Here is a 71358-nt window from a genome sequence, read left to right as displayed (position 1 = left end):
TATTGTAGATAAAGGTAAAAATTAGTTGAAATAGTATAGTGAGACTCATAAATAATATCAAAAAATGTAGTAGGATTCATAAATAGTAATAAAAATAAGCTGAATAGTAATTTTTGCCAAACACTATTTAGCAATTAATGTTTTCTAGAAAGTAGAAATCAAGTCATTTTCCAAAAAAATATTTTTTATAAAACTATCTCATTTTCATATATTTAGTAGCAATCTTAAATGAGTATAAAAACAATATTCTAATTTCCCTTATTTAGCTTGTTATTAGATATAGTCATTTTTCAAAAAAATTTAGCAACCAAATTTTTTTTTTTTTACTCATTTTCCTCATGCTACTAAACACTAAAAAAAAAAACACAAAAAACTATCTTTAAACACATTTTTTTAGTCACTTAAAAAACATGTAACTATCTTTATGCACAGTTTTATAAAAACTGAAAAAACACGAAAAATTATCTTTATGCAAAATTATCATGTGAGTTAAATTAATACAATTAAAATTTATTTGAGATTCGTTTATTTTACTAAAATTAAAAAAATTTATTAAAATAATACATAAAATTAGTTAAAATATTACAAAAAATAAAGTCTATTTATAAATAGTAATAAAAATAAGTAAATAATTTTTGCTCATTCAATGAAACCGATTGGCCCACACACGACGAAACGGCCCAACTAAAAACACACGTAGTGCGAGCACTCAACTAGTCTCTCAATCTCTTGTAAACACGTAAAATTCTCCTTACCAATCCAAATCCAATCACACCGCTCTCTTCCCTGCTTGTTTCTTTCATTCTGTACTATACAGTATACACACATCTTCCTTTCTCTCTCACTCATAATCACTCTGAAAAAAAATTAGCAAAAACGAAAACAAACTTACCAATTCATCCACGCCTCCGAATCCTATTGCCTTATAAATCTCTCGAGATCTCAGACCACTCCCTCAAAATTAAAATTTCCCATTTTGTAAAAACAATTACCGTTCGTTTTTTTTTTTTTAATTTTTTGATTTTGATATAAATCCGAATTCCATGGGGCCTATCTCTGATCTAACGGCCAGCGTTTCCCCTTTGTTTCTCCGTGAAAAGCTCCAAGATTTGTAGGGCTTTTGTTGTGTGTATATATAACTTTTTCGTTTGCGTACTTCCTTTTTAGAACAAACAAACATAAAAAATGAGGGTGGCAAAGTCTCAGGTGTGGCAACCTTGCAAGAAGAAGAGGTCTTGATCCATTACCTCTGAAAAAGAGAGAGAAAAAACCAATTCGATTTGGTGGAACTGAGTGTGTGTTTTTTATTTGTTTGGAGAGAGAGAAAATTTTTAGAGAGTTTGAGAGAAAGAAGATGGCGTCGAAGTCTTCGTCGTCGTCGTCGGCGGCGGCGGCAGCGGCCAACAATCACAGCAGGACGCGTGTGGGGAAGTACGAGCTTGGTCGAACCCTAGGCGAGGGCAATTTCGCAAAGGTCAAGTTTGCTCGGAATGTCGATACCGGTGAGAACGTCGCTATCAAGATTCTTGACAAAGAAAAGATTCTCAAGCACAAGATGATCGCTCAGGTACTCACCGTAATCATAATCCTAATTTTTCAATTCATTTTTTCGAATCGTTCGAATCAGATTTTTTTTTTTTCCTGGTTAGATTTATTGATTCAATTAAGTTGAATTTGAGGAATTTCTTTGTTTTCACACCGAGTAAGACCGTAATAGTATTTGTTGTTTGACTGATTGGCTGCCGAGAAAAAATGAACAAGGAAAAAGAGCAAGCGAAATGTAATTTGTTGTTTTTTGATTTTTAACTATTAGGCGAAGTCAACTTTGGCAAAAGCTTGTTTTTTAAAATAAGTGGAACACTTACCTTAAGTTTGTCATTTTGTGAAAACACTGTGTAAAAAATAATTCTTTAATACTAATTATTATTGGCTGGTCGGTTCTTTACTTGACTTGAACTTTCCGGAAATTTTAAATAATTGTGTATTATTTTCGTTTTTTAATTTATCCAATGTTCATTAGGTGGTGCATTATTCTTGTGATATCCCCAAAAATTGATATTGAATTAGTTGAGTATGTGATGAGTCCCATGTCATGGTATATTGGGTTGATATGGACTTTATAATATATAAATAACCGCAAAGAGCAACCGGTTTAGAGAGAGTTAGAATTGGGTTTATTTCACAAACAAATCAATTCAGTTTCAAATAAATAAGTCAATGACTATGGATATGAAGTTTTTCACAACTGCTGATGTGACATGTTGTGATTATTACTTAGCGTCTATTTGGAAACAGTTTATCTAGTTTTTTGCTAAAAGTGTGCAAAAGTATACTTATACTTCAAAGAAGTGAGAAAAAGTGAGATTTTAAAAGCTGTACGTAAAAGTTAAAAACTAAAAGCTGAGAACGTTTGTCAATTGTAAATGTGATATTGCTCCAATCACAACTTACCACTCTAGCAGGTTGTGAAAAACATTGTGAAAAGAGATTGTGCCCCTATCATTGCTCATTTCAATTTAATTGACTCAAAGTATAATTCTAGATTAGTCTTTTATGTTCTATATAATTTGCTTATGGAGTGCTTGCATAATTATAAGATAATATATATTTTTTTGATATGAAACTCCAAATCTAAGGAAATTTTGGTTAATATAATTACATTGGAAATGTAATTCTTTTGTCTCGCGTAATAATATTGAGACTCTAGGTGTTATTGTGCGCTGTTTGGTTGCTGTAAAAGTTGCCAAGAAAAGAAAATAAACAACATTTTGATTGCCAGATGAGTTATTTGCACCCCCCTCACTTTGGCATTTAGTGGAGAATTATTTAAGATTTATATGCATTGATTGTGCAAAGATTATACTTTGTTGAAGTTCTAAATTTATTATTGTTTCAGTCTATATATAAATGTTGGTTTTTTGTTTTTTTGGCTGGTTTCTCCTTTGCAGATTAAACGTGAAATTTCAACTATGAAACTGATCAGACACCCAAACGTTATCCGTATGTATGAGGTTTGGGAGCACACCTACTTTGTTTAATTTTATTTTTCACTTATCTTAATGTAATGACATGACTTATTATTCTATCACCTTCTTCATGGTTTATTGGTGGAGATTTATATTTGATCTTAATTGTGATATATTTCTATATCCTTGATTCTCCACATGTTTTGTACTTAATCAGAATCTTGATTATCTTCTGAGTCTCGATTGACTTCAGCAGTATTACTTGTGTAGGTGATGGCTAGCAGGACGAAAATATATATAGTCATGGAATTTGTGACCGGTGGGGAATTGTTTGACAAAATTGTAAGATAGTGCTTGTTTCCTACTGATGACTAACATATGTGATCTGGAATGAAGTGCCCTAAATTACGTGTTTATGATCTGTTAATAGACTACTTATCATAAAAATGAATGATCAGTTAATAAACTCTATATAATTAACTGGTTTTTGTGCTATTTCTTGAGCCAGGCAAGTAGAGGAAGGTTGAAGGAAGATGAAGCTAGAAAGTATTTTCAGCAACTTATTAATGCTGTGGATTACTGTCATAGCAGAGGTGTATTTCATAGAGACCTAAAGGTGTGATTTCTATTTTTGTTTTAGCTATCTGTTTACCTATAATACTCTTAATGTTTGAACTGCTAAATCCAGCTAGGTCGAAGACATTTCAAAATTGACTAAATTGGTCCCTAATCACCGTCATAGAGAGGAGAAAAATGAGTGACGGTTTAGGGACCAAGTTGGTCAGTTTTGAAATGTCTTGGACTTGACTGGCATTAGCCCAAATTTCAGGGGTTTGATTGTATTTTACCCTAAAATTAATTTATGCAGTTGGAGGCAATTAGCTGATTTTTATGTATAATTGAATGACATTGCATCTATTATAAGAAAATAAAATAAAATAAAGATGTCGTTGTGGTTTGTCATTTGCAGCCAGAGAATTTACTGCTGGATGCTAATGCAGTTCTTAAAGTTTCGGATTTTGGATTAAGTGCACTACCACAACAAGTTCGAGTGAGTCTGATGACTTAATGTGATGCAGGAAGTGCAAATTCAATTCAATTCAATTTATTGATTTATTTAATTTTAGAAGTCCATTGTCTTTTTACTATCGGTCTATTGAATTATTTTAAGTCTTGTTAGCTAGTTAAGTTATTAAGGTTGTTTTTGTAATTGCATAATTGGGTTTTGGCCAAAGTCAATCAGGGTTATTAGAGTTCAGTCCTAGTAGTAAATGGGGGTAGTATTATGATTGATGTATAAAACTTTGTTGGTATTATGCCAATGGCTTAGTGCTGAATCTGCTGATTCCAGGAAAGGATGCACTAGGTGCTAATTCCAAGCAACCCTAGGTTTGATTCCAGGTTTATCCTTTGCTTTCTATTCTATTTGTTCCTGCAAAAGATTGTATTGCATTAATTTTGGTATTAGACCGTTAATTGTTCTGCATCATATTGCCTCATAGAAAAAAATTGTGTTTATGCACTTATCCAAAAAAATAAAAAATAAAGTTTTTATCCTAAAAGTTGCACAAAACTTTTACCAATGTGTCCTGGTTCAAACGTTAGTTTCTTCTCTTACAAGTGTGGGTAGAGTATGGGGTCATAGGTTCAAAATCCACTGATGGGTCTGTAGTTTACCTTTTAAAAAAAGTTATGCAGAACCTAATATAAAGAGCTGTTGGTGGCCACTGGCCACTGGGCCCTAGAAGCCCCACTTCTCATTCTGATTTGCCTGTGCCTACCTCACTGTTTTTGGGTTATATTGGTACTATGGTGAATTATTGGGCAGGTTTACTTAATCTATTTGTGAAGGTACTGTAACTGATTATCTAATCCCTCTATTTAGGAAGATGGATTGCTTCACACAACATGTGGTACGCCAAATTATGTTGCTCCAGAGGTATATCAGCTTTTGGTTCAAATTGCAAGCTACTATTTCTTTACTCTCATAACCTTCTGTTTTGTTTTGTTAACCATTGGCACTTCACTTTTGTAGGTGATCAACAACAAAGGCTATGATGGAGCAAAGGCAGATCTGTGGTCATGCGGTGTGATTCTTTTTGTCTTGATGGCTGGATATTTACCTTTTGAAGACTCAAACCTCATGTCATTATATAAGAAGGTTAATTGCTCTCTGTCCCTCTCCATTAATTCATTCTTAGAATGTACCAGGAACTTATTTATGTATCCAGGAATCTGTTTTATCGTAGTAAACAAAATTTCTCTGTGAAAATAATTAGTTTGTTAATGCAGTTGAACTATATTGCTAGAATATTCTTCCAACGGGGAATCTCATCCTATTCCACAGTAATGTTGTGTATATGAGTTTAAAATTCTTTTATGTAATAACCTTTTTTGTGCTCATACATGATTTAAGATGATTATTTATGTCCCTAAAAAAGGAGGAAATGTGACATTGAAATGCACTTTTAAATCAACTGTGCATGTTGTAATTTGCAACTTGATGGACAAGATCAGTTTTAGTGCCAAATATAGCTTAGGCTTACAAGACATGTAAAGGCAGTGAACTTGATTGGGTTGACATTATTTATGCATTAAGCTAAGGTAGGTAGATCATTTTGACATAAGCTGAGTTATTTCTGGTCAATCAATTGACATGTTCAATTGCATTGGCATTTGATTTTTATTTTTTACTCAGAAGTGAGTTGGTGCAGAGTATAGCTTAAGAGTAGGAGTTTCTTCTTTGTACATCATGTGAAGGAAGATCATTTGTTGATGGGGTCACCTTGCATGTAGTTAGAAGTTCATTGAAAGTACTCTAGAGTTGTTAGCAATGGTGTTTTAAGTTCTTGGAAAAGTAATGCACTGGTAGGAATTTATTTATACATAAACTGAGTCTAATACCTTATCTTTATATTATAGTACTTCCGATCATACTTGAGTATATCTTTTTGTGTGTGTAATAAACTTTAATACAGTGACTGAAGCCTTACCCAACTTATTTGATCTTAATGTTCATTGTTTCATGTCAAGACTAATACTAAGGATGGGTTTGGCTTGTGTCACTTTTATTGAGTCTACTCCAAGTTGTATCCCTGCTTTTAGATTTTAGGTTCCTGTGGTCTTTAATAGTGTTGATGGGACATTCTATGTTAAAGTGTGAAGATGTAGTTATTAAATTCATTAACTTGATGCCATTATTGTGTATCCTTTCTGCAATAATATTATTTATACAATACTCATGGAAAAGACTGCTGCTCTCAAAATTGGAAATTCAATTTTATGTCTATAATGCTCATAATTTGTAATGTGTACTTTTGTAATAAACTTTTGTGGAGTATACATACAAACTATGACATTGATTAGCGTAAAGACAACATAAGTCTATACGGGGAGTGGAATCATGAAGGAGCATGTAAATGGCAGGTCAATGTTTATTTGACCTTCTAAAGGAGTGATTTGCCATGTTTGAAATACGGAACTTTGTTGCATTTGTTTGAAATGTTCCATAATCTGTCTGTCTATATTTATAAGCTTAAAGCTGGTTACATGAGGAATCTATGTGACTACAGATATTCAAGGCTGAATTTACTTGTCCTCCATGGTTCTCCTCAAGTGCAAAAAAACTAATCAAAAGAATCCTGGACCCTAGTCCCTCAACTGTATGTCATTTTTCTCTTTCTCCTTTGTCTTGTTTGCTATCTTGTATTTCTTGTGTATTTACTATGTATGCTAATCGTGTGAAACAGCGGATTACAATTGCTGAGGTAATTGAGAATGAGTGGTTTAAGAAAGGATACAAGCCACCTAGTTTTGAGCAAGCTGATATTAGTCTTGCTGATGTGGATTCTATCTTCAATGAAATAGGGGTAAGATCATTGTTTCACCTTTTTTTTGGGTGGGTGGCAGTTGTTTGGTCATATAGCACTAATGTGTGGCTTTGTACTTGCTGTTTGGACAGCATTCTGGAGAGCTTGTTGTGGAGAGGAGGGAAGAAGGACTTGTGCCTGTGGCACCTGTCTCACCTGTCACTATGAATGCATTTGAGCTAATCTCTACATCTCAGGGTCTCAACCTCAGTTCCCTTTTTGAAAAGCAAATGGTATGCTTGACTTTGGTTGTTGGCCTTGGTAAATTAGAAAACTTCTTTTTTATTTATTTATATTTATTATAATCATTTTCATTTTTTTCCTGAATGGTAAATAAGATATCTGACATGGAGATGCTTGAACTCAAGAACCTCATATTTCATTTGTGGAGGGACACATTTCATATATATGTATATGTATTACACAATAGCAGCATGATGATCTGTAGACTTAGGTGCTTACCTATGGCAGTCCAAAATGTGATGTTTTTTTCTCCTTTTGTTACTACGTTGAAGGATGTGAATTTGGTTGTTGCCAGTTGATCTCTAAAATTCACTTGTCTATGTTGATTTTCTCAAGTCATATGTGAAAATATTTTAAAAAGATTATTTTTAAAAATAAAGGTTGGTTGATATTTCAGAATAAGCGATGATATAAATTTTTCAAGATTAATTTATATGTTATACTGTTGTTACCCTAGAATTATTTTGCTGGAGAAATTGGTTTGGAAAGCATTCCTCCTATGTAGAGAATCTTGTGCTGGCTTGTCTAATGTGGAAGGATCGTAACAATTGCATGTTTGAACTTTGAAGAGGCTGAGAAATATTTAGAGCAATTGCATTATTTGCTGATCCGTACCTTATTTGAATGGTTGAATTGACCCAAACAGGGGGTTTAACACTTTGTATTTCCATTGTTGATTTCCAAAATTCTTTAGGATTTTCTTCTTAACTGTTCTTTTTTTTTTTCCTTTTTCTTTTTTTTAAATCACTTTGTGATCATCATTGTAAGCACAAAGTTTTCTCATTTTTTAATAAAATTTCTCATTTATCAAAAACAAATGTTACTCTAGTTTGGCGGGTGGAGTCGTGTATCCGTGGTTTACTCCCTAGGGGTGAGTCCAAAGGGCCCTGCCTTGGTGAGGTTCCACGTCATCAATTAAAAAAAAATGTTATTCTAATATTGCATAGTTTTGAAAGAGCCACTTGGCTCGTCGGTTATTGATATTGGATTGATTCATGAACATAAAACTTAAGAAAATGGCTGACATTTCCTTGGTAACCAGGGGCTTGTTAAAAGAGAAACAAGATTTGCTTCCAAATGTAGTGCTAATGAGATAATCTCAAAAATTGAGCAAGCTGCAACACCTCTTGGTTTTGATGTGAAGAAAAATAACTATAAGGTGCAATGAGTTATTCTTTTTCTCACTCTTATCCATGATTTACTGTAGTGTCAATTATCTTCCAATTCTGACAACCACCCCCTATTTCTCCCTCTTTTTCTTATTTATTTGGAATCAAATCTGTCTCAGTTGAAGCTTCAAGGTGAAAAAACTGGACGTAAAGGTCATTTATCTGTTGCAACAGAGGTACGTATAATTCAGACTCCCCCCCCCACCCCTCAACCCACTACTTTTCTCCCTTTCTCTTCCCGTAACACATCCCATCCCTTTGTTAGAAGTAGTTCGATCTTGAACTGTTTACAATTCTCTGTTTCAGATTTTTGAGGTGGCCCCTTCACTCTACATGGTTGAGGTTCGCAAGTCTGGAGGAGATACTCTAGAGTTTCACAAGGTATACTATAGCAATGTCATTGCACTTTGTGGCATCTATTAAAAATATGGTTCCTTGACTTCCTTCACCTAATGTAGTGGTGATTCCTCTGCCACCTACCCACTGATGCATTTGTAAAAAGTGCAGGACAAAGATGGGGGGAGAAAGGCACTAGGGGGTACAGTGATTTTAGCAATTTTCATTCCCACCTTGCCTGGCTCCACCTCATTAAGCAAAGATACTGGCTAGGACTAGGAGTGGGTCAAGACAAGCTTTTAGGTTTTGTTTCCTACTAAAAAAAGTATCAAATAATTTTTTTTGTTCTTGAAAAAAAGAAAAGACAATTTCTAGAAAACAAATTTATCCCTGCAAGAAAAGAAAAAATTATTTACAACCAAAAAAAAAAAAAAAATCATGTAGTTAGGATGCCGAAATAAAATTTCAATTGTAACTCATTAAATAGTATATGGTAACAACCACCACAATGCCTTAGTCCCAAAACTTTAGGGTCGGTTTTGGATCCTCAACAAATCAATCAGGGTCACCATATATATATATATATATATATTAATTTGAGGACACCTAAACTTGTATATATAAAGGGGATAAGATCCATTCATAAAAAAGTGACTAAATGTATTGCTAGCCATCAACTACCGGCAATCCTCCTTTTTCCAGGCTTGGGATTGATTGTGAGTAAAATGTACGACACTAAGCTTTGAAGATTATGAGAAATCGGTATTGGATTTGAAGTAGGTGTTGTTAAAGTTGTTTTTTAATTTGAGGTTGGTGTTGTTGAAGACCTTATATGATTGGAGAGTGGCTATCATTTTTTCCCCCTTAATAATTTACTTGAATTCAATGATCTTTATGTTTTCTTGAAGCCCTTTTCTATTTGTTTTGTTTGTGTATCTCATATATGCTTCTTGTGCGCCCCTTTGCACCCTTTTCAGAGAGAATATTGCGGTCTTTAATAAAATTACATACATTTAGATGGTGCTATTGTTCCATTTTATGAAATCGTTTACTTTATCCTTGTTAGTTCAAATTTGTACTCAGTTGTCTTAATATTGCAGTTCTATAAGAATCTCACAGTTGGGCTGAAAGATATTGTTTGGAAAACAGCCGAGGAAGCAGAAGAAGGGAAAAAAAGTTAGTTTTTATAATTCAATTTTCTTTTGAAGTATCAATTATCATTGCTGTGCTGGTTTTTAATTCTTCAAAATCTAATGGCATGTTTGGATGGAGGGGGGAAGGAGGGGGAGTGAAGGGGAGTAGAGTAGAGTTGGCTAAAAATAAGCTAATTTTGTGCTAAATCTACTTTACTTTTCACTACTCTCCCTCCCTCCCCCTCAATCCAAACGGACAAGTTTTTGCAAGTTTTGGTCCTTCACAAGGTTCTTAAATCCGAATTTCCAGATATTTTTAAATATCTGAGGTGATTATAAGTAATCTAAACAGACCTGTTTGTGTTTTTCTTCATGGTATCTGCCAGTGATATGTAATTTTATCCTAAGGGTCTATTTGGATTGAACTTATTTTTACTGAAACTGAAAACTGAAAACACTGTAGCAAAATAATTTTTAAATGTGTGAATAGTGTCGTGGGATCTACGAACAGTGTTTTTTGTCCCGTACAGTAAAATCACATGATTTTACTGTTCATGTGCAGGAAAAAAAAAAAAAAAAAAAGAAGACTGAAAACATAAACGCAAAACGTAAACGCCGAATTCAGTGCAATCCAAACGGGTACTAAATGGCCCTTAATAATATATGATTTAAAAAATGAGAAGTTTCTTAACAAAAATGTAAACAACATTATGTCACAGGTACTCTTTTGTGGGTTACATAGATCTGTGTGTTTTAGTATTACATATGTTTGATGAAATTGTACTACAAAAAATTCACATGGTCAAGTCCTGTCAAAGCATAAATTGTGGTTTGCTTTCCATTGTTAATAGTAGCATAAGCAAAGTATATTCACCTTTTTTTCTCTGGTTTTTCATTTTACAGGTGATGGTGTTGTGGCATCTTCATAAGTGGTCATTTTGCTGTTTTGTTTTTTTAGGTGTGCAATTATATAAAAGGAATATATTATGGCTTGCATTGTTGTATCTTAATTGTGTTGTCTTGGCTTGTTAACCACTGCTTGGATTAGACTTTTGGAATGTATCATGAATACTGTCTTCTTTTTGTTGGTGAATATGAAGGGACGGGAAACATAAATACATAGAACAGCATTGAAGTTGTCAAATATTCCTCATGAGGCTCTGACTGCCTCTCTTTTGTCGCTCCCTCTGCCTGTATATTCTATATGCATCTCTCTTATATATTGCTTATAGAATGCTAACAAAAAAAAAAGTGAACTTTTTAAGTGGTCATAATTTTTAATGCATTCATTTTTTGTTTTAGAAAATGTTAAGATTGTACTCTGTTGCCACACCTTCCTTTCTTGCCTTCACCTGATAGTTTTGCTATGTTGTTCTCACTTAATTGTTCAAAAATACTAGAAAATATTAAATTTTGACATTTTATAAATTTCCTTTTTCTTTATTATATAAAACTAAAGTAGCAAGATGGAAGAAATAATATCAAGAAATTAGGTATGATCTAAATAAAAAAGTATGACATCTTTTTAACAAGAATTAGATACGCCTGTTTTAGTGCTAGTTATAAGACAAAAAGTTTTTAGTGATCACCTTCTTTTTTTTTTTTTTTTTTCCTTCTTTTTGGGAGAAGAGTTTAGTGATCATTTAACTGTTACCAAAGGGTTTCAATCTAATTTTCTTAATTGAATAGTTTGGTTGTAAAGCTTTGTTTGTTTTGGTGATATTGCTTTCTAGAAAATAAGTCATTTTTCAAAAATTATTTTCTATAAAACTCTCATTTTTTTTTTTAATTTTTAGGGATAATTACACTTTACCCACCTGTTATTTGCCTCTAATTTGATTTGCCTACCCGTGGTTTCAATTTTGACACTTTACTCACCTGTGATTCCCTCTGTTACTCCTCCGTAACCTATCTCCAATGCAGACGTTACTCTAACACATGAACACATCAAAAACAGAACTTAAAACAAATCAAACATTCCTCGCTCCCAAAACTCATTCTCATCCAACCTTCTCACCAAACGAAGATCACAATGCAATATGCTTGAAATAATGGATTGAGAACCTCCTGGGTTTTGATCGTGCAAGCAAACCGAGGAAGAAGGAGACATAGTGTTCATCTGTTCAGCTGAATCAAATACTGATTCAGTATGAACTATGAACTTCACTAAACTTGAAAAAAGAAAAATAATAAACCCATGCACCCATATCAAAATTTTGGCATATCATGGGCTCATCTTCAAAACAAAACAACAATAGGAGTAAATTTCAAGGTAAAAAAAAAAAAAAAAAAAATCAAATGAACAAAAACAAAAGACTGACAAAACAAAATTTTCTAACAAACCTCCAAGACCAACTTTCAGCCAACTCAAAGAAGCCAAGAATCCCTCAAAGATTTCTCTTTTACTCCACACCAAACCAAGCAAGTCAATATTTAAAATCACTAGTGAACTTTCAACAATGCAGGAGAGGTTTCTTCTTTAGAAACTTTCAATTAAGCAAAAAATTTGTCTTTTGTTTGCGTATAACAAGAAGGTTTAAAGTCTTTCTGTTACTCAGTAATGATTAGCTTCAACGACAAAAGAAGGCTTCCGTTGAACACTCATTTGTCGGGCTGGGGTTGCCGATTGAGTGGGAGTGGCGTTAGGGTTTCAAGGTTTTCAGATTTGGGGATTTTTCGGACTGGGTTATGTGGGTCAGTGGGTGTGAGCCTTTGAGGGTAAATTTGTCTCACCAGAACTTTTTAGTCCATGTGTTTATAAGTTTAAAAATAAATTAGTTTGGTCAGTGTCAAATGCCGGATGAACATTGTGTCTCCTTCTTCCTCGGTTTGCTTGCATGATCAAAACCTAGGAGGTTCTCAGTCCATGAGGAGTGTTTGATCTATTTTAGGTTCTGTTTTTGATGAGTTTATGTGTTAGAGTAACGTCTGTACTGAAGGTGGGTTACGGAGGAGTAACGAAGGGAATCACAGGTGGGTAAAGTGTCAAAATTAAAACCACGGGTAAGCAAATCAAATTAGAGGCAAATCACAGGTGGGTAAAGTGTAATAATCCCTAATATTTATTAACAATTTTAAATTAGTTAAAAAATAATCTTCTAACTTTCTTTATTTAGCCTACTATGAGATATAGTTTTCCAAAAAAAAATTGTGGAAAATAATCTTTAAAAATAAGTCATACTTCTTCTATTGATCAAAAATAGTTTTCTTTTTACTAACTTTTTTATGATACTATGAAAACATGAAAAACTACCTTTACACAAATTTTTCTAGTGAAATAAATGGAGCCTTAATATCAAGTTAAATTATTTTATCTCAATTAATTATCCTAACTAAAAAAACACAATTAGGATAAGAATAACAAATTTTCACTTTCTATTAATTCATTGGAAAACCATATATAATTTCACATAATTACTTCTAAATTCTACAAAATATTTAAACTAGGTGTGCATTTAGTGTTGGCTTAAAAAACCAGTTTTTTATTTTTTTACTATTTAGCTTACTTTTGTTACTATTTATAAGTCTCGTTGCACTTTTTAATACTATTTATGAATCTCACTGTACTATTTCAGCTATTTTTTAGCTTTATTTACAGGATTTTGCTAATGTATGCCCTTAAGGCACACAATAATTAATCATTTCTGGAAACATTTTCTCGGGAATTGAAAAGTATTGATAGCTTTTTCAATTTCTGAAAAAATGTTTCCAAAAATGGATGCCCTTATTTATAATACTTTCAGTAAAAAGTTTTTAATTTCAGTTAAATAAACTGTTCCCAAACAGACACTAGAATATTGCAAAAATCTTTAATCCTAGACCTTTCGATGCAGAAGTTAAGTCTTAGATTAATTTATTGGAAGGATCCAGAAGTCCCAAAACAGCGGCTCTTGAACGATTTAACTGAAGATCAATGTAAAGATACATGCCATATATGATATATCCTTTCAAACTTTAGGAGATTATCCGTGTTATGGATAATAAAGCTCATAAATGGTCAAAATATTTTCCTCATCAAGAAGATGAATTGGAAAACTTTACAAGATTTTGTTTTAGAGTCCCAAGAAATATTTAAGAAGGCGCAGCAAAAAAAAGTAGATCTAACAAAAATAAATTATTAGAAACAGAAGTAAAAAGTATTCAACTCTATCATTTCAAAGCATGAATCGAACAAATTATATTCTCTTTTAGTAAAAGAAAGAAAAAAAAAATATACATGTATGAAGAATATTTAATTCCCAATTTAAATATAAGACTTCGCTCCAATAAAGCGTAGTGACTCTTATATTCAAACAATCAGTGCTAAAAATTCATTCCTTGGATCTATAAAATTCTTGAAGAAAATTTTAGTTAGATCTTTTGAAACTATATATGGCTGAGAAACCAATTCTATAGTTTAAAAATAACAGATCTTAATGTTATTAATAGAGTCACTCTACAAGTATAAGTGCTTGTGGGATGTGGGGGGCAAGGGTCGGAGTTCAAATCTTTAGGAGGAAGTTTTTACACACGTATACACTTAAACTAGTCGTTAACCCGTGCGATGCACAGGATAGTTAAACAAAATTTATACACATTCACTTTTATAGGTACAATCATTTGAAAACAATTCTAACTAATACCCAAAGTAGCTTTCTGAAGAATTTACACATATTGTGCAACTGAGCCTTAATTTCTCATCAACGGTTAGAAATATAAACTGTAAATATATAAATAAAGACCATGACTTGAGAAGGACGCATTAAACTTCAAATTAGAGTGGTAATGTTACTTTCTCAATCTTTGCTCAGTTGCAATAATAATATAGAGGAAATTCAAAACATGGAAAGAAAATAAAAATTACAACAATTAATTCCATTATCTTTCATGCTATACTTTGTAATTGTATCAACTCAATTTAAGTAGTTGTAATAAAATTGGCTTCTACTATTCTCTATTCTATAGAGATATGAACATATTAGATTTCTCAAACAATTACCGGTATTGCAATAAAATGATTTATTATTGAAAATAAGAAACAAAGAAAATCTCTCTATAACTTAAGAAACACAATATACTAAAATTAAAGAGAGAAAATTTTCGGAGGACAAAATATTATAGATAATTTAAAAGAATTTTGGTTTAATTCCTGAACACTGATTAGTTTAATTCCTGAACACTGTAACTCCATAAAATTCATACTAATAATAATATTTTATGATAGCGCAGTTAGAATTTTGGTTTAATTCTTGAACACTGAATTGGAAATTGATTATATGAGTTTTCAATGGTGAACAAAAATGAAGTTAAAATTTGAGCATTGTAACAACTTCTTCACACAGTATTCTACGGGTAGCAACGAATTTAATTTGATTGTGTTACTATATAATCCAAACTTATTAATATATCAGGACTTTTAATTAACTCAATAAAACTATCAAAACCTTTCCACTACAAGAACATGTGAAGATTCTGTTAATTTGAGCAAACTTAATCCCCACCATCCACTTAAATTTTAGAAACAGATTATACACTTAAAATGGTTAGTAATTTATAGTACTTACCCCCCACTATTAGTATACAGAAACCAAGTGCGGTCGTCGTAACCTTTTGAAATAACCTTCCCCAATTGGACCCTATAAAAAAATAAAAATAAAACACCCAATTAACAAAATTGATCCAAAAGGGTCTAAAAAGCACACAAAATCAATTCAAAAAACAAAAATATGAGACAAAGTAATTACTTTCCGCTGCCAATGAAATCGTCTTCTGTATTACTGTTCCAAACTACAACACTTATCTCTCTAAGGCCTTCAATTAATGAAAACACAAACTTCTCTTGAAATACCGGAGTATTATGACCATCTACACACACACACACACAAAAAACAAAATCAACATAACTCACTATAACTCTATAGAAGCCTCAAAAATATAAAGAGAAATTAAAGGGGTTGAATTTGATATTTACGTTTAGAGAGAGAGAGTTTGTAGAAACCGTGGATTTATATTTCTTAACTTGAGAGAGGGGTAAAGTTGCTAGGGTTTTGAGGAGTTATAATGTTTTTATTTTTATTTTTTATTTTTTAAATATTGTGCTGACGTGGAAAATTGTGGTGCTAGCAGAGGCTTCGGTTTTTTATATATATATATATATAGATTAGGTTAAAGTAGAATTTCTATCTTGTATTAAAAAAAAAAAAAAAAGTAGAATCAAACCCATTATCTATTTTGAACAAGATGTATATGAGTTTTAACAATAAATTTTAAGAACTTCTTGATTAAAAAAAAACTAATAGAAGAGACAATAATCCTCATTCTAGTCCCTTTTTTTATGGCAAGAAAACATAGTAAAATTAAAAGACGAAAAACTCATATGGCAATCAACTACAAAACACTAAAAGAACAATTAGAATTGGTGAATATTACCATTGCACACTTTAGCGCAATGATCACTCCACAAATACAAAGTTATTGTAAGATGTGAGAGCCAAGTGTCAGGTTTCAAGTCATATATACTTAGATTATAGTAAATTTTACTGTAAGTTAGCATTCTAACAAATACAACTAACCAAAAAAAAATATATATATATATATATCTAAAGTTGTAAGTTGTAATGACATAGTACTCCCAGAGGACATTATCTTGGGAATGTAATGCCCCTTGGACTTAACATTGCCCTTCAAGTCTTCCAAAGATGGATGGAAAAAACTTTGAAAACCTCTTGGACTTAACATTGCCCTTCAAGTCTTCCAAAGATGGATGGAAAAAACTTTGAAAACCTCTTGGACTTAACGTTGCCCTTCAAGTCTTCCAAAGAAGCATGGAAAAAACTTTGAAAACCTTATAATTTTTTGTGTGTAGTTTATATAGATGATATTCTTATGTTCCTAAGAAAATAGAGAACATCTTTTTTATTTTTTTTCATTTTGGTGAAAGATTTAATAAAAAAGAATGATATATCCTCTCTCCAAAGAAAATTGAGGTAGAAATGGAATTTATAGTTTTTATGTTTGGTTTTGAAATCTATTTTCCTTAAAAAAAAAAAAAAAAATTAGCTAAACCTCCTTGAAACAAATGTTTCACATATGAAATTAAGAGGATTTCCTTGTGTGAAATTGTCAAGGCAGCCTGGAATATATTTAATAACTCATGAAGGTACCAAAACTGTGAAGAAATAAGGATGAAGGAAGTGAAACTTTTGATGATTTATATACATGTAAAATGTAATGATATTTTGAACTTTAATTTTAACCTAGTGAGAAGATTCCTGTGCATAAAATATTTAGGAAAGTCATGAGGTCCTTTCCTTGAAAGATACAAACTCAAAAGTCACAGTTATTGAGGAAAGCAAGGACCTTGACTAATTATAAAGGAGTTAGTGGATTCACTTCAAATGAATAGGTCTACAATGAAAACTATAGAGGAAAAGGCTAGTGATTCCTCTTACGATAATAACCTATTAGTTGATGACCTAAGGTTCCTTGTCAAGAAGTTTAGGAAATTCTTCAAGGTTAGAAAGGGTGAAAATAAGAAAGAACCCCTAGAGAAAGAAAGAGAATAATACTCAAACTATCAAATGCCATGAGTGCTCTAACTTCGAATATATTCATGTAGAGTGTTCAAACTATAAGAGAAAGTCATGAAGGTGACTCTTGAGTGATAAGTCAAATAGTGAGGAGTCTAAAGACTCTCCGTTGAGATTGGAAACTATGTGACCTTTACAGCCTCCATAGGTAGTAGTGATGAGTCCAATATAGATGACACACATGATCGTGAAAATTCATCTCAAGAGAATGCTGGTGGTGAGGAATGAGGATGGACTTTCAAGTAACCTATAATAGGAAAATTTTTAGATACTTCCAGAGTAATAATGCTCCCTCCTCTTATATTCATTGTGAACCCTACCATGACTTTAATAAGTAGACTCCATCATGAATATGAGAGGAGGGATCATCATTCTCCGTGATCCAAGAATACTTAAGAATTACTCCCTACAATAAGTTTTCTAAGAATTTCACAAAACTATAGAAAATATCTACGTAATCTTTTAAAAAATTATGGATTTCAATATGAGAAGGAGACATTAGTGGCTAAACTAGATGAAGCCAATAAATTGGCTAAAAAATAAGTTCAATTGATGATCATGAACTTGACGACTCTTTAAAAGCATATGATGATGAGTACTTGTCCAAAACAAAAAGGTAACACTGGGAAAACTAATCCAAAATTTAGGAAGAAGATAAACCATCTCAATCTCATGGTCGAATTTTTGCTCATTTGGATCGCCTTAAATAAGTTTAATTGATGAACATGAACTTGATGACCCTTTAAAAGGAGCATTTGATTGAACTTGTCAGTGCCCTCTAAAGAATTTCAATCCAATGGAAGAATTCGGAGTCTACCAATAAACACTCCACTCCTTTTGACTCTCCCCCACCTACAAAATAAAAAAAATTCGTGTTATATAGATGAGAATAGATTACTTGAAATGAGTGATCATTCGTATTACTATCTTTTTCCAATTTATACTACCAAATAAGCATGCTAAAATGGGGATATACTTCTTTCACTGAAACTTCCTAGCAAAATACCCCCTATCTGAAACTATTTAAGGATATGCCATTGTTTTAAACTCAATTTTCTAAAAATCGAGTTTCAATGAAAAACTCGATTTGGCAAAAATCAAGTTATAGGCAATCAAACTTTAAAAAAAAATTAAATAAATAAATAAATAAAATCGAGTTTCAAAACAAGGGCATATCCCTAAATAGTTTTAAACATGGGGCATTTTGTTGAAAAGTTTCAACGAAATAGGTATTTTGTCATTTTGGCCCAAATAAGCGTGAGATAGTTTAGAAGTAACTCATTATAATTTATAAGCCTTAAAACTAACATGATGCTTCCATGATCTCGTGTGAAGGAAGGCAATTTACTTTTCTGTCTTTTTTACATATACTAACTTATAAGTGCATTTTTTTTTCTTGTAGTCACTGAATTATTACAAGTGTATGAAGCAATCGGTATCATTGTCCAACTTGTGTTTGACAAATAAGCAAAAACAATGCCAGATCAAGGTGAGACTATGTGGTTTTTTGGCCAACGGGCGGACTATGGCTTTGTAAGGGGCTATAGAAAAATTCTAGTACTACAACGAATTTTATATCTATTTTCATAACTATCTGATGCGACTGACTGTGAGTGATAGAAAAAAAAAATAGTGGATTTATATAAAAATGATAAATAATTAATCACAGTTTATCATATAAGATAATTGTAGAAATATGTGTAAAATTGATCGCAATCCTAGAATAACTCGATTTAAATGTGTCAGAAGTTTTTTTTTTTTTCTTCTTCTAAGAAGAATGTTAGAAGTGAAATTGAATTGAAGAGATACTAGCCACAAAAGTAGAGTGGATATAAAATCTAATGGAAATGGCAATTGACAAAAAAATTAGAGTATAGGTAAAAATATTTGGACTTTTATTGAGCTTCTACTTCAACATATTATATAAATAACATGCCGCAACTACTTAGCAAAACATTAAAAAAAAATAGAAACTAAAAAAAAAATCTATACAATAATCATGTGTTCATAAGTTGTCAGTCAACACTTTTATTTATCATAAATTTAATGTGATTTTATGCATAGTTCTCTGTCTCGCAGAGTCGCAGGCACAAAGTTATAAAAATCAATTTATGCTTTTTTGGAAGGAATGGAAAAGGGGTGAAAGTAGGATAAGGAAATAATGACAGAGAGAAGGGAGTTGGGAGAGGTGTGGGGAAGGAACAAAAGGATAAAAGGAAGAAAAAAAAAAAAAAAAAAAAGGAAGGCGAAACACTTTTTCAAGCCGTCAAAATGAATTTGCACATAAGTTTTTTTTTTTTTTTTGGGAGATCGTTTACACAAAAGTTTGAGGGATTAAAAGAGGGAAAGCTGATTACTATAGAGAAGTTTCTAAAGTTTGTGTAAATTCGTTTTTTCAATTCTAAAATTTTAAAAGTTGGTTTCTCATCCTTAAATTTTGCAAAGATATTTTTCAATAGTTTTGTTTAAGCAAGAAAATAGGGAAAAAATGAACATAAAATAAATAATTTGGAGATAATATATATATATATATATATATTTTTTAAATTAGGATAAGGAGTGAAACATTTTCAATAGTTTAAGAACAAAAAATGAACATTTTAAAGTTAAGAAACAGAAAAGAAATTCGTAAAAAATCCAGGGACGAAAATAATATTTTTGCCTACAAATTTACATATGCCTTCATTTATTTTCAATTTTCTTTTATCTATTACTAATCAACATTTAACTTTTACCTAAGTAGTTTATTTTAGTTTATTTCACCTATTTTTCTTCTAAGGATTTGTTTAATGGTTTAAAATTTTAAATACTAAATGATGATGCACAGATAATCAGTAAGCTGAATACTCTAGGTTTCAATGGGCTTGTGGTTGCTTGAAATATCTGAAAAGAAAGAAATACAAGATCAAAGGTGATCGGGGTGAACGGGCCAAGAACCCTCCTATGCTTAAGTTAGTTTTCTCTCTAGAACTCAAGAATTCCAACTTTAGGAGTGGTGGAAACTTACTTTCATTTGATATGGATGAGTCCTTTTATAGTGAGCTTTGGAGTGGTTACTTGTTTAGTAACTTTCTCAACGTGTATGGAAGTTAGAAGGTTCAGACTCAACCTCCACAATTGCTATAGAAGTTAGAAGGTTCAGTCTTATCTTCTACAACCGCCATTAGAAGTTAGGAACTTAGTGAGAAGTTATAGCGGTGAACAAGGATTTTGCTCATACTTCAAAATAGTAGAACGTGGCCCGAATTATAAGTTTTTGAACATAAATTCATTCTGAAAATTTCTAACTGTTGAGAGGTCGTCCAGGTGCTTCCATGATGGACGACCTTCTCACCCTCAGATGACCTTCTTATGTTGGACGACCTTCTTATAATGGGATAATTTTTCTGGACTTGGACGGCACTGTGGACAAACTAGAGATAATCCAATTTTTGGTTCACCATCACTAAAAATTATAGATACTCAAAATTCTAAACTCATAAGAATAAGAAATCTAGAAAAGTGATATTTACAGACAAAATTATATACGAAAAATGATTTTTTAATAACTTAAAATAATACTTTGCATATTTATTTAGCAATGAAAGAGTATATAATGTCGCCATTATGGACATTTTTTAAAATTTTAAAAACATCCTTGAACATTGATAAACATCTTACTTGGATAAAAATAAATATTTTTATTTGAAATTAAGTTCATCTAGTAAGTTTTTTTTTTTTTTTTTTTTTTTTTTTGGGGGGGGGTGGGGGGGAAGGAAAAAAAAAATTCAATCTCTTATTAGTAATTTTCACAAATAGAAGATATTCACGAATTGATATTTCTATCTAAAAAGCTAGAGAATTAAAATCCTCACATTTCATAAGAAGTAAGTGTGCATCTAATTCATCGACTTAACAAAACTAACTCAACTCAACATCTATTTGACTCTCAGGTCGATTAGGCTTGGGTTGATAGTTTTTTCAACCCATTTATCCAACCCAACCTACCATATATAAAAATTTATTTTATTACCATCATTTTAATTTTCTAGTATGATTTATTTTGATATTTTAAGCATTAGTTTTGATAAATTTGAAATTTTGCAATATAATTTAGTCACATTATATTAATTATAATAATTCATTAAAAATTTAATTAAATAATAATTAGTGAAAGTTCAATTTTTTACACAACTTGAAACATATAACCACAACTCAACTACCTAACCCTAACTCCAACCCAACTCAACGTGGATTGGATTAAAAATTTCTCAATCTAACAAGCTCTAATTGAGTTGAAAAAAAGGGTCCAACTGGACTTAGCTCGATTCATACACGCACCCCCCAAGGAAACCCCAATATTCTTTTTCTGAGCATGTTCTCAAGATTCCAAAATTCATCCTATAAACAGTTAAACACAAACCTACGTGTAATGCAATTAAAAAAAGGAGCCTCCAAGTAGACCCGAATCATACAAGTTGAAAAGTCACAATTATTGAGGAAAGCAACGACCTTGACTAATTATAAAGGAGTTAGTGGGTTCACTTCAAACCTATGGGCTTACTTAGCCTCAACCTAAAATGAATAGGTCTATAATGAAAACTATAGAGAGGAAAAGGCTAGTGATTCGTCTTATTACAATAAACTATTAGATGATGACCTAAGGTTCCTTGTCAATAAGTTTAGGAAATTCTTCAAGGTTAGAAAGGGTGAAAATAAGGAAGAACCCCTAGAGAAAGAAAGAGAATAATACTCAAACTATCAAATGCCATGAGTGCTCTGACTTCGAATATATTCATGCAGAGTTTTCAAACTATAAGAGACAGATGAAGGTGACTCTGAGTGATAAGTCAGATAGTGAGGAGTCTAAAGACTCTCCGTTGAGATTGGAAACTATGTGACCTTTATAGCCTCTAAAGACTCTCTAAAGTTTGCATAAATTCGTTTTTTCATTTCTAAAATTTTAAAAATTTGTTTTTCATCCTTAAATTTTGCAAAGATATTTTTCAATGGTTTAAGGGGGAAAATAGGGAAAAAATGAACTTAAAAAATAATAATTTGGAAATAATAAAATTTTTTTTTTTTTGAGGATAAGGAGTAAAACATTTTTAATAGTTTAAGGACAAAAAATAAACATTTTAAAGTTAAGAAACAAAAAAAGAAATCCATAAAAAATTCAGGAACAAAAATAATATTTTAGCTTACAAATTTACATATGCCTTCATTCATTTTTATTTTTTCCCCCCCTTTGGCCTCCCTCCACTTCATCCTCGTATTCCTTTTTCATCCCTTCAATTTTCTTTTATCTTTACTAATCAATATATACCTTTTACCTAAGTAGTTTATTTTAGTTTATTTCACCTATTTTTCTTCTAAGGATTTGTTTAATGGTTTAAAATTTTCAAATACTCAAAATTCTAGGTACTCAAAATTCTAAACTCATAAGAATAAGAAATCTAGAAAAATGATTTTTATGGACAAAATTATATATGAAAAATGATTTTTTGATAACTTAAAATAATACTTTGCACATTTATTTAGCAATGAAAGAGTATATAATTTGGCCATTATGGACATTTTCTAAAATTATAAAAACACCCTTAAACATTGATAAACATCTTATTTGGATAAAAATAAATATTTTTTATTTAAAATTAAGTTCTTCTAGTAAGTTTTATGGGGGGGGGGGTGGGGGAAGGAAAAAAAAGAATTTCGATGTCTTATTAGTAATTTTCACAAATAAAAGATATTCACGAATTGATATTTCTAATCTAGCAAGTTAGAGAATTAAAATTCTCACATTTCATAAGAAGTAAGCGTGCATCTAATTCACTGACCTGACAAAACTAACTCAACTCAACGCCTAAGATTAGTATTCACGGGTTTGTGGTCGGATTGAATTAGAATTTTATTTTGACTCTCAGGTTGATTAGGCTTGGGTTGATAGTTTTTTCAACCCATCTATCCAACCTAACTTACGGTATAAAAAAATTTATTTTATTACCATCATTTTAATTTTCTAGTATGATTTATTTTGGTATTTTAAACATTAGTTTTGATATATTTGAAAATTTGCAATATAATTTAGTCACATTATATTAATTATAATAATTCATTAAAAAATTAATTAAATAATAATTAGTGAAAGTTCAATTTTTTACACAACATAAAACATATAACCACAACTCACCTACTTAACCCTAACTCCAACCCAACTCAACGTGGATTGGATTAAAAATTTCTCAATCTAACAAGCTCTAATTGAGTTGAAAAAAAGGGGTCCAACTAGACTCAACTCGATTCATGCATGCGCCCCTCGAGGAAACCCCAATATTCTTTTGTGCATATTCTCAAGATTCCAAAATTCATCCTATAAACAGTTAAACACACACCTACGTGTAATGCAATTAAAAAAAGGAGCCTCCACGTAGACCCGAATCATACAAATTGAAAAGTCACAGTTATTTAGGATAGCAATGACCTTGACTAATTAAAAAGGAGTTAGTGGGTTCACTTCAAACCTATGGGCTTACTTAGCCTAAACCTAAAATGAATAGGTCTATAATGAAAACTATAGAGAGGAAAAGGCTAGTGATTCGTCTTTTGACAATAAACTCTTAGATGATGACCTAAGGTTCCTTGTCAAGAAGTTTAGGAAATTCTTCAAGGTTAGAAAGGGTGAAAATAAGGAAGAACCCCTAGAGAAAGAAAGAGAATAGTACTCAAACTATCAAATGCCATGAGTGCTCTAACTTCGAATATATTCATGTAGAGTGTTCAAACTATAAGAGAAAGTCATGAAGGTGACTCTAAGTGATAAGTCAGATAGTGAGGAGTCTAAAGAGTATATGATTTGGCCATTATGGACATTTTCTAAAATTATAAAAACACCCTTGAACCATAAACATCTTATTTGGATAAAAATAAATATTTTTATTTAAAATTAAGTTCTTCTAGTAAGTTTTTTTTTTTTTTTTTTGGGGGGGGGGGGTGGGGTGGGGTGGGGAGGAAGGGAAAAAAAAAAAGAATTTCAATGTCTTATTAGTAATTTTCACAAATAAAAGATATTCACGAATTGATATTTCTAATCTAGCAAGTTAGAGAATTAAAATTCTCACATTTCATAAGAAGTAAGTGTGCATCTAATTTACCGACCTGACAAAATTAACTCAACTCAACATCTAAGATTAGTATTCATGGGTTTGTGGTTGGATTGAATTAGAATTTTATTTTGACTCTCAGGTTGGTTAGGCTTGGGTTGATAGTTTTTTCAACCCATCTATCCAACCCAACTTACCATATATAAAAATTTATTTTATTACCATCATTTTAATTTTCTAGTATGATTTATTTTGTTATTTTAAACATTAGTTTTGATATATTTGAAAATTTGCAACATAATTTAGTCACATTATAATAATTCATTAAAAATTTAATTATATAATAATTAGTAAAAGTTCAATTTTTTACACAACATGAAACATATAACCACAACTCACCTGCCTAACCCTAACTCCAACCTAACCTAATGTGGATTGGATTAAAAATTTCTCAATCTAACAAACTCTAATTGAGTTGAAAAAAACCATCCAACTGGACTCAACTCGATTCATGCACTCGCACCTAAGAGAACCCCAACATTCTTTTTTTGAGCATACTCTCAAGATTCCAAAATTCACCCTATGAAAACACACCTACGTGTAATGCAATTAAAAAAAAAGGAGCCTCCACATAGACTCGAATCATACAACCCGAATCCGAATTCGAATCCACGTCATCAAAGACTGAGCTTTTGACTCGCATGTTAACAATATTCTAGCTATAAAAAGCACACCCACACCACTTTCTCTCTCGTTCATATTTTTCACTCGCTTCGAAAATTTTGGGGGCAAAAACCAAGGCCGAGCAGAGCATAGAGATGATGAGAGAGGAGGTTATCAGCTCCGGAGGGACCATTGATCCTGCTCCTGCTGCGAGGTACCCTACTCTCTCTCTCTCTCTCTCTGTCACTCTGTGATTTCAATTTTTGGTTTTGTGTGTTGAATTCTATGGAATTGAATGAAATTAGGGTTTTTTGAAATTTAGCTCGGTGAGATGTAAATTTAGGGTTTTTGTTGTTTGTGCAAAGGGATTGGTAGCTCTGAGCTCTGTTTGGCTGCCGAGGAAGTGGAGGAAAGGAAATGGGAGTTGAATTCGAGGTCTGGCATTTTGGAGCTGTAGATGTGGGGGTTAGGAAAATAGGAAACTTGGATTTAGCTTTGTCAATTATTTGGTGTGCGAAGCTTAATTGGGTTACTGCTGTGTATGTGTGTGGTTTAGTTGAAGTTGGGGGGGGGGGGGGGGGGGGGGGGGGGGGGGGGTTCCAAATCTGTAAACAATGTAGCGTTCCTTATTGGGCAAGTTGTATTGGTGTGTATATACTATATAGGGAAATGTACACCTACCTGTGTGCATGCTTGTGGTTTAGTTGAAGTTGGGGGCTTAAAACTGTAAACAGTGTAGTGTCCTATTTGGCAAGTTGTATTGGCGATTTACTTTGCTTTCTTTCTGGTTTCTGCAATCCACTTATTTTGCAACTATACAAATAATGACTGTTAAATTGCCGATTCTCTCAAAAGCTTAAGCTATTAAGAAATGACGAGTTTAATCACTTAACCATAATTTCAACACTCACCCTCACGTGTGGGCTCAAACTCCCTTTTAATAGGTGAGGCCCAACACGTGAGATTTTTAACATTTTAAATGGGAGGTAGAGCGAAAACAATGATCAAACTCAAGATCTCCTCCTCTGATATCATGTTAAATTATTGATTTTTCCAAAAGCTTAACAAGAGAAAACCCCAAATTTGTAAAACTTTGAAAAAAAAAATCCCGAGATACAAAAATTAAAAATAATGAGAGGTCAGTTTGAGAGAGAGCTGGCGAAGAAGAGAGTTTGGGGAAGGGGGGGGGGGGAGCAGTAGTAAATGTCGCCTTATGTGGAATGCTTGGTATATGACCATACAGACATGGAAGTATTGAAGCAGAGGGAGATGAATAACTGGTATTTGAGCTTTTCCATGGCGAAAGTTAGGGTTTGATTGTGGTTGGCAATCTAGGCAAAAGTGTCAACTCACTCAGTGCCTAGAAAGTATGGACACTTCATTTTGGATGCTGTACCCGCATCGGACATGGGACACGTCTAGGACATTTTTGCACCCGTGTCCTAGCCGTATCTTTTTTTTTTTTTTTTTGAAAAATTGCGGGACACGGGAGCAAGGTAGTCAAAGGAGAAAGGCGACCTTAAGGCTCCAAGACCTTGTATTGCCCGAGGCGTGAGGCGACAAAAAGGCGTTAGCCCGAGTAAAGCAAGGCACCAAATTCTTAATGAAGTGTTTTTCAATGTGTAGCGTGAAGAAATTAGGTCTATCAAATTATTTCAAAATAGGATCAACATGGTTTAGGCTCTATTAGTTAGTTCTAACAATATTTTTTACGACAAGCTTCTATATAACAATAAGTCTTACAAAACAAATTTGTAAAATAATTTAACTAACAATAGTTTTTATAACATGCCTTTTGAAATTAATAATCTAAAAATAGGTTTCACAACAAACTTCTATAAAAAAAATTTAAAAAAAAAAAAAAAACTTGAGGTTCTCACCGTAGCGCCTTTTTCATGGCTTAAGGCGGTTGCCTTGCTTGCCTAGGCTCTAAAGTTGAGTGCCTCACTAAAGGTGCCTTGCCTTAGAGCCTTTAAGGTGCCTTAGTGGCACCTTGACTTGCTCGGGCACCTAGGCAAGCGCCCGGCTTGCCTTTGACACTGCACGGGAGCGACACTTATCTTTTATTTCTTTTTAGTTTTAATCATGCACAGTTATCTAGTTATCTTTTATTTACTTTATTAGATCATATTCTTTGTTTGTATTCTAATTTCTAAACATAATATATTAGTCATGGATTCACTTTATTATCTTTTGTTGTTCTTAAATTGATATATTTAACATTATATGAAAAAATAAATGCTTAACAATATTTAAAAATAAACATAAAAATATATTAAATAATTAATTCATTTACATATCCCCGCTGTACCCATATCCTAATTTTTTAAAAATTGCCTTGTTGCCGTGTCACACCGGTGCCCGTATCTGTGTTTGTGCTTCATAACTCAGTGGTGAGGTAGATTCAGGGGTGTGCTGGTGATGAGAGACAAGATCACTAGCAATGGGATGAGATGAATGGGAGCGGGTGAGTTCGGTTGTGAGAGAGAGGATATTGAATTAGGGAGAGAGCGGGAGGCTGTGGGAGGCTGTGAGAGTTTTTTTAACGCTTTCAGAAAAGTTTTTCTGCTTGAGAGGAGCAGAATATGTTTTCCTTTGAAAATGCTTAAATATTTTTGGACAAAGGAAAACATTTTCTGTTGTCTCTGTTTTTCTGTCCTACATATTTGTAATTCATTGTTTATATACATAAACAGGAGAAAGAAGACGTGAAATCTTTTGGAAGGTTGTGAGATGGGTGACTAAAATGGTGGATAGCAATGATACTTATGTGTACTTAAGTTGACAGTGACCTCTAAGTCTTGATCTAGGTATACCAAGATCTGTGAAACATATTGTAGAAAATTTTCTTTGGTTGAGTATTGTTCTAAACTTGGGTCCTGAAACACGTCCTATTATCAACAGTCTAACATTTGTGAGTTGGCACTTTTTACAATAGTTTGCCATTCAGTTGTTTTCTTTCTAAGGGCTCCATTGGCCTTGGCGGGGCCCTCAGGGTGTTGGGGAGGAGGAGATAGTGTCAATGGAAAAATAATGGAAACTTAGGAAAGTACATTAAATGAGAAAGAATAGCCATGAACGAGATGGTGGTGAAGTATGGAGGTCCAAGTTGTATGAAATATAAACATATGGGTCCTGAATAATAGTGTTATGGGAAAAACACTGGGGGACTGCATCCAAGATATTATACAGTCATTAGTGACATCCAGGTCTGTCTTTAGAGTTTGTGAAATTCTTTGATTTCCCCTCCTTGAAGGTGACTTGAGGATGGGATTTTTTTATACAAAACACCAGTGGGACTGCATAGAAGCTATGATATGAGTATTATTGACATTTACATCTGCCTTAAGAGTTTGTTAAATTAGTGACAATATCCACATCTTCCTCATAGTTTTTCAAATAATTTGATTATTCCTGTAATTTTAGAGAAAAAGAAATGAGAAAATGAATCTTTAGGTCATAGCTAACTGTTATATATTTCTAGAACATATGTGATGCCTTTCAACTATATTTTGTTGGGAACCTTTTGTCCATACTATTCCTAGACTATTGATAGAATGGTTTTGAGTTCTTTGAGCTCCCTTAGGTTTGATGAGAAAGCAGTAAATCAACCACAAATTGAAGGTGAGTGATTTTGTTGCTTTAACACTATCTTCTAATGTTTCTCAAGGAATCTGTGCCTAGCTCTTTAAAATGAGGCTGCCAAGGCTTTCACAAAACAAGATTATTAAGGGGAGAAGAAAAAGTCAATCTTTTGAAGAAGTCTATGGAAACACTCATGGAGAAAAATCAGTTTGTGATGTAGAATTGGTCTTAAGAACATCACTTAACTCTGAAGTTACATACACAATGTTATGTGGTTAAAATCAGTCACAAGCATGTATTAATCGGAAAATTATAATAGGTACTCTCAGAGTGCGTTGACATGGTGTTCCCTCCTCTCACATTCATGGTAGATCCCACCATGAATGTGAGAGGAGGGAGCACCAATTACCGTACTCCAGGAATACCTTTTAATAACACTTGCAAATTAACTTTCAGTCCTATCCTAGGGCTACCTTTAGTTCTTGGGTTATTTTCTTTTCTTTGCAGCTTTGCCACATTAAAGAATTTGCTGCAGGATTAAACTGCAGTTAGAATTTGTATAGTTAAAGTTATAATGAGGACATGGTTTGTTGCATTTTCATACGCTTCCAGTTCACTAAGAAGATTTGCTCTTGTTTCCAGGAGATGCTTAAGTTCTTATACACAATCCTAGTAGCATCTTATAAGTGGTGTGAATAGTTGGAGGAAGATTGCTTGGTCCTCTAGTAGCCATGGGCTGATGTGGGTATTTTGGACAAAAGAAACATGAATTTTTTTTAGTAGAAGAAAAAATTGAACTGCTAAAGGAGAGTTGTCTAATTAATATTTTTTCATTGCATGCGTATCTCAATATATGAGGATTGATTTCTCTAGAGCTTGAGCATCTACTTGTATCTATGTTTTAATATCATTGTTCAATTTGGAGCCTTGTCCCATTATGTTTGACTTGGCTGTTGTGGAAGGAGAGAAATGGCCATATTTTGAAGATACAGAAAGATCAATGGCCCAGTTGGAATAATTGGTGATTCAAACTTTGTTTGACTTGTACTGAGCATGGGGTCTTACCGATAGCATTCCCCTCTAGATTTCAGTCACTTAATTTTTGTGCATAATTCTTTTAAATTACCGTCTGCTCATCATCATGAGTATGAAGCAATCTATTCTATTAATAAAATACCAATACTCGATTAATAAAATACCATTATTTATAATAAAAAAAATTACTGTCTTGTACTTCATGAGCATTGGATGGTTATGTTATAAATATCAACAAGATCCAGTAGTACCTTTTTTATAAATTATATATCAACTGTTGAGAACATTCCAGCTTTTCATGTGACATGATGAGGTAAAACAGTTTCATTGGGGGCCTTGTCACCATTCAGGTTTAAAATAGCTTTCACCTCCTCATCATTATTGAATCTACTCAGCTGATATAGCATGCTTTATAATGCTCATTCTTTGTTAACAACATAGTCTCTACAAGTTCATGAATCCTTCCTTGCAATTATAGTTGCATGCAAGCCATTTGTTAAAGTACATCATTTTCATGCAGAAGAGTAATGTACCTCTGTAAATTCAGGTTTAAATGATGTCTATGTAGATGACACTGTGTCTTTTCTCTCACACCACTGATTATGAATTTGGCCAAGTTCAAATTTATTTATACGTTCCTTTTGCGAAAAAGCTTAATGATTTTATGCATTATCAGTTCTGCTGGGGCATCCTCTCCTGCTGTTCCTACAAATGTTGGCAGTAGAGATGGTTCCAGTCATGGACATGGATCCAGGGCGGCTTCTCTGTCGTGTGTTGGTTCACAACCACCACGGACTTCCTTGAGCACAAGTGCTGGCGGTTCAGCTTTTGGATCATCAAGACCTTCATGTAGACCATGGGAAAGAGGGGATTTACTGAGGCGCTTGGCTACCTTTAAGCCTTTGAATTGGTTTGGGAAACCTAAGGTTTGAACTTGGCTTGGCCATGAAATTTTGTCTGTAAATCTATGTGATTTGTGATTTGTGGATTAAGATATATGAAAATCCCAATATGAGAGCATAGTGGCACACTTTTTAGCTAAAAAATGTCGTATCATGTAGTAAAATTGATTGATGTCACTATATGGAGAACGTGCTTAAGATTACCAATAATATTCATTAGAGTTTTAATTATTGAGCATGAAACCTATAAGTCAAATGAAAAATGAACATTTATTATCTTAAAACATTGTTTATTGTAAGCAGGTGGGCTATATGTATAAATCAAGAGCCTTGTAGCTCAACTAGTTGGCACCTCTTGGGTTTTCCAACTAAGACATCCAGGGTTCTAATCCCCCCTCCCCTTTTGTAACTATCAAAAAAACATGTAAAATGATGCTTTTGTATGTGCTTCCTCTGTGTGTTACTTGCATTTGGTTTGGTAGGTCAGTTCATATTCGAGAAGTGGTGCATCTGGAATTTCTGACAAGAATGCTATTAAGACATATATAGACTTACATATAGAGTTAAATTGCAATGCTCACTTTGACCCCTTGCACATGCCTCCTTGGGATGTAAGCAAATAGGAGCTGGACAAAAACAAGTAGACAAACATACACAGGATTGTCCCTGGCCATAGCATGCTAAGTTCCTAACAGTCCCTAATCCTAGTGTTTAAATTTCACTCTGTATTAATACATGATACCAAGATACCAATAGACCATGGGTCTCTTTAATAAAAAACAGCAACTTAAAACTATAATTTGAAACTTGTGTAGAAATCCTTTCTTGACCGTAGCCTTGATTGTGTTGTTCATATCTTGAAGTAAATTATAAGTCTAGAATACTTTTTGATGCTTTGGTTAATGTGTCTCATAGACTCTAAGTTAATGGTTAGCACATGCAAAAATTAACATTTACTTCTCCAAAAGTTTTATTTGATTTCATATATAGAATTGAGACAACTTTGAGGTGTTCTCATGTTTTCCTTTCTGATTTCTTGCAGGCTGTTAGTTCATTGACTTGTGCTCAGAAAGGTTGGATGAATGTTGATGTTGATAAAATTGAATGTGAATCATGTGGTGCATACTTGAGTTTTGTGTTCTTACCATCGTGGGCCCCTGCCGAAGGTTAGCTAATTCTATCCTACTGTCTTTCCTTTTTTTTTTTTTTTAATCTTCTCATATTATACTATTGGGATATTTATCCAAAAAGAAAAAGTTATACTCTATGTAGGATGAACCTTCAAATCATCGAACCTTAGGACAACCTTGAACTTGCATCATAGTGGGAGTCATAGTAGTTGCACTCGTTTCCCTAGTCCCAATTGTAGTGATAATATTTTCATATTTCAAATATGTTTATCTATTTGTTGGTTTCTTCTTGTTTAAACGAACTTTATTTGATGATTCAGTAACAGATGAATTAGCTTGTCCTAGCTAATATTTCCTTTCCTTTTCTTTCCTTCTTTCTTTTGTGGCTGAAGTCCAAAAGGCTGGTGAAGCCTTTGCCAAACAGCTGGATTCTGCGCACAAAGTCAGTTGTCCTTGGAGGGGAAATAGCTGCCCAGAAAGCTTGGTGCAGTTTCCTCCAACCCCTCAATCTGCCCTGATTGGGGGATACAAAGATAGATGTGATGGACTTCTGCAATTTCAATCTCTTCCCATTGTGGCCACATCTGCAATTGAGCTGATGCGGGTTTCTCGGGGCCCACAGGTTGACCGCTTTCTGTCAGGGGAAGTAGATATTAAACCAGAGAGTATACCAGAACTTGAAAGCTCTCAGGATGGAGCATTGTGTTTATATTCTCGGGTAAGATATGTTTGTGTGCTTTCTGCTGGCTGTTAACATTTATTCATTCTTTATTTTTTCCATTAATCTACATGCTCATGTATTTCTAATTTTGTCTCTGTCCTTTGGCAGGCCCAGAAGCTTATAAGCGTCTGTGGATGGGAACCAAGATGGCTTTTAAATGTTCAAGACTGCGAAGAACATTCTGCTCAATCAGCGAGGAATGGATATTCAGTTGGCCCTACCCAGGCCCAGCTCCATCTATCACAGGATCCTGGATCAAGCAAGAAACCACTGCCTGGGGCAGCTAAAAGAGATACTGGGAAGAGTAAAGTGTTAGTTAAGGATTCTAGATGTGAGTCCAGGTCACCTTTGCTTGATTGTGGCTTATGTGGTGCCACAGTTAGGATATCGGATTTCTTAACAGTTACTCGACCTGCTCGGTTCACTCCCAACAATATTGATATTCCAGATGCAAGCAAAAAAATGGGATTGACACGTGGGGTAAGTGCAGCCAGTGGAATTAGTGGCTGGGTTGCTGCTGATGACATGGAAAGAGAACATACTGAAGACCGTGATGAAGTTGCAACCACAAATGATGGAAAATTGCAGACAAACCCAGATGTTGATTTGAACCTTACGATGGCAGGAGGTTTACCTTTTACTCAATCGGGCAGGATGTCTGAAAATATTCATGATGCAGCAGATATGGGACGGGACCTCATAATTGGGCAGCCTGCAGGCAGTGAGGTTGGTGACCGTGCAGCTTCATATGAATCACGGGGTCCCAGCTCTCGTAAGCGGAGCTTGGAGAAAGGTGGAAGCTCAGATGATAGGCCACACTTAAGGATGCAACAAGCTGATAGCGTTGAAGGCACTGTCATTGATCGTGATGGTGATGAAGTCACAGATGGCAGACAATATTCAGCTGGGCCTTCAAAACGTGCTCGTGACTCTGATATTTTTGATACAAACTGTTCATCATATCATAGAGATTCATCTGGTGCTGGTCCTAGCCAGTCAATGGGCTTTGAACTTTACACAGAAGGCAACAGAGTTGCATCATTTCGATATGGAAGTGACCAACCTATAGGGATCCAATCAGCTAGGGATTCTACACGTGCGTCATCAGTCATTGCAATGGATACTGTTTGCCATAGTCCAAATGATGACTCTATGGAAAGTGTAGAAAATTATCCAGCAGATGTCGATGATGTCCACTTCCCCTCTTCTAGTGTATATGGAAATCTGGACATGAATGATACATCGGAATTGAATTATAGTAACCAGGCTCAGCAGAGCATTGGATTCCAACCAGCTGCTGCAGTCCCAGGAGAAATGGGTGTTAGTAGTACAAATGATGGGGAAGAGATTTTCAATGCAGAGACTGTGACTGCTCAAGCTAGGGACGGGTTAAGTTTTGGAATTAGTGGAGGAAGTGTTGGGATGTGTGCTAGTCATGAGGCAGAAATTCATGGTGCTGATGTATCTGTCCATAGAGCAGATAGTGTAGTTGGTGATGTCGAACCTAGAGTAGAAGATGCTGAAAATCAGGGCCAGACAGGTGAATCTGCTCCAGATCCTGGACTAATGGATGAGATTGTCCCTGATGAAATTAATAGGGAGGATCCCCATGGTGATAGCCAGGAAATGTTATCTAGATCTGTTGGAAGGGCTGATAGTGGCTCAAAAATTGATGGCTCTGCTAAGACTGAATCTGCTGAAAGTGGTGAAAAGATAAGTCAAAGTGGCAAGTTAGTACCTGAGAACAATACCCGTCCTTCTCTTTCTTGCAACGCAAATATGTTCTCTGGTTATGAAACAACCAAGAAAGAGGTCATGAATGCTGGTAAATCATCTTTTACAACAACTGTGTGTGTAGAGTTAGGTTATGCAGTTGCAAATGGTGTAGGTAAATTTTGTGACTTTATTGCTCTCTGCTTTTTCAGGTTCCTAGTCTTCACTTTCATGGTCTTCTTTGATAGTATATGAAACCAACCCAACCTATAACATGTGTAGAAACCAACCTAACCCACATGGGTCAGGTTGGGGCTTAAATGTTTCATGCCTTGCAAAAAAAAAAGGGGGGGGGGGTTTCATAAACTATTTAAGCCCCTTTTTTCCATTAAAGTATTACAGTTAACATAATGTGCCTAAATTATATTCTAAATTTCCAAATTCATCAAAACTAATTCTCACGATACCAATAATAATCAAACTAAAAATTAAAATAAGTGTAATAAAATAAACTTATAAATATGTTGGGATGGGTTGGGTTAGATGCGTTTATCAACCCAAAACTGTGACTAAAAAATAGTTCCAACCCATCAAAAACCAACCCAGGGTGTCATGTTGGTGGGTTGGATGCACCCCTGGCTGTGTCCCTAGTTTTGACAGTCAAGATATAGTTTAAAATGGCCAAAAGAAAATTAAAAGGATTTCAAGTTTTGGACGGTCAAGAAAGGCCCAAGAAGAAAAGACATCAGAGATTTGATATGGTAACCATTAGGTCAGCTTTGATTTTTACTCATCTAAGCCCTTACAGCTGGTTGGTTATTTGAAGGTGATTCAGATCAGTTGATATGCATTTATCACACCTTAGGTTATGAATATGACCACAAACTGTTTTGACCAACAAATGGAGCTAGATATTAAAGAAATTCAGATTTGTTTCCCTATCTAGTTTCACATATTATGTAGCAGGGCATCACAATAATTATTACTGTTTTAATTGTAATATTGTTGTGGGTCCTTTTATTTCTGTTGGCTTGATTTGTGAAACTTGGAAGTTGAAACCAGAAGTGTATTATGTATATATACACATACAGGTTTGGGTAATAAAATCCAGATCTGGTGTCATATTGTTTCTTGTCGGTTATTTTGGGATTTATTACCTACACAACTACCTTGGACAAATAGAAACACACAGATACACACTTCACTGAGTCACTATTTGAATTTTCCCCCGTGTAATTGAAATGTAAGGATCCACATATTATGGACAAAGCCTCTAATACAAGCATGCATTGACGTGTAGCAGCATGGAGTGTCTCACCTGATGGGTGTAACAAGCATTTTTATGTGGCTTCTGCTTCTTTTTCGTATGCATTCATTTCAATTAAGTTTTGATTGTATTTCTTCATTTAGTTTTACTATATTTTGAAACAGTTTCTTCATTGTCATTCAATCTTATGTACATTGGCCTGCCAATGCAGTTGCCAATGAGCTTTAGCTCAAGTGGTACCTTCTTCCCTTATAAGTATTAGGTGGAGGGTGAGGTTGCAAGTTCAAGACCCACTGGGTGTGTAACTTACCAATCAAAAAAGGAAAAAATACAGGATGTAGTCTAGATGAACTGTGATGGAAACTATCAAAATATGTGTCATTTGACCTAAGACTCAAACAACTGTGCTGCGTTACCTTTTTGATTCTGTAATTTGTTAAATCTGTAATTAGAAATGTGTCTTCCTCTGCATAGAATATGTGGCTAAGCAGATCTCAGATTAGTTTTAACTATTTTTGCCCTTCTCATTCTCAATTTAATTTAATTTTGGGTTTTCAGTTAGTTTCTGCTTTGTTGGAATTGGTAATATCCTAATCTCAGTCTCAGAAATGAAAAATGCCATTGACTTGTCCATTAAACCTAGTTCATTTAACTACACTTGCCAATTTTATGTGGTTTGCCCCCTTCAGTTAAAGCTTTAAGATTTTACAGATTTGTGCTCTCTTACTTTTTATGGGTGATGCATGAACACAATTTGCTTTTTCAGGGATTCCAAAAGGGGAAAGCAATTATGAAGAAGCCATGGAATTTGATCCAATTGTCCATCACAACCAGTTTTGCCCCTGGGTGAATGGAAATGTTGCAGCTGCTGGTTGTAGTAGCTATTGTTCCAGCACCAGTGGGGATGCTATTGCAATTTGTGGGTGGCAGCTGACCCTAGATGCACTGGATGCTTTGCGATCACTGGGAAATATTGCAATTCAGACGGTACAGTCTGAGTCAGCAGCATCTTTGTATAAGGTTTGTATTGAATTTTTTCCCCTCCTATGAAATAGACTGTTTAATTTCTCAGTTTTCTTTTAGCAACTTGTTTTATGTTCTCAATTTTTTCCCCCCTTTTTTTTTTTTTTTGAAATATTAACTGCAAATAAATAAATGTTGTGACTTGTTTAACTTACTCAAGTGCTTTTAAAGATTATATCAATGCATAAAACATGATTTTTTTGGCTGAAATTAACACTTGGACAGCCACTTCCAGGAGCAGGTGTTGGTTACAGATACTCAATTTACTTAGCAGGAGTAAGGAAATCTATGTGTATACCCTATTTTGTGTACCATTTCTAAAAAGGAAAGGTGTCATATTAGCCTTTGGTTATTGAAGCATATAGGAATAAGCTTTTTATTTTTGGTTTTTTGGAAGATAAAAGTTTCTCCCTCCCTAGTACATTGCCTGTGTACATGGGGTGTATGCTCTTTTAAAATTTTCAATAAATTAGAATAGGAAAAAAAAAGATAGAAGTTTCTCTTCTCTTTGCAAGGGGTGCATCTCTTACAGTTGTTGCAGAGAACAATTCACTAAATCCAGCATTATATGCAATGATTTGGATTTGCTCTTGCAGGATGATCACCGGACCCATGGCCAAAAGGTCCTTCGTCACCACTCTATAAGTAGAAGCCACGGGCAGCTTTGAGATTCAATCTGAAGAGTGAGAGTCATTCCAAAAAGCAGATGATTTTGACTTTTTAAAGTGATTGCACAATGGTTTTCTTTAGTCATGTATCTTTTTCAATTAAACTTTATTGCATTAGTTTGATGTTGCTGCTTCTTGAAAACAAAAAAATAATGATCCTTATACTGAGTCAAGAGATGATTATGAACCTCCAACTCTGCTTTGTCTTTGCTAGTGCATTGACTCTTTGTGGTAATTTAATGAAGTGTTTATTTGTGGAACATGAATGAACCCAAATGCAGCTGAAGATATGATCTATAAAATAAGTAATTAATCAATTGGTCTGAGCATTTTGGCGTTTATTATTAGTTGTTAAAAGCTTATTGTGAAGTGTTCGAATTGTTTGTGCGCCAAACAATTGTATGGTATGACTTGTGAATCTTTGTTTATTGCATGAATTTGTGTTCTTAATTGGAATTTTGTTAGCACCTTTTGGTGTTTCCAATAGAAATATTTTGAGTTCAAATCTCCTTTCCTCCAATGTAACTAACAGATTATCAACCAAAAAAATAAAAAAGGAATTTGTTTTTAGTTGAGATATAGGTGTTCATGATGTTTTTAGATTAAAGTTGGAGTGGATAATTCCCGTAAGTATTTGTTTTTCTTGCCTTTTTCCTTTTCTCTTTTCCCTTCTAAGATAAACGTGTTTCACGGCAGGGCTCCAATTCCAAACTTTACCCTCATCGGTTGAGTCCGCAAAGAGTGGAATAAGTCCTTTTATGGCAATGCGAGGTACAGAATCTACAGATTATTGGCCACTACCAAGTCATCGTAAAATGTTGACAGAAGTATAAATTGCACCTTCTAAATTTAGTTCATTTGTTATTTTGATCCCTAAGGGTTTTTGCCACAATTTTTTTTATAAAAAAAAAATTTAATATTTACATTCCTCAGAAGTCAATATTGTCGGCTATCAAATTTGCAAGAATCATAATATGTGGATAAAAATGGAAAAAAGATAAACTTTATTGATTAAAATGATTTCATTTAAAAAAATATTTTCCTAATCCCCATAGGACGCGGGATGCGAGTTGTGGTAAAAATGGATTTTGCCTATTTAAAAAATTAAAAAAAAAAAAAAAAATTTCTAACAAACTACGCTCAAAAAACACTCCCCCGTTAGCTAATAATCTTTAGCGCCAACAGTAGTCAGTTAAGTTACAGTTTTTACAATATACTACAAATCTCTAGCCCGCGTTTTTCTTTTTCTTTCTCAAAAACACGCGCGCGCACACAAACACTATTTTCCCACCGACCTTACCCTCCTCCCCATCTGCTCAGTCTCAAGTCTCAACCTCGCAGTCTCTGCTGCCACCACCACCCTCACGCGAAGTCCCCATCGTCGTACGGGCCACGTCTCTCACCAGCCACCATTGCGCCACCCACCCACCAACAACCACTGTAGAAACTCAGGTGGTCTCCTTGATTCTCAACCGGACTGACATGGTCAAGGCTCTTGTTGACCATTCATAGCAAAGCTTCTTTTTAGCTATTTACCAATTTTACTCCCTTCTCCATTACCCTTTGTTTAGTTTGGTTTCAGTTTCCTTGCTCTTCATTTTATTCACATCGAATCGAATTTTTGGACTTAATATTATAGCTAACAAAATTGAGCGAGTCCTATTGCTAGTGGGTTTCTTGTTGTTTAAACATGGGTGGCCTTATGTGCCATCCATGACTTGATTAGGCTCAAGGACCTTGGCGGCAAAAAAAAAATAAAAGAAGTTCACAGGGATTGCTTGTGCAAGTGGCTGAACTCTGAAGGAGCTATGACGCTCAGGTTGATAGGTGAGAAAGGAAGCCATGTGTTTAACCAGAATCTGAAGATTACCCAATTGGGTAAGTCGGGTCGGATTGAAGAAGCCATTAAACTTTTTTCACTAATGAAACTAAAGAATACTGTAAGCTACAACTCCATGATCTCGGCTTATATGAAGAACGGTAGACTAGGTGAAGCACGTCGGCTGTTTGATGAAATGCCTTACCCAAACTTGGTTTCTTGGAACTCTGTGATTGCTGGTTATCTGCACAATGACAAGGTTGAGGAAGCTTCTCAACTTTTTGATAAAATGCCTAAAAGAGACCGCTTTTCCTGGTCTTTAATGATCACTTACTTTTTGCGAAATGGGGAGCTTGAAAAGGCTAGAAAGCTATTTGATTTGCTTACTGATAAGCGAGACAGTGTTTGTTGGAATGCAATGATTTCTGGTTATGCAAAGAAGGGGCGCTTTGATGATGCCAAGAAATTGTTTGATAAGATGCCAGTCAAGGATTTAGTTTCATGGAATTCAATGCTAGCAGGTTATACTCAAAATGGGGAAATGCGTTTGGGGTTGCAGTTTTTTGAAGAAATGGACGAGAGGAATGTGGTTTCTTGGAATATGATGGTGGACGGGTTTGTTGAGGTTGGTGATTTGGATTCTGCTTGGCATTTCTTTGAAAAGATTCCGAACCCAAATGTTGTTTCGTGGGTTACTATGTTATCTGGGTTTGCACGAAATGGTGAGATTGTTAAGGCTAGGACACTTTTTGATCAGATGCCAAGTAGAAATGTGGTTTCTTGGAATGCAATGATTGCAGCATATGTTCAGAACTGTCAAATTGATGAGGCTAAGAGGCTATTTATGGAAATGCCTGAGAGGGATTCTGTATCATGGACTACAATGATTAATGGGTTTGTTCGGGTTGGTAAGATTGATGAAGCACGTGAATATCTTAACCGCATGCCTTACAAAAATACTGTGGCCCAAACAGCAATGATCTCTGGATATGTACAAAGCAAAAGGATGGATGAAGCTAGTCAACTATTTTGTCAGATTGCCACCCATGATATTGTTTGTTGGAACACAATGATTTCAGGTTATGCTCAGTGTGGGAGAATGGACAATGCTCACTGTATATTTAGACAAATGGTCAATAGGGACATGGTTTCATGGAATACTATGATTGTTGGTTATGCTCAAGTGGGACAGATGGATAAAGCAATTAAAATATTTGAGGAGATGGGTCAAAGGAATACAGTTTCATGGAATTCTCTAATTACAGGTTTTATGCAAAATGGGCTATATTTGGATGCACTGAAGAGTTTCATGTTGATGGGGCAGGAAGGAAAGAAACCTGATCAGTCAACTTTTGCATGTGGACTAAGTGCATGTGCCAATCTTGCAGCTTTGCAAGTTGGGAAGCAAATTCACCATCTGGTTGTAAAAAGTGGCTATGTGAATGATTTATATGTTAGCAATGCTCTGATCATCATGTATGCTAAAAGTGGGAGGGTCTTTGATGCTGAACTTGTGTTCAAAGATATCGATAATGTTGATGTTGTATCTTGGAATTCTTTGATTGCTGGGTTTGCTTTAAATGGGTACGGCAAAGAAGCTGTAAAGCTCTTTGAAGAGATGCTTGTTGATGGGGTAGCTCCTGATCCAGTCACCTTTGTTGGAGTATTGTCTGCATGTAGTCATGCTGGCCTAGTTGATCATGGTTTAGAATTGTTTAAAAGCATGTCTGAAGTATACAGTGTTGAACCTTTGGCTGAGCACTATGCTTGTGTGGTTGACTTGCTTGGCCGAGCGGGGAGGTTAGAAGAAGCCTTCAACATGGTGAGGGGAATGAAGATCAAAGCGAATGCTGGAATATGGGGTGCATTGCTTGGAGCTTCCCGGGTACACCGGAATCTAAAACTTGGTAGACATGCAGCTGAGAAGCTTTTAGAACTTGAACCCCATAAAACTTCAAATTATGTGCTCTTGTCAAATATGCATGCTGAGTCTGCTAGTTGGGAGGAGGTTGAGAGAGTTAGGGTACTGATGAAAAAGAGTAGAGTGGAGAAGCAACCAGGCTGCAGCTGGATAGAACTCAGAAATGAGATTCATGCTTTTCTCTCTGATAGTCCTGCGCATCCTAGAGCATCAGAGATATGCAAAACATTAAAGGCTTTAACTGCACAAATCAGAAACCCAGGTTACTTGTCTGATTTCAATTCTTTACTTGATGGGGTTTAGGTGATAGCCCAATAGTATTGAAACCCTAGGAATGAGCCTGATGTTTGTGGTTCGAAACCCTAGTGAGAATTTTTGTATATGCTATTAACAAGTGTCTTTTAAACTCTAGTTATGCAAGCCTGAGCATAACCAAAAATCATAGTATTCCATGAGAAGTGTCTTTTGGATCCAGATCCTCTCCATTTCAAAGTGAAATGGAGAGGTTCCATTTAAAGGCTAGGATTTAAAAGGGAGAAATCAACGGTGTAGAATATGCCACCTGATTTAAAAGCCAACAACTTAACCTTAACTATGATTAACCAAACTAAACTAAAATAAACTTTGGTCTTACCATTAACGATAGTGTGTTCTGCCAGAGAGGAAAGGGAAAAAAGAGAAGAGGGTGGAGGTGATGAAGACATAGGCGTCATGGTCGGTAGAGGTTGGTGGTGGCATTCCTCAAAGTCATGAAAGCTTGTTAATGTGAGGGACGTCTAATGGGGTGGCAAGGCGAACATAGGCTTATCATCAAGACGCTCCCACGCCACTGCCACACACATCCTCCCCTTGACAACTACACCCTTGCCCTCCACATGGCTCTTATGTTCTTCAACGCTCAAAGATGTAAGCTTTAAGCTTTCTTTCTTTTACTATTTAATTAAATCCTTCCCTTTCTTTCTGGTTTCTTTTTCTTTTTCTTAATTTTTAATGTAATTATATAAATGTAAATATAGTCTTTCCTTCTACTCATTTAGTCAACACAACAGTCATCTCTTCACTCTGGTGTCCTTTGCTTCCTCTTACTCTGACGCGTTTCTTGAGAATCAGCTTGACAATACATATGGTATAGGTACTATATTATTATTTAATATTTATAAACACAAACAAAAGAGAGATCAGTTTACTATCTATACATGCAGATTTGTGTTTGTCTTTCAAACCAAACCCTGTAATTTTCTCAAGAAACTATGAGAAAACCCAGCAAGTTGATTTTTTTTTCCTTACTGGGTATGGTAAAAAGATAAGAAAGTTTCTGTCTTTGTGATTGGTTTTAGGATAGAAGGTACCAAAAATGGCGGGAATAGATTTAGTTTTGGATCTATTAAGGGAAAAGTGAAGCTTATATAAAAGTCAACTGGTCAGAAAGTTATTGTTTTTCCAATTGTCTATCTTAGAATTGTTGAAGAATTTGATAGAAGTTATCAGATTGGACATGGCTGTTTTACATGATTGTGTATGACTTGACTTAAGAGGCATGGTTTAAAGCTGGTGTTGTAAACTCGTTAAAGTACATGAGGGTTACTAGGCAAGTAAAATAACTTGATGTCAATAGTTTTCATCTGTTTTTGCTAGCCTTAGTCCAGTCTTGAATGTTAATGAATATGCGTTTTGGGTTTCAAATTGGTTTATTGTGGATTGATTGGGGAGATACCTTTTTGGTCATTTGGATCAATTTGCTTATTGGAGCTTTATTTTGGTTAATCCAAGCACATCCTTTATTCATACTGCTAGTTATGAGTTGTGAAGTTCAAATGGTTTGAATTGGTTGATTGAGGATGTATCATCTAGGAAACTTGTCTCGTTTAAAAAAAAAGATTAAAGTCATTTTATGTTGATTTCAATGGAATCCTTCTCATAGGTATGATTATTTCACTTCTTATTATGATGCTTCAGGTTCAATTAGTGGATTTGGCACAAAGAATTTTCTGTTCTATACTCTGAATCTCACGATGTGGCATTCTGGCTTGAGGCCTATTTTCATTTTATTCCCATTAAATATGAAACCATACTTAAAAGGTCCCCCAAGTACTATAATTTCAAGGTGATTAAAGAAGTGAAGAGTAATAAAACATTGTAGTGCTAGATGGCCAAGAGACTTGTAGCTCAACTGGTTGGCATCTCATGGTGTTTCCAATGAAGAGATCCAGGGTTCAAATTCTCCCATTCTTAATTTTTGTGTTATGAAAAAAAAGGGTTTAGCATTTGATGGAGGTGAGATCTTTTTGGCACTCATGCTTACCGAAAAATGGTTCAGTATTTTTCCTTGAACTTTCCATTTTGTTTGCAGGAAGCTTGCACGACCATATATGGCCAATTTTGTTACAACATTGAGAAACAAAGATCTTGACATGAAAATCTTTGGTCAAATGTGTAAGTCTAAGGGCAATAACTTGAAGAACAAGTATTGAATGTGTAAAAGGTTATGAAGTCAATGACCTATTAATGGTGGAAGCCATATTTTATGAGTGCCCAAGATGACAAAGAGACATTGCAGGCATTGTGTTTTTGGAGTTAGATTGAAAGAACCCCTAGTCGGGAAGTGTATTTTGACCGAAGATCTTTTGATGTATATATATATTTTAACCGAAGATTTTGTTTTTTTTTTTTGGAAATCTTTAACAAAAGAAAGTTATTTTGCTAAGATATATACCTTTTACACTGATCTACACAATTGAATTAAATTTTATTCCAGATAGTTTAAAGTTCAATTAAAATTTTTCCTTGTCTACTATCTAATTCAGTCTTGTTTTGCTACAAGGAAGCATTAACATCATTGCAAGTGGACAAAGTTCTTTTTTTATGCAAGCAAATAGACTAGTTTATACTACTGTACCATCGCATGATAATTGGAGAAAATTTTTTCTTTACTTTTCGCCAGCTTGGGCTGCTAACTACCTTTAATGTATCTGAAAGTTGGAGTTAGTGCTATAATCACGAATTGGAGGCTTATTTATCTTAAGTGGAAAACTTACTGGATTATAAATTTCACTTCCAATTTTTTTTTCCCATAGTTTAGATTACTGAATTTGTTTATATGAGTATGATAGCATGCATCAGGTAAGCTTGCACCTTCAACTAGACTAGCAATTTCCCACCAAATTTGAGCTATTAATGATCAGATAATTCTCATCCATATAATTGTCAAGATTCACGTTTCCATCCTCTGCTGTATTCAATTAGCTTTAAATGTCACATACACAGTATAAGCATATTCACTATGTACGTTCTTCAACAAAGAAAGCAATCTCCAAAACAGATATATATAATAGTTTCTACAAAGGGAAACAAATCTTCTGGGAAGTTTAAGGTAGAAAGCTCAGACACCCATTACACTTTTCAGCAACCCCATCAAGAAAATGAAGAACAAGAACAAGAACAAGAGGAACAGTGCCTAGATGAGATATACAGCCAGATGAAGGGAGCTGATGTAGAAGCAAGTCTGATACAAAGCCAGCTTCTGTGGAGGTACCAACAAAGCTCCTGGCAAGGAAGATGAAGAACTCTGCGAGTGTAAGTCTGCATTTTTACACTTTCAAGAAGATGAGATATACAGCCAGATGAAGGGAGCTGATGTAGAAGCAAGTCTGATACAAAGCCAGCTTCTGTGGAGGTACCAACAAAGCTCCTGGCAAGGAAGATGAAGAACTCTGCGAGTGTAAGTCTGCATTTTTACACTTTCAAGAGGATGATATTAAAGTTGTTGAGGCTTGCAGGCCTGTCACATTGACGGAAGGGTGTTGGGTGTTGGGTGTACACGTCTAAGTAAAGTCCCACATTGAATAATGATTAGAAGAATAAATAGTTAATATAACATAATTGAGCACATATCCATTAGGTTTAGGCCTTTTGGGTTAAAGTGTGTCTCTATATATTATATTAATTATTCAAGGAAGCTCCCCAATGTATTTATCCCCCCAACAAGTGGTATTAAAGCTCATGGTGGTATGGGGCAAAGGTGAAAAGGTTATCGTGGGTTCCTTTCGCAGTTAGAGCGGGGATGATATATTACACCAAGCAAATCCATAAAGCCCACACAAACGATCTTGGAAAAGGCCCAACAAAGGAGTATTATTGCCAATGGTGCTAGACAACGATGAGGTGCGAGGTTTCCATGGAGGATAAAAGATGTGCGGGGTTGACATATGAAGGCCCATGGATAGTGCACTAGTGAAGGAAAAAGCCCATTAGGCAACGGGGAGCAAGTAAGACTTATTCATAGCCTATAGAGAGGTCTTGAAACCCACAAAGAGGCAGAGACTCACATGTGAGAGGGAGATTGTTAGGTGTACACGTGTGAGTAAAGTCTTGCATTGAATAAAAATTAGAAGAATAAGTAGTTAATATAACATAATTGAGCACACACCTATTGAGTTTAAGTTTTTTGGGTTAAAGTGTGTCTCTCCAAAGAAGCTTTCCAATGTGTTTATCTCTCCAACAAAGGGAAGGTCTGTGTAACTGAGGATTAAGAAGTGGATGCCAAGATTGATGATTTCATCAACAAGAAGGTAAAAAAGGCTTGGTTAAACAAGTAAGTGGTATTTCGTATTTACCCAACAAAAAAAAAAACAAAACAAGTTAGGGATTTATTGGGGATGTGATGTAGATCTATTGCTTTATGCTTGTACAATCTTTGAAATCCAATCTTAACCAATTATTTTCAAGCAATCTGCCACGTGCCACTACCACATGCAAAAAATAAAACCAACCGGATGACATCTCATTCAATAGGCTCTCTCTCTCACTCACTCTCTTTCCCACACGGCCACAAACTCACAGAACACTGTTGGAACACCATGCCAGCTCCAGGAGCAACAGCACTACACTCCTCCCTCTGCTTCTCTCCTCAGAAGCCATCATTCCCACCACCAAATTGCCAACAACTAAACACCAACTTGGCTGCAAAACCCAAAAGCCTTCTTCAAAATCACCCACTCTATACACCAACTCATGCAAACCTCTCCTTCCAAATCAAAGAAAAAATCCTCTGCCTTGAAATTATGGGTGTTGACTCAGGTAAGGCCTTGTCCCAAAACCCTTCTCTTCACTCAGCTACTCTAGAATCCATCCACTCCATCATCTCCTTCCTCCAATCCAATGGGATTCAACAAAAGGACTTCCCAAGGATCTTTGGCATGTGTCCCAGAATTCTCACCTCTAATGTCAAAACTGACCTTATCCCAGTTTTCAATTTTCTCTCACAATATCTTAGAGTCCCAGAAAATAGATTTAGAGTGGTCATCAACAAGTGCCCACGATTGCTTGCTTCTAGTGTGAGAGACCAGCTCAAACCAGCTTTGTATTACCTTCAGAGAATTGGGTTCAAAGACTTGGAGGCCTTGGCTTACAATGACTCAGTCTTGTTGGTTTCTAGTGTAGAGAACACCCTTATTCCCAAGTTGAAGTATTTGGAGACTTTGGGGCTCTCGAAAGATGAGGCTGTGGATATGGTTTTGAGGTGCCCAGCATTGTTCACTTTCAGTATAGAGAAAAATTTTAAGCCCAAGTTTGAGTACTTTGCTGGGGTGATGATGAAGAAGTTGGAGGAATTGAAAGAGTTTCCTCAGTATTTTGCTTTTAGTTTGGAGAAGAGGATAAAGCCTAGGCATGAGGAGGTTCTGCAGAGTGGAGTGGAAGTCCCTTTGCCACTGATGCTTAAGAGCACTGATGAAGAGTTTATGAAGCTGATAAAAGAAGCGAATGGATGAGCATAGCGGGGGCACTTTGTCCACTTATTGTTTTTTTCTCTTTGAGACTAAAACATTGCACCAAAATGAACACTGGATGTCAAAGATATTTGGCTTCTATCAAGGCCCAAGAAACTTCTTTTTATCTTTGTATATTAGGACTGTCTGTTTTATACTATATTGTTTAACATATATGATTGGAAGCCAAAGATATTTGGCTCATTTACTTGGATTGTCTATATTTGAATTGCGTTGGAGAAATTGATTTTCTTATCCCTTTTGGTGAATTTAAAATTTCAATTCATAGGTTCCATATTACTGCTTTTCCCTTCCCTTTTTCCTCCCAGATAAGCCGCTTGTATATCTTCTCAGCTACTATAGTAGTAGTTGAGAAATACAAAAAAAGTAAAGGAGATTGGGATAGAACTCAAGGAATTACTCACTTGAGCAGAGCAACATACTTAACCTCCTTAATAGTCTAGTAAGGGACTCCACTTAGCTAAGGTTTAGGACTTGGGACTCATTCACCAATCACAGGATCATTCACTATTTCAGAAAAAGCTCAAAAGGCTTATATTAAAAATGATCTAAATTCACTCTAGCACTCTTCTTACACTTGCAAGCCTTTTTTCTATAGCAAGAACTAAAATATAAATTCTTTTTTTCTGAAGTAAAACATATGTATTCAAAGTAATTGACTTTGTCTCGGAAATTCTGTGTTCAGGCTTGACCATCTTGAAATTCCATATACTTTTATTCTTTTAAGTCTTTCACAAGACATTGAAATTTCATGATATCTATTATGTTGGTGTTTCTCAAGAATAATAGTCGTAAATTTTTTGAGGCCAATTAGCTTTGCCAATGCCATATGATTTTGACCACAATTATCCTCCACTGCCTTATATCAAGCTTCCATAATTCTTCCACTTTTTGTCCAAGTATCTTCCTATTCTAGTTTCTTTCCCATTGACGAGATACTGAGTATGAGTAGCTGTGATATTTCTCATGTCAAGGACATCAATTATGTTGGCAAGATACTGAGTATGAGTAGCTGTGATATTTCTCATGTCAAGGACATCAATTATGTTGGCAGGGATAGAGTTGGATGGAATTTCAAGATCACCAAATTTTGTTGGACTGAATTGGATTTCCATAAAATGGGGGAAAATCAGATATATTGAAAAATGAACAAATCCCTATACCTCTAGGCAACTCAATAGGCGCTTGGACCATTTTTCTTCAATACTCAACAAGGGTCAACCTTATTTTGCTTGAGCTTAATATATGCCCTTGTTATCTATCTAAAAAATTATTATATATATAAGCCATTGTTGGGAATCACTAATTGCACAAATATACTATCACTAAGGGTCCGTTTGGTTGGGGTGAAAAGTGGGGGATGAAAAATAAAGAAGAGAAAATAGAAGAAATTTTGGATGAGAGTGGTGTTTAGTTAGAGTGATTTTGAAGGAGAGAAAATGGTGGGGCCGAGTAGTTTTCTCTCTGGCCCACCAAAACTCAATCTCCCAAATTTGGGAAAAAAATACAAGGGAAAACAATGTTAGGTATTTTGGACAAAACTACCCCCAGAGCGACGTTCATTATTCTTCCACTGCTTCTTTCCTTTTTTGTCATTTTGTTCAACTTTTTTTAACGTTTTTCTTTTATGTTGTGCCATGCGGTTTTTCCCCCCTTGGTGCACATCTGTTTCTTTGCTCGTTAGTTTTGTTTTGTTTTGATTTTTTTTTTTTTTTAGAATTCAGTTTTGGGTTTTTGAACTAAAAAGAAAAAAGAAAAAAAAAAAAAGTGTCCATTCATACACAAATTTTTAATAAAAACATAATGTATTACTTTTTGTTTTATCTGATAGCGATATCATGGTAAATTTACACAAATTTCATTTTCTATCCCTTCAACTAAACATACATGAGAGAAAACTAAATCGAAAATAGAAAATAGACAATTGGGTTTTGGGTATTCTTGGTTTTTTTTTTTTTTTTTTTTTAAGGGAAATCGAAAAAGAAAAATCTATATTGATGTTATGAAACAATCTTCTAACTTCACCCTTAATTTCCCAAAAGAATCCACAATGTACACTATTTAGGTTTTGATGTTAAATTGAAATAATGTTTCTAAGTCATAATTTCTTTATAACATGAATTCTATTGAATTTTTTGCTTTAGAGAGATCCAAACCTTAAAGGTTTGGATGTCTAATATCCAAACTAATATGTAGAACTGAAATAATGTTTCTAAGACACGATTTTTTTGTATAATATGAATATTATTGAATTTTTACCTTAGAGATATCCAAAAATTAAAGGTTTGGATGTTTGATATCCAAACTAATATGGAGAATTGAAATGGTGTTTCTAAGAAATGATTGTTGTATAACATGATATGTTGAATTGAAATCATGTTTTTAAGGCACTATTTATATATAACATGAATAAGATTGTATTTTTACCTTAAAGATGAATGTCTAAGGCCTTGTTTGGTTGCAACATCACTCATCACCTAAATATCATCACTCATCACCCTGTAACTCATTACTCATCACTCAAAAATCCCCAAAACAAACCCAAGTTTGTTTGGCAACTAAACCCGGTTAACTTTTCTTTCTTAAAACACAAAAAAAAAAAAAAAAAAAAAAAAAACTCACCTTTTGTAGGACCCACTTATTGTCCATCTTGTAGAGGCGCAGAACGGCTACCTGCGTTCCTTTTCTCTTTTTAGTTTCCATATGCCTTTTTTGCATTCCCTTTATTTCTAGCCTTTGTCTTCACCTCTTAAACCCCAAAGCCAAAAGACCACCTAAGCATCAACTCCTCTATCCTTGCCCACCTACGCCGCCCCATGTCACCTTACCACGACATCATCCTCCTTCCTCATCCTTGAACCCGAGCTGCTACACCTCCGTCCTCCAGCGTCGACCTTGAATCCGAACCCAGAAATAGAGCAAGAGAGTCGGTCTTCTGCTCGGTCACTGTTCCTCATCCAGATCAGTGGTTGCTTGACTTGCCCAAGGAACTTCGACGACTTCCTCGAGCATTACGAGCGAATAGTGTATGGATTCATCTCTCGTTCTTTCTGAAAATTTAGGCAAAAATTATTTAATCTTGCTGGGTATGCCATGGGAATCCAAATCTGTTGATCACTTTCCATTTTTTAAGCTTGTATGCCATGGGAATAAAAGATGTAAAACTGGGTGACTTTGTTGTTGGCCTGTGATGGTTACAAAGATATGTTCCTTTGGTTCTTAATTTGCAACTCCTACTATTTTTTTTTCTCCTTTTATTTTAACATAATAAGACATTATTGTTTGTTAAGAGCTCTGTAAGTTGTTCTTGCTCTTGTGATGTTGTTGTTATGATTTTGGGTTCACAAGGCCTTGTGATGTTGTTGTGGGTTTGGGAGAACTGAAAGGAGCTAAAAGTGATGAAGAAAGAAGACTAAGGTGGTTGGGAAAGTAGTGGCAATAGATTTGTTGGGTTCACAAAGCCTGCACTGATGGGATGAAACATTGGCGGTGGGACCCATATTGTTAAATACAAAATTGTCACTGATAACTTATAATCCATAACTTGAAAACACCTCCACCGTGTTTCTGAATTAGCTCACATATATCTCAAAATACTAAGATATGTTAACTGAATTAAGTGTTTGAATAATCATCCAAACAGGCCTACTACCTGTGGGCCCCACCGATATGGGGTTATGAGTTAACAAAACTAAGATTTGTTAACTAAGTTCACCAAAATCCAAACAAGGCCTAATTATCGAAACTGATATGTGTTTCACATCTTACAAATCCATCTCACATACTTGCGCAGTAATAGTAACAGTTCCACAAATCTCTCCTCCATTCAAATTTGAATTAAAATATGTAATTACTCCTATAATCTCTCTCCCTAAAATCACTCTATTTAGATTTGGATTTAATTCTGCAATTAACTATTCCTATAATTCCTCTCCTTGTATAGCTATAAACTAATGTAAATTCTCTTGTAAAGTAGAAGAAGAATAATCAAGGGACTCAATTCCATATTGGAGGCTATACCGGTTAGGTCAATGGAACAATATATTTCAGTACCGGTCAATACCAGTGTACCGTTTCGGGTTTACTGCTATTTTTTATATTTATATATATATATATATATATATGAATAAATAAATAAAAGTTTACTATAGAACATTATTTAAATTCAGAACAAATTATTCATGGTTTTAGACTTTAGCATCAACTAAAAAAAAAAAAAAACGCAATATAAAAAACAAAAAACTTAATTGTTCATTGCATACTAAGAAAAAAAATATTACAAATAACTCACCATTTTGCACTTACAAAATTTTGAAAATTACAAAACTAAAAAAAAAAAGGTTTTTTTCTATACTGGCCGAAACGCCCAAAATTGGCCGATATGCCCAATATTTAAACCGGTATGAAACGTTGGAGTTTCGGTACCAGTGCACATACCGTTATGGTACATATCGGCTGTACCATCCAGTATGGTACAGTATCCTCTTCCTTGAGTATAATTCAAGAATTCAGTTTTTATAATGTGAACTTCTATAACATGATTTCAATACAAAATGAATACTATTGAATTTTTGTATTAGAGATATCCAAATCTTAAAGGGTTGGATGCCTAATATTTAAATTGATATTATTGAGGGTCCTTTTTTGAGAATCCAAGTAGAAAGAAGAAAGCCCAACAACAAGGGCAGCAAAGGGCTGGCAAACAAATGGCAAAACCATTAGGCCTAAGCGGCAGGAATAATGGATCACAGGTCCATGAAATAAACAAATGGGTCTTGAAGAGGCAAGTGAGCTTAAAGGAGCCCGAAAAGAGAGAAATAACATACCCATGGGCAGTATATGATATAGAAAAGTGAGAAAGGGCCACCGTAGGCCCAAAGCAATGCAAACAAAGAAAGTAAGGGGTCAATGGCAGACCCATGAACCCCAAGGATGAGAATAAGGTAATTGGGCCAGGGAAACCCAATGAAGTTAATAAAAACCCATGAGAATGTAGAGTTAGTAAAATGGCCAAGGAAGCCCAAAAAAAGCAAATGGGCCAAGGATGCCCAAGAGAAAAACAAAAGGAACACAAGAGCCCATAAGTAGGAAAACCAATGGCCATGCCAAGCCACTGGGGGAAAGAGTAAACAGCTGGCCTAAAGAGGCGCAGCAGAATTGAGCCATTACAGCAAGAATGACAGAGTGATATGGTAGGAAATGAGGGCAATCAAGAAATGGGCTGAAAGAAATGTAAGGCCCAGTATCAAATAAAGCCCAGCTCCTAAGGGGAGTGGGAAATCGAAAAGCAACTCACATAAAATGTCAAAGAAAGCAGACGTCAAACTATGTAGACAAGCCTCCAGACCACGGCAAGCGAATAAGCAGCAGACAGATTTTGGACACACATGGAAGGGAGGCACGCGCAAGGCCCAGGCACCACCAGCCTGTACCCAGCCAATATAGGGCATGGTGAGGTTGTGGGTCAGAGGTAAGAGGGCATGGTTTGGTGGTGGGGAGAGAGGAAAAATATATTTTTGAGGTTCTAGCTCAGGCTCTTTTGAGAGAAATGTCCTACTAGGATGACATACTACCTAAAAGAAGTAAGCTGAGTTGGAACCACTAGGTGCATGCCATGAGGGATAGGGAGAGAGAAAGAATCTAGACCATAGCAGGAAAAGGGTGCCACAGCAGACAAACAAATAAAATACCTTTCTTTATCTGGTGATTGGGGGAGGTGGCACATAGACGAACCAGTGGTGGTCGGCCAGTACACCCAGATCAGGCAAAGGAAGTTAAGGGTTAAAACAGTAAAATCCGGTCATAGCAGACACTATAAAAAGGGACCCTGGCCATGAACAAAGGGGAGGAACAATAACGGGAACCATAACTAAGGAATAAGAATTCGAAAAGATATACTAGGAAACAAAAAGAAACGAGTGTGAGGGAAAGAAAGAAAAGAGAACAACCAAAAAGAAAATAGATAGAGAGTTAGAACGGCAGGCATGCACCAATAGATTGATTCCCTCTCTCCCTCACAAGATCTTGCTTTCTGTCAAAACCAAAAGGAGTCCTTTGTGCATCAACCATTCAGGTCCGTTTCCCTCAAGGTAGTTAATTTCCACGGTAGGATTTTCCTGGGAGATTAATTGCATTGAGAAGAAACTTTTTTTCCTCTCTGGTTTTGCTCCTGCGGACCAGATTTTAATCTGGCTTCTTTATTCCTGATTAACCCATATATATTACCATTTGTTCCCTTTGTTCTTTTCTAAAAGTAATTATTATTACTATGATTATGTTTCTTGAATAGGGATCATTTGGTCATTTTCTATTAAGTGGCCAGGATATTTTATTTTGTTATTATTATGTTTGTCTGCCACAACTTATCTGAAATAGCTCTACCTGCCGCAAGCATTTTCCTGGCAAACAAGGCATAGTTTGCGCGCAAGCCAGACCAAATTGAGTTGCAGTTGGACCGATCCCAACTCCCTTATCTAGAAAACTTGGGCCTAGTGCAGTAGGAAGCAGCCCAACACTAAAAGCAAGGCCCACCACTTTACAGATATGAAGAATTGAAATTGTGTTTTTAAAGCAGAATTTCTATATAACATGAAAATTGTTCGAAAAAGCCCTTCCTAAATTAAAGATATCCAAACCTCTAAAGATTCGAATGTCAGATATCTAAACTTCTAAAGGTTTAGATGTTTGATATGCAAATTGATATGTAGAACGAAAATTATGTTTCCAAGACACTACATCCAAACTGATATGTAGAACTAAAATCGTGTCTCTATGACGCAAGTCTATACAACTTGAATGCAAAATGCTCTAATTGCTTCAGCAAATTTGAAAGTCGGACCCAACAATAAGCTATGCAGTCCTTCTAGGTGATGTACAACATTATAAAAACTATGCCCTAAGAACTTTGAGATGATCCCACATAATTAAAATTATAAACCCCCATCCCCCCTTCTTTCTCATTATTGATGCCATCTCATTAGAGATGGCCAAATGCCTTCATTCAGTGCCAATTTAACCTAGTTGGTGCTCATCCTACCTAGGTTTTCTCCATCAAACACCATGTATGCTCCCATGTCACTTCCCATATTCTAGTGATTTTGTAGGTATAATTTATTTGTCATGCCACATTAGTGTTTATAATTTATTGAAGAAAATTTTAATTTAATACCATTACTACAATGTATTTTTACCTAGTATTGGAGTTTTTTTTAGCAAATTTTTAAACAACAATACACAACTCTAACTAGATGTGAAGGCCCTTTTGTGATCTATAATTACATTATGGACAAAATTTGGCTACAAAACTTTGTTGTAATCAATTGTGACAATTTCACTCAATATTTTTTTATTGCGTAAATTACATAGTTGGTTCCTATCATTTACATTATATGTCAATTTGATCATTGACCTTTTAATTGTGTCAATTTGGTCTCTAACTTTTCAGTGTCATGTTAATTTAGTCCCTTCTATTATTCCTTTGGATGGAAAAATTTGATGTATCAACAGAGTAATAAAAAAAATTTCTACATGCCATGCCTACTACCAACCGTACCACCACATTAAATTAAAAATAAAAAAATAAAAAATAAAAACCAAATTTGTTATTCCCACACGAGATCAACTTGTGGGAAAAATTCTAATATCCCTAAATCTCTATCTCATCAGATTACATCTCCCTCACTTATGTACCCTTATGCCAATTTTATCTGGTAAGTAATATAGATTATAGAAAATCTTGGAGCACTACCTAGGACGTGAGATCTATTGTGAAGAGATGTAAAACATTGAGTTCTATGTAGCAACTGTAGCACCATTAGAAGTAGGCCCTTGCATTCTTCTTGTCTCGGTTAATCTTTGGCCATAGGTTCACAAGAAATTATGAGAAAACTAAAATTGATCCCTTACTTATCTCAGAAGAGAACTCACACCCACTTCACTTCAGAGACTTTCACTCAAAGCAAACTACTACAACTCCAATCGATCGACAAAAAAGGCTTCAAAGAGAGAGATTCGACAAAGAAGAATGTTGAAATGATGGTTTAAAGTGATATATTGAAAGAACAATCAAGATGGTCATGGTGTGAGTTTGACAGAGTTCTGTTTGGATTTTGAGAAAGTGAATGCAAGAGGAAAAAATTTTGAAGCGTGTTGAGAGGAGAGGATAATATGATGAGAGGAACTTTTAAGGATTTTATAAATTTTCCCCAAATTTGATCTCACGTGAGCAAATTTGAGTTTTTTTTTTTTAATTTTTATTTATTTATTTATTAAAAATCTAACATGGTCGTATAGTTAGTAGTTGAGATGACATGAAAAATCATTTTTTATTACTCCGTTTAACACATTAGATTTTTCCGTCCAAGTGGATAACGACAGAGATCAAATTGATAGGACACTGAAAGGTTAGTGACCAAATCGATATAATTGAAAGGTGAGAGACCAAATTGACATAAAGTGTAAAGGATAGAGATTAATTATGTAGTTTACTATTCTTTATTTGGATGTGAATTTTGACAAATTTACTGTAATATATCATTTTATCCTTATACACTATATTTGCAAAATTTTTAAAAGATCAAATATCAACATTTATGTTATCAATCAAATGTTTAAATTTCAATTTTTTATAATATAAAATTATGTATACAAAATAAAATTTATGAATTGAATAGTAAATAACATTTAATTAATACCAAATTTTTGACATACTTATTAAAAACATAAAATACATGTAATTTAACTATTAAAATCTTAAAATATATAATCATGTTAATTTCTTTATTGGTTCTTTGGTCCATTATTATATTCTGGAGTTAACTATTTTGGCTAAAAAACCAATTTGGAGGCCATGCTCTAATTACTTTAATTGTCAATGTCCTCAATTAAAACGTTAGTTGGATTTGATAGAAGCTATTTTTTTTTTTTTTTAAAGAAAAAAAAAGTGATGTCATGGTGTACAATGTAAAAGTACAAGTGGTCATGTCACCGCTCACCGCTCACCGCTCACCAATAAACACCGCGTTGCCTTAAAAAGAGTAACGATTTTAATAAGTTTATAAAAGTTTTAACTAGTTTTAGTTTTGTGTATATTTTGAGAGTAGTAGTAATAGTTAAGCATGTGGCAGCTGTTCGCCCTCGTCATAAGTTAAGCACTTTTTGATTTTTTTTGCACTGTTTATTTTAGTTTTGACTCTCCTCACCGCCTCCCCTCTTCCTCATCTACCCAAAACCTCAAACCTCCCATTCTCTCGCTCTCTTCGACTTGACGATGTTATTTTCGAGGATTTCGAGGATTCGTAGACCTGGCTCCAATGGGTTTCGTTGGTTTCTCTCTCACAAAACCCACCTTCAATTCCTTAACCCACCTGCATATTCTTATTCTTCTACTCATAAGGTAATGTTAAATGCTAATGCCTCATCTACTCTGTAATCTTAATCTATATTTTCCATTTTCAATGTCATCTTCTGTTATTGTACCTTGTTTTGTCTTCAATCTAGGATGTTCTACCATGAGCTACTACCGCTGTACTTACTTGGATAATTATTTACAATGTATTTAGGATTCAAAGTCGTCATTTTTTAACCTTTTCTTTTCTCCCTGTAAAGTGGGTGAGGTTTGGCTACACTGTTTCCTGTAAGTCCAACCGACTTTGATGGAATAGAATGGTGGAAAAGAACACATGTGACCGACCCCAAAATTTTGATTTCTGTTGTTGTTTGTGCAAAAATATGTTGTTGTATTGGGTTTCGGGTTGGAATATGTGGGACTGAGGTGAATGGAGTAATGGGTCGAGTCAAGTGCGTGTTATTGGGTGGTGGGTTGTTGTTGTATTTTGCTTTGAGCTGAAGAAACAGTGAAAAAAAAAAGGTCTAGTGGTGACTGATTGTCATTGTTTTATGATAGATGGGGTTGGTTTTCCATTTGAAATGTATCACTGTGGTTTTGGTGTTGTTGGGTTCAATTGGTGAGAGTTGGAGATTCAATATGATGTTTGTGAGGTGTTGTAGTTCTTTAATATATTTGCATGGGAATTTACCTAATTTACCTGAAGACCACTGGTAAATCCAATAGAGAAAAATGACTGGAGAACCTCTGTACTATTCAAAGTTCACTACTTTGAAGAAAAATCCTTATGATGATCCTTTCTCATATATGCGTGTATGTGTTCAAGAGTGTGTGCGTGCTACTATGTCTTCTACTGTTACTGGTGTTTCTTCTTTTTCTGCTGTATATTTGTTAGAGTAAAGCTCTGCTTTACTGACAAGGATTGGTGGTTGTATATATGCAGTGCCCTCTTATATTTGGTTATTTATTTTATTTTTATGAATGAAAATCTAATTTTGATAAAAAATCATGTATACAAACTGTCTAGTTACACACCAGGACACAACACCAGACTAGCAGCAAGATGCTGAAAAAACCTCAACTATACACCACAAAACCAGAGCCAAAACAAGCGGCAAAGGCTTTTAAATACTCAGCTACAGAAACATTTTTTTTTTTTTAATAGATACGATACTCTACTACAGAAACTACCTTGCCTTAAAGGAACTCTCAAGAGGCTACAAGGCACCCTATTAAGAATCAAGTTTCTCACATAGATCAAATATTTGGAATATGGTTCTGGGTTGTTTGATGTGGATTGCTTGGACGGAGTGGAATCGTTGTTTGAGGATACATAAAAATCATTGGATCATTTAAAAGAATTGTGCCAGCGCACTCTTTTTGATTTTGCTTGGTGTTGGGGTTCCTCTGATTGTTCATCTAGCATAGAGTTCCTTGTTTCTCTTAGACTAGCCGTTTGGTTTTTGTCCTTTTTCTTTCCTTGTTCCTTTGTGTTCATCATCGTGAACTCAATGTTTTTAATATTTTTGATCAATATAACTACACTTATCACCTATTAAAAAAGTCTTATGTTATTACTAATCAGTTGGAAACCCCTTCCTTGGATAATATTCTGCCCCTATTGCTCTCATTCTTATTTTTGGTGATTAGTAGGTTTTGGGTTGCAGAGAAATTTTTTCCTGGGGTTTGCCTGCCTTGCATGGATTTAGACATAACATCCATCATCAGAGCAGCTCCATAGTTGAGGTAAGGTGTAGAATGTTCGTTGGTATGTGCACTGTGTTTGACAATATTTCTACCAGCTTATATCTTTTGTGGAACAATCTTGAGTGCCAAAAGTCCGAGACTCAGGGCTAGTAGATAATATGATAATATCAACAAAAGAACCAGACGCGATCCTGTACTTAGAATTGAAATATGATGGTGCTCAGAGTTGTGATTGGTAAGGCTGAAGATGGGATCCACCTTGTGGGGAGAAGGTGGGGGGGATAAGTGATTCAGATGTTGAATTGTTTAATTTGTTTCTGAAAAGCTGAATTGTATTGCATGATGATATAGAGGAAGGTGAAAATTTTCAATGTATGTTGCTTTAAAAAATAGGCCTTTTCTGGAAAGCTATAACTATATAAATGTAAGGTTATCGCTTATGGTGAAAATGGTAGTCCATTTGAGCTATAAGGTTTATGACTAACATGGATAGAGCTCTATGGGGGATTGTATTCTGGGGTTTGAGTGTTGATTAGGCTGTGTGTGTGTTTGAATTTATTAAACCTTAAAATGGGTATTTTTTTTTTCGTTTGTTTTATTTAATTTTTTTATATGAGGCTTGTGGCTTGACGTGGCTGATGCTATTTTTGCATAAAACAGAGCTCATGAATGGCTAAACAGGTATCCTTAATTTGTTTTTGTGCCATCCTTGTGATAATAATGCTCTAGAAAATTAAGGGAAGCAGAAGAAAACAAATAATAATAACATAGATAGTTCAAAGTGTCTAAAATTTATGAGTTTTTGAGGCAGGGTGTGTGGAAAATGCGAAAAGGCCATGGAAAGAACTGCAGAATATTTAGGCTATTTGAATTGGGTCAGCATGTTCCTGTTGTGGAGTTAATTTAATTTGTACCATAGGTGCTTATATTGAACTTAACTAAGCTTTCACCTGTGTTTGCATCACGCCCTTGTGCCAAATAAAAGGTGCATCTTTAATCCTGATATTAAGTAGATTAAATTAATGCTGTTATTTATGGATGGTTAACCCTTTTTTGTGTTTTGAGACTAAGGCTTAGTTGTTCATGTTGTTAACCCTTTTTGTGGTTTGAAAGTGCAAGTATGTCCAACCTTCTGATCCTCAAGATGATTTGTTCCCCTTCCAGCCCTTCTATAATTGATTATTTTTACTTTATAATTTTTATGTAATGCTTCAGATTTTAGTCTTCACTTAGGAAATTAATATGTTTTTCCATTTTATGTTGATATTTTTTTGTTTTCTTACATGAAATTGTTACACTTTTTCTCTAGGAACAAAATGACCCATTTTCACTTGTTGCTGATGAACTATCAATGGTGGCTAACAGATTGCGGTCAATGGTTGTGACTGAGGTATCTAATTTCTTTCTTCTTGCTTTTATCTTTTCTTGTTAACAGAGTACTTGGTACATTTTTGGGGACATGCATGCTTGGAAGTAGTAGTAGATGGCTTTTTTATGAAAAAAAAAAAAATTGATATTATGCGATCAAAGCTGGATTTCATCTCATACAGGTCCCCAAGCTAGCATCAGCAGCTGAGTACTTCTTCAAAATGGGAGTGGAAGGGAAAAGGTTTCGGCCCACGGTAATAAAATCTTTATTTTTAAGCTACTCTTGAGGGTTTTGCCACTTTTTGGATGATTAATTGGTTTTCACCTTATCATCTATAGCAACTTATGCTTTTACTGTGAGTTTGATTTTGTTTCTCCTCGTTGTGAGAGGAAACCATACGTGGAATAGGTTGTGCTGCCACTCATAAGAATGCCAATTTTTTATTTTCATACTACTACCATGTTTAAATGGATTTTAAGGCTATTGTCTCAAGTCAAAGCTCAAGTCAAATCCCTATAGCCAAATTTCCAAATCTTGAGAATTATGTGACTCGAGGCACACACCCGTAGGTTTTTCTCAGCCATCTTATACTTATTTAAAAGATGTCTCATATGAGTATTAGATCTTTTCTAGTATATTACATATATTTTATCTATGGCCACAAAATTTTTAAATCCCAAAGTATTTAGTGCCCATTTTTTATAGGTAAGAAATAATTTTAATGAAAAAAAACTACTTAATGCAAAAAAAGGCATTACATAGCTGAAAGAATTAAAAACTACAAGAAATTATGTACAAGAAAGGCGAGAGTCTATAAACATTGGAATGGAATCACTAGATGCGAGTCCCTAAGGTCTAGACCAATCAAATAAAGTGCCTACAAAAGAGGCTTGAAGTTGATCCCCAAGCTCTTCAAATCCTTGAACGCACAATTATTACACTTCCTCCAAATGCCCACATCAAACACAACAATATCAAATTCCAGATGTTTGATGAATGCTTCCCTAACTAGTTTCTCCACCCAACCAAAAGATCAAGCACACTCTAGTAAAACCCAACATACCCCAAATGTTCTAAAAACAAAACTCCATAATTGATAAGTTCCCCTACAATGAATCATAATATGGTCCACCGTTTCCCCACTACATTGGGACATGCAACACCAATCCACCATAGTTTAGCCTCTTCTCCTTAGGTTATCATTGGTGAGCATCTTACCCTATGTTGCCGTCCAAACAAAAAAGGAGGCCATTTGAGGGGCCTTTACACCCCAAATACCTTTCCATGAGAAAGTGACATAAGAAGACCCCCTCAAAGCATTATAAAACGAGTGAATGTCAAAATTCTTATTCTTCTTCAGTCTCCACCTTAGTTGGTCTCCACTCTCAGTGAGAGGAATATGTGACTCCGCAGGATGGAGAAAATCCACTACCAACTCCATCTCCTAATAATTAAAATCTCAGGGGACCCTCACATCCCAACTTCACCTCCCCCACTCTGGTTCACCCATAAAGATTCCTCTGAAGCCTCCATATCTGTAGCATTCTCATATGAAACTGAGAAGGCCACTTTAAGAGGTTGGTCATGGGTCACCCCACCAACAATCGTGCCAAAATCGTACTCTATTTCCCATACCAACCTCAAACCAAATATGTTGCCTAAAGCTCTCCCAACCCATCCAAATGCCCCTCCAAAGACCACAACGATGAGTATTTAGTGCCAATTTGTTACAGCTTATTTTTTTATGCTTTTTGAAAATGGGTAGTTTGAATAAGTTGTACCTAGAAAAAAGTAAGGTTTCCAAAAGCTGTACTTTGAAGAAGTGTGGTTTCAAAACAGGATGCCAAATGGACACTTAGCATCTGAAGTCCCGAGTGCTCTTCACTGAATCACGAAGCAAATCCTCCAAAATAAGTTTGTTAGAATTTAGATGTGTGTCGTTGATGCATTATTTTTTTTTGATCAATAAAACTTTAAAAAAAAAGTTTGATACGTAAACTTTGAGTGAATTTTAAAGCATGCACATATATATATATATATATATATGAAGTCTTTTTTGTTTCGGAAAAAGTTTCTATACATACTGGTTTGGAGGAAGTTCCTCCAAACCGCCAGGTGGCAACATTAAACAATGACAAGTGTCCTGGATATTTACATGACCAATTTTAGCTAAAAATTGAAAAAGTAATGCTGTTTAGTAGCGTTACTAAACTTCTTCTCTCTCATTCAGTCTTTCTAAATCAGCCTCTTTTTCTTTCTCTCTCTCCTTTGTCCTGGACTCAAATCAAAACATGAGGTTTTAGCACCAACATTACATGGCCGAATTCACTGGAAATATGGCACCAGCCAACCTTTTTATTTTATTTTTTTGACTGATCTGAGATTTTATTAATGGAGAAACAAAGATTACAAAGATGTTGTACACTATCTGGCACTTGATAACCTCACCACTAGGTTAATGGCCCAACCCCAAAATCTTGTACACAAAGATCTTAGTCAAAGCCCCTGACCATACCCACATCAAAGAGATTATGAAATCTAAGACCAGCAAATTAACCCCAGCCTTTTTTTCACAACAAGGATTCTGGATATTTTTGGTTTGGATTCAGTAGGGGTTGGGCAGACTGGCAGAGAGAGCATGTGGTTGGGAACTGAGGAGGAGGGGAGAGTAACGTTACTTAACAGCGTTACTTTTAAATTTTAAGCTAAAATTGGTCATGTGCATTGCACATGAAATGCACATGACCAGGACACTTGTCAGTGTCTAAAGATGCCACCTTGTAGTTTGGAGGAACTTCCTCCAGACTAGTTTGTATACAAACTTTGTCCTTTGTTTTCTCTTTTTTATAATGAAAAATTGTTTATTATGCCTTATTTTTTTTTTTGTGAATTCATATTTTACCCCAAAATTTTGGAATTAAGGCTTGGTGGTGATTGTTGTAGTTGTATGAGAAATTGTTTGTTATGGAAAGTAATTATTCTGTATAGTTATTCCTTGCCTGAATAGAATAGAAATACTTGACATAAGCTGTAAGAATTGAAAATTGAGGGTGCATCTCTCCAAGTTTGGGTGTTCTTACTTTTTCCTGTGTGTGTGTGTGTGTGTTTTGGTGCGTTTTTGTTCAAATGCTGCACTACACAATTGGGGGTAGCCCTTCCCCTATCTGTATATCCCTCGAAATATGGGTGAAGGTGGGATTCTATCTCGAGTCTCTGGTATGATGCTAAGAGACTACCAGTTGAACTAGTTGGCACATTCTGCAGGTTAAATTTACTTAATGTTTCAATATAGTGCATTTGTAGGATCAACATACCTTAGCTTCCATTGATATAAGCAGGACTGAGGGGACTGGATAAGCAACCTTTTATTTGTTAACTTTAGTGGATTAGCATGAACTTATAATTCTTTTATAATTTGCTCATGTATTGCCGTGTTGACTTGGTGTTTCATCTCAGCTCTTGCTTTGGAAATTTATGATGGCTACATGGTTTATAAGTTCACACTTTATTTGGTTTTAACTTGTATTTTCTAGTTTGTGCCTCATCATCTTTCATTTATACAATAACATAGATATGTTCTGCACAGGTTTTATTATTGATGGCAACAGCTATGAATATTTCTATACTGGAACCATCTCTCAGAGGGCCAGGAGATGCTTTGACAACGGAACTGCGTGCAAGACAGCAACGTATAGCAGAGATCACAGAGATGATTCATGTCAGTTCTTTAGAATTTTATGGTTCTTTTTTTAAGATTTTCTGCAGTGCAATATTTTGCCAATCCTGATACGTCTTTCAATTATCTGTCCTTGCATGGATTGATCAGGGCTTTGGTTCCAGTCATCTTAAATTTTTAATATTATAGTAAATTTAATTGTGAAAAAAAATGCCTTATCATATGGTTGAGAAGAGTTTCTCTATTGAAAACAATGTCATTCAGTGCAAAAATGACTTTGTATCTCTTTGATCCTCTATCATGAAATTCTTGGTCTTATGCACCTTGCTTTAGTATTCATTTTTAATTTGCACTAGGTGAGGTTTTCTGATATCCAAGCATCACTTGCTTTCTTCTTCATGAGTCTATTTATCTTTATTGTCCCACTATTAATTATAAATATACTATTTTCTTCCACTTCCATATCATCATATTGCTTCTAAGGAGATCTTACAATTATCATTCTTCCCATTTCTGCCTCAAGTTGAGTAAAAAAATCTTCCCATATTTCTTGTTTGCATGTGTTAGTTTTCTTCAGAGCACAGATCCCCTTGGGACCTATGATATTTTTGAGGTTGGCCCTAGCGTACAAAATCACCTCTTATCCCAGTTAATGGACTGCTCTAATTGCCAATTCACGTGCACATCTATGCATTAGCAAGTATACTAAACATCCTTCCAATTCTGCAGTGGGAATGCTCTGACGTTCTCGCTAAAGTTATAGTCATCCTTTTTGTTTGTTTAACATGTATAACTAAAATCATCAGTATCCTAGTTTTTATGGATTTTGACCACAATATCCCCTAGTAATAGAGTGTTTATGTTCAATGCTGTTATTCAATTGTATCTGGATGTCTTGCCTTTTTTTTTCTCCCCTGGTTGAATTGTACAGGTGATGAAATAAAGTGTAATTGTTGCACTTTCAGAATCATTATAAACATGTGTCAGTGTGCCTGCATCTTCCTCTGTGGAGCACTAACTTTTTGTTCCCATTTGATAGTTTCTGATTCTGATTGATTGACCCTAATTACTATTAATCCTTTGTGACGCAATAGTTGTAAACAAGCTATGGGATTTTTATTGAAAGAGCTGTTGCATCTTGCATGTATTGTCCATGTATTTGAAATGTCCTGGAGTTTTAGGAGATAATTTTGTTGGCTTTATGCTTTTTACTCTTAATTCATATTGTTCTTTCCATATAAAGATCCTTCTTTGTTATTGCTTGTAGACTAACAAAATCATGATTCTCTTCAGGTGGCAAGCCTTCTACATGATGATGTATTGGATGATGCAGATACAAGACGTGGTATTGGTTCATTAAATTTTGTAATGGGCAATAAGGTACATCTTTCTCTTAAAACTGGTTAGTTTTCCCTTCTACTTTTTTGAACATAAATATTTGTAACATATCTCTGCTATTCTGTATTAAGCACTGCAGAAATTCTATTTTTGGTCTTGTAGATATTAATATACTGCACCAAGGATTCTTCTTTCGTTAAAAATATCAAGGATTTTTATTCCCCTTAGCAATTTTTAGTAATCTAAGTTGAGTAGAAAACTTTCGCTAATCATTTCTCTTTTGTGGTGGGGGATGGTTCTCGTATTCTTTTTTGGCATAATAAGTGGACTAGTGATGTTCCTCTCAAAATTCTTTATCCTCAGTTATTTTTGTGTTAAGCTAATACAGAGGCTTGTATTTCTGAGGTATTAAGCCTTCTTGTGGGTGATAATGACAGAGTGTGGAGTTTAAGTTTTCACAAGGACTTCAATAATTGGGAGTTGGTGGCTTCCTACTCCTTTCTTCATTTCATCCAAACCCGAATATTTAGGGAAGGAGGGTGTGACAGGCTTTGTTGGGATTTTAATGGCAGTGGGAAGTCTGATACTCGGTCCTTTTATCATAAGATTCGAACTGCAGCTCCTTCCACTTTCCCTTGGAAAGGAATTTGGAAAGTTAAGGTTCCTAAAAGGGTGGCTTTTTTTATGTGGACAGCAGTCCATGGTCAGATTCTAACTTTGGATAACCTTATGCTTCGTGGTCGCCCTTTGGTGAATCGTTGTTGTTTGTGTTGTTGTAATGCGAAATCTGTGGATCACCTGTTACTTTTTTGTCCGATAGCTCATTCTTTGTGGATGTATATGCTTCGGTTGTTTGGGATGGAATGGGTCATGCCAGGTTCAGTTGTGGACTTATTATTTTGCTGGTATCATTGGCTTGGAAAGCATAGCTCAGATATTTGGGATTTGATTCCAGGATGTTTAATGTAGATTATTTGGACTGAACGGAATTGACGGTCTTTTAAGAATGAGGAGAAAACGGTGGTTCAGTTATTAGAGTATTGCCAACGGACCCTCTTCGATTGGTCTTGTTGTTGGGGCTATTCGGATTGTTCTACCCTTTTGGATTTTCTTTCATCTATTAGTATAGATTAGGGGCTGCTTCTGTCTTTCTTCCTTTGTTCACTACCCTGAACTTTGTGTGCTTTTCTTGCTATTCTTTTATTAATAATATTCTCTCCTAACTTATCAAAAAAAAAGAGTAGTGTAGCCTAACATTGTTGTTTTTCCTTCCCCAATCTGTAAAGCAGTTAGCAGTATTAGCAGGAGATTTTTTGCTCTCTCGTGCTTGTGTGGCACTTGCTTCATTGAAAAACACAGAGGTATCATGTTTCTTATGCATTAATGAACATGTCAAAGTAGATTGAGCAATGAGCAACACTTACCTATTTTTTCTGTCTCTAACACATTGCTTGTGCCATCACTGTGTGTCCTTAGGTTGTATCATTATTGGCAAAAGTGGTGGAGCATCTTGTCACGGGTGAAACCATGCAAATGACTACAACATGTGAACAACGTTGTAGGTATCCTCCACTATTTCCATCATATTTATATATTTTGTTTTTTTCTTTCAACATATTTTTTGTGAGAAGATATTGAGTCTTATAAACGCAATACCTTGGTCTTCCATTAAAAGTGCTTTTTAACTTCTTGATCACCTTTTGTCATCCTATCCATTACTCCATAATATTGTTCATACTTGCTAATGCCTTGAGTTAGTTAATTATTTCTCCCCTTTAAAGGAACCCGAACCACTATTTTAGGTCACTTCTGTGGAGCTCATCATATTATTATTGGAATACATTATAGAGTAAATGGTTGTCAACCACAGCTTATCTAGAGGACCTACTAACATGTTGGTTCCACCATTTCTCTAACAGTTTTTACAGTTTGAATGTCTTTCTGGTCTAATTCAGGAATTATGAGTGCTTATGTGTACTCTGTACAGATGCAAATTCCTTTGTCAATATGATGTCTTTTGTGATCTGCTCAACCATCTGTATTCTATTGACATTTGTTGAAAATTAGAAATGATCCAGTATTCCAGTCTCACAATATTTTTTTATGAATATTCTACTTCATCATCTATCTCAAGTTGTTTCTTTTTCTTTTTAATAATAAATTTAAGAGATTAAATACTGCCAATTGATGTCTTTAGATTTTAATCAATAATAATTTAAATGCAATTTCCAACAATTGAGATTGCCTAACTATTTTTTCTTATGTAGGCCTGTAGATCGTGAAGTTAACTCTAATTCACTATTCGTCTCTTATCTTGTTAATGTCCTTTTGGGCACCTTCATGTCATTGTTGACCAAAATACAAGTTGTTCATGATGATGAACACAGGAAAACATAGATAAACAATAAAGAAAAAGAAATCAAGAGGCTATTCTAAGAGAAAACATAAACTCAGAAAGAGAGGAACAATCCGTAAAACCCTAGCATCGAGACCAATCAAAAAGACTACGTTGGCATAGAACTTTTAACTGTTCCAACGTCTTCTCAGTGCCCTCAAAGGAGCGATGATTTTGTTCCAACCATACAATCCACATCAAACAACCTGTAATCAAATTCCAAATATCTGAAGTATGATTGCCAAGCCAATGATGCTAACAAAATAACAACCTCGCCACAGAGCTTGGCATGACCCATTGAATACCAAAAACCTGAATGTTTTATGACATAAAGTGTCTCAAACGATGCTTCTGCACTAAATTACATTGGTGATCAATGTTTTATGAATTTTCACACTTGACAACATTGTTTGCCCTGTATCAATTCAAATCTTCCAGGAACTTTTGACCTGCTCAATGCTATGTCTTATGAATTGAATATAAGCATCCTTCCTCTTAGACTGTGGGGGTCCCACCCACTCTGAGAGAGAGGATGCATATATTCAATTCATAAGATACCTTCTCCCATTTGAGGCTTAGTAAGCCAAGCTCACAAATTATGACATGTATACTGGGCCATGGTAATGCCCTGATTCACCTTTCTAATTCAAAATAATAGGTACGAACTTCCCTGCAGGCAATGGTCACCTTCTTGGGTTTGTCCGCCGAGGCCAACTTCACCTAAGGGAATTTTGTTATACCTTTTCTTAGTTAGCTCTTCATGCCTTCTGATGTGTGATAGAAATCTACTAGGAATGGCTTGCTGGCAATGGGTAATGTAGGATGTTCCAATTTTCTCCTTTGTTGGGCTACAAACTTGTGGCTTAAACACATGACCCCCCCCCCCCCCCCTCTCCTCTTCTCTCTCTCTCTCTCTCACACACACACACGAGTCCTGGATTATGTGGCAAGAAATGGGCAGATTGGCTTATCAAAAACAAAATGGGGAGATTGGGTTTCTTCGTTGAAATTGAATATTTATAATCCACACTTTAAGTATTAGTAGTTTCATGAATGGACACGAGCTGGATATTTATTTTAGCAGTTCAATTAGCAATAAATTCAACCTTTAGGGAGTAGTTATTTTAGATACTGTTCAGGGTTTCATGTCATGCTACTGTAGTCGTAGCAGTGCAGCAGTAAAGGGATTTTTTTTTTTTTTTTTCCCTTGTCTTCTTACAAGTAGGATTTTAATAAACTCTAGCCTTTACTTGCACCTCCAGGATTTCTGTAAGGTGATTTTGTGATAATATAATATTTTTTTGGCAAATGCAGTATGGAATATTATATGCAGAAAACTTACTACAAGACAGCATCATTAATTTCCAACAGCTGCAAGGCGATTGCACTTCTTGGTGGTCAAACTTCAGAAGTTGCAATGTTGGCTTATGAGTATGGCAAAAATCTGGTTTGTAAATTTTTATAATTCTTTCATCTGTTAATTACTTTAAAGAGCAAGCTAAATAGTGGGATCTTTTTGAGTTTATGAGCCATGTCCCAAGATGCAAGTATTGATTGAGTGATGAAAGTATAGAGTATACTTTCCTTTCTAACCTCAAGTTAGTAGGCCTCTTGTTCTATTCGAAACTTAGTAAACATCCAAATTAGAATAGAAGCTATCCCATAAAGATACCAAACATGGCAGTTAAACTGAATTATGCAAAGGATCTTTTGAGCTGAGATCAGGCTGTAGTGGATCAAACGGGATCATCCTTATAGATTGTGGCCTGAACTGATTACCATCATTTTCTTATTCTCAATTTATTTCTGAAGATGTTTTAATTTAGCTGTGATATTTAACTAGATGTGTTTGGCTGCACCATTTTTGTTGCAGTTGTTGTAATTTCCTGCTTCTGTTGCTACCACTAGGATCAACTATTGAAAGACAATGCTGTTATTAGTGAAAGAGCATAGCCTATTGTGTTAAAATCATAGCAGCAGTCATCTGTACCTTTATTGGCCTGTGGTTGTGACTGTTATGTGTATAGGGACTGCAAATAAATCTCAACTGGATGCCTCCTTTGCTTACCCTCTCAAAATGTTTAAGATTCATTTTTTTTTTTGTATGCATCTTTAGAGCTGACCTTTGAAATATTTTTCTTTTCTTTCACAGGGATTAGCATATCAATTGATAGATGATGTACTTGATTTCACAGGCACATCAGCATCCCTTGGAAAGGGTTCTTTATCTGATATCCGCCATGTAATTTATCTATCCTTAATGTGATATGTTATCAAAAGCAACCCTATTAATCATTTTATTTGTCCCTCTTTGCCTCCCCTCCCTCACTTCTATAAATTATCTTACTTATGCAAAGAATGATATGAGTTAGAGTTCACACTTTAAAAATATGACCGTTCAGATACTTAGACAATTCATTGATGATGTCATTTGGTTCTAGTTGAAAACATCTTGAATTGCATGATTCCATGCAACCCTCAACTGTTAATAGTTTGCCCATCGCTGCCTAGGGACTTAGTTACTTTATTGTGTTTTGGAGATAAACCTACTTAAATAACTCAAAATCTTTAACTATAGCTGGAGATGTGCTGGGATCACAAGAATTAAGGGTTTCTCACTTTGATTCTTCTCTCCTTCATCATGAGACCTTTTTAACTACTAAGTAGTGAGCAATACCTAAAATAACTGCAGTATTTCCTATTTGGTTTCTTCATTTGACCCAACAAAATTGGGGATTTTTCTCTGGTTATCAGATGGTGTTGTATTTATTAGCTTGAAATATTGTCGGCATCTTAGGGTATTTATTAATATCTTTATTATAAGGTACAACTGCGGTTGGCCCAGAGGTCCAATTGGTTACCAAGGATCTGGTTTTAGAATATTGCTCTCAACTATTTTTTCACTTGCTAAATTTTAAAGTTTCCGTGTACAAACAGATGCTGTATTTACACAGCATAGCTTGTTTCCTATTTTTGTAAACCCTATATGAATGTCATGTAAAATGACAACTACACCTGGCTTTATCAAAAAAATTAATAAGCTTTTTTGTAGGGGATCATAACCGCTCCAATACTGTTTGCCATGGAAGAGTTCCCTCAGTTGCGTGAAGTTGTTGATCGGGGCTTTGATGATCCTGCAAATGTTGATGTAGTAAGTCCTTGTGGTTCCTTTTTCTTATTTTAAATTTATTTTTTAGACATTTTTATGTGATTTGTTATGCTAGTCCATGTTGAATGTTGAAGCTACTACAGACGTTACATGAAGATGCTAGTATTTCACTTTCTTATATGCTATTTTAGTCTCTTCTGCAAGGTGTGGTATTGGTATGATAGTTTCTTTGTTGAAGCTATTACAGACGGTACAAGAAGATGCTAGTGTTTCACTTTCTTATATGTTATTTTAGTCTCTTCTGGAAGGTGTGGTAATGGTACAGTAGTTTCTTTACAAAATTGAAGCACCTTCTATTGCATGAAGTCCTGTAACTCTCAGCTGATTGAAACTCTCTGCAGCAGAACACCGGTTTTAAAGTTTCCATCAATTTTCTAATAAATTATTCTCTTATCCAAAAAAAAAAAAAAAAAAAAAGAAGAAGAAGAAAGTTTCCATTAAGTTTCTATTAGGTTTGACTTCTAAGCATTTTTTTTCCTGGTAAAATTTGCAGATGTTTCTGTTATTATTTTGATTTTCAATGCATAATTTTAGGCATCTTTCAAACAGAAGTCAATACTTAGCATAATAATGAAGGAATTATTAATTTTGGTTTTATAGGTTTCACAAAAGTTGAGAGATATCTCTATGTATTTCTTGCTAAGCACTCTTATTTTGACTAGGAAGTAGGCACCACTTTTTAGTTTGGACTCTTTTTAAGTCTATTGTGCAAGACTTCGACTTTGAATGAACTTCTCTGCCTAATATTGCTCTACATTGCTAAAGCTTAACCAGTTTTAAGACTTGTCTTCGACTTTAATTACTCTCACCTTCAAAATGACCCATCTCCCACTAACCTTTCCCAATAAGATTTTCAATCTAAGGGAAAATGAATTGAATAACTGGTTATATTTTCTTATAGGACCTTAATCAGTTATGATACTATAACTTGTATCATTGAGGGGTCTTTTCTTTTGATGAATGAGCTAAAATTTATTAAACACAACAGCACGAGTGTAAGAAGCAGCCAGACTGCAACAAAACTGATCACAAGCAAGAACTCTGCAACAATGACAAAACATCACAACTTAAACTTTCTCCAAAACAGAAAAGCGGTTTCTCCATTGACTTAGATTTTTGCCTCTGTCCTATATTTTTAAAACTGTATATGCAAGCTATTTGGTTCTATTATTGAACGTGTAACTGCTTATTTTTGGCTAATGGCTAGTACAAATGGGACTTCCTCCCTCAATAATGTGATGTTGGGTAAGGTTGTGGGTTCAAGAACCACCCACGAGGTGCATGTGTAAGTTGCCAATAAAAAAATGAATCTGTTTTAACTTGATCTTTCTGAATCTGTTTATGGGACTTGCAACCTTGAAAATAGTATTTCAACCATTATCTTATTGGATTCATTTACTTAAAGTTGATCTGTATTGTGAAAAATTAGGCTCTTGACTACCTGGGGAAGAGTCGTGGAATACAGAGAGCAAGGGAGTTAGCCAAGAAACATGCTAACATTGCTGCAGAGGCAATTGACTCTTTACCTGAGAGCAATGATGAAGATGTTAGAAAATCTAGGAGGGCACTTTTAGATCTCACTGAAAGAGTCATTACAAGGACCAAGTGACAGACTAGTGGTGCTCCACCCATTAAAGCACATCGTAGGTTTTCTGTAACATTAGGGGGAATGCCTCTTATTTTGATCAATATTCTTTCAATCATACCATTTTTGTTTTTCAATAATTTTCTGAAAAACTCTCTTTTATTGTAAATTAAACTC

The 71358-nt window shown here is 34.8% G+C and overlaps 5 protein-coding genes across 9 annotated transcripts in view; all 5 read left to right on the top strand.

Annotated features, from left to right (window-relative positions):
* The first annotated feature begins 733 nt into the window (after positions 1-733).
* On the top strand, positions 734-10899 carry LOC115989323 (CBL-interacting serine/threonine-protein kinase 23). The gene is made up of 15 exons (XM_031112995.1): positions 734-1567; positions 2949-3011; positions 3237-3308; positions 3475-3582; positions 3937-4017; positions 4852-4905; positions 5002-5127; positions 6539-6628; positions 6716-6835; positions 6928-7068; positions 8121-8237; positions 8367-8423; positions 8554-8628; positions 9684-9759; positions 10620-10899. Exons 1-15 carry the CDS (start codon positions 1355-1357, stop codon positions 10643-10645), a joined length of 1419 nt encoding a protein of 472 aa, XP_030968855.1. The 5' UTR covers positions 734-1354; the 3' UTR covers positions 10646-10899.
* Positions 10900-25100: 14201 nt separating this feature from the next.
* On the top strand, positions 25101-37332 carry LOC115989321. Of its 2 annotated transcripts, XM_031112992.1 has the most exons (7): positions 25101-25240; positions 30323-30572; positions 31591-31714; positions 32071-32396; positions 32508-34224; positions 36146-36399; positions 36999-37332. In XM_031112992.1, exons 1-7 carry the CDS (start codon positions 25182-25184, stop codon positions 37068-37070), a joined length of 2802 nt encoding a protein of 933 aa, XP_030968852.1. In that variant the 5' UTR covers positions 25101-25181; the 3' UTR covers positions 37071-37332. The 2 variants fall into 2 exon arrangements, with proteins under 2 accessions (XP_030968852.1, XP_030968853.1); XM_031112993.1 differs by lacking the exon at positions 30323-30572 and having other exon boundaries at positions 25150-25240.
* Positions 37333-38079: 747 nt separating this feature from the next.
* LOC115989322 (pentatricopeptide repeat-containing protein At4g02750-like) lies at positions 38080-43456 on the top strand. Its single transcript, XM_031112994.1, has 3 exons — positions 38080-41072; positions 41470-41716; positions 43161-43456. Exons 1-2 carry the CDS (start codon positions 38879-38881, stop codon positions 41514-41516), a joined length of 2241 nt encoding a protein of 746 aa, XP_030968854.1. The 5' UTR covers positions 38080-38878; the 3' UTR covers positions 41517-41716; positions 43161-43456.
* A 2131-nt stretch (positions 43457-45587) lies between these two features.
* On the top strand, positions 45588-46830 carry LOC115988501 (transcription termination factor MTEF1, chloroplastic). Its single transcript, XM_031112076.1, has one exon. The coding sequence runs from the start codon at positions 45667-45669 to the stop codon at positions 46576-46578; it is 912 nt and encodes a 303-aa protein (XP_030967936.1). The 5' UTR covers positions 45588-45666; the 3' UTR covers positions 46579-46830.
* Positions 46831-55696: 8866 nt separating this feature from the next.
* Positions 55697-71358, top strand: part of LOC115989632 (solanesyl diphosphate synthase 3, chloroplastic/mitochondrial) — a 15826-nt gene continuing 164 nt past the window's right edge. The window contains exons 1-12 of one of the 4 annotated variants that reach the window (XM_031113423.1): positions 55698-55990; positions 57596-57688; positions 58959-59039; positions 59200-59271; positions 62605-62736; positions 63988-64074; positions 65322-65393; positions 65509-65594; positions 67742-67874; positions 68580-68669; positions 69480-69578; positions 71026-71358. The exon at positions 71026-71358 is cut by the window's right edge and continues 164 nt beyond it. In XM_031113423.1, the coding sequence (XP_030969283.1) occupies positions 55865-55990; positions 57596-57688; positions 58959-59039; positions 59200-59271; positions 62605-62736; positions 63988-64074; positions 65322-65393; positions 65509-65594; positions 67742-67874; positions 68580-68669; positions 69480-69578; positions 71026-71205 (1251 nt within the window). In that variant the 5' untranslated portion in view covers positions 55698-55864 and the 3' untranslated portion in view covers positions 71206-71358. Of the gene's footprint in view, positions 55991-57595; positions 57689-58958; positions 59040-59199; positions 59272-62604; positions 62737-63987; positions 64075-65318; positions 65394-65508; positions 65595-67741; positions 67875-68579; positions 68670-69479; positions 69579-71025 lie in introns of all 4 variants that reach the window. The other 3 variants (XM_031113422.1, XM_031113424.1, XM_031113426.1) reach the window with 3 other exon arrangements.

This window comes from Quercus lobata, chromosome 5 (genome assembly GCF_001633185.2).
Source record: "Quercus lobata isolate SW786 chromosome 5, ValleyOak3.0 Primary Assembly, whole genome shotgun sequence".
Classification (NCBI taxonomy): Eukaryota; Viridiplantae; Streptophyta; class Magnoliopsida; order Fagales; family Fagaceae; genus Quercus; species Quercus lobata.
Note: the sequence above shows the minus strand (reverse complement) of the source record. Positions and strands in the feature narration are given on the sequence as shown.

What these genes read in the sequence shown, in the direction of transcription:
- LOC115989323 (XM_031112995.1), top strand. Translation starts at nt 1,355, where the DNA reads ATGGCGTCGAAGTCTTCGTCGTCGTCGTCGGCGGCGGCGGCAGCGGCC. An exon ending in GGGAATTGTTTGACAAAATT is followed by an intron (nt 3,309 to 3,474) that starts GTAAGATAGTGC and finishes TTCTTGAGCCAG; the next exon opens with GCAAGTAGAGGAAGGTTGAA. An exon ending in CAAATTATGTTGCTCCAGAG is followed by an intron (nt 4,906 to 5,001) that starts GTATATCAGCTT and finishes TCACTTTTGTAG; the next exon opens with GTGATCAACAACAAAGGCTA.
- LOC115989321 (XM_031112992.1), top strand. Translation starts at nt 25,182, where the DNA reads ATGATGAGAGAGGAGGTTATCAGCTCCGGAGGGACCATTGATCCTGCT. An exon ending in ATCGTGGGCCCCTGCCGAAG is followed by an intron (nt 31,715 to 32,070) that starts GTTAGCTAATTC and finishes TTGTGGCTGAAG; the next exon opens with TCCAAAAGGCTGGTGAAGCC. An exon ending in CATTGTGTTTATATTCTCGG is followed by an intron (nt 32,397 to 32,507) that starts GTAAGATATGTT and finishes GTCCTTTGGCAG; the next exon opens with GCCCAGAAGCTTATAAGCGT.
- LOC115989322 (XM_031112994.1), top strand. Translation starts at nt 38,879, where the DNA reads ATGACGCTCAGGTTGATAGGTGAGAAAGGAAGCCATGTGTTTAACCAG. An exon ending in TGCACAAATCAGAAACCCAG is followed by an intron (nt 41,073 to 41,469) that starts GTTACTTGTCTG and finishes GTGTTCTGCCAG; the next exon opens with AGAGGAAAGGGAAAAAAGAG.
- LOC115988501 (XM_031112076.1), top strand. Translation starts at nt 45,667, where the DNA reads ATGCCAGCTCCAGGAGCAACAGCACTACACTCCTCCCTCTGCTTCTCT.